The 69,424-nt window shown below is 41.6% G+C and overlaps 2 protein-coding genes across 4 annotated transcripts; both read left to right on the forward strand.

Annotated features, from left to right (window-relative positions):
- The first annotated feature begins 1,576 nt into the window (after positions 1 to 1,576).
- On the forward strand, positions 1,577 to 19,468 carry GOLGA7 (golgin A7). Of its 2 annotated transcripts, XM_059384183.1 has the most exons (6): positions 1,577 to 1,687; positions 1,919 to 2,050; positions 7,841 to 7,993; positions 14,499 to 14,600; positions 15,655 to 15,717; positions 18,055 to 19,468. In XM_059384183.1, the coding sequence occupies exons 2-5, from the start codon at positions 1,940 to 1,942 to the stop codon at positions 15,700 to 15,702; spliced, it is 414 nt and encodes a 137-aa protein (XP_059240166.1). In that variant the 5' UTR covers positions 1,577 to 1,687; positions 1,919 to 1,939; the 3' UTR covers positions 15,703 to 15,717; positions 18,055 to 19,468. The 2 variants fall into 2 exon arrangements, with proteins under 2 accessions (XP_059240166.1, XP_059240165.1); XM_059384182.1 differs by lacking the exon at positions 1,577 to 1,687 and having other exon boundaries at positions 1,699 to 2,050; positions 15,650 to 15,717.
- An 11,203-nt stretch (positions 19,469 to 30,671) lies between these two features.
- On the forward strand, positions 30,672 to 43,101 carry GINS4 (GINS complex subunit 4). 2 transcript variants are annotated; one of them, XM_059384514.1, is made up of 8 exons: positions 30,672 to 30,843; positions 31,674 to 31,787; positions 35,647 to 35,733; positions 36,526 to 36,639; positions 39,409 to 39,506; positions 39,671 to 39,759; positions 41,776 to 41,866; positions 41,956 to 43,101. In XM_059384514.1, exons 2-8 carry the CDS (start codon positions 31,692 to 31,694, stop codon positions 42,050 to 42,052), a joined length of 672 nt encoding a protein of 223 aa, XP_059240497.1. In that variant the 5' UTR covers positions 30,672 to 30,843; positions 31,674 to 31,691; the 3' UTR covers positions 42,053 to 43,101. The 2 variants fall into 2 exon arrangements, with proteins under 2 accessions (XP_059240497.1, XP_059240498.1); XM_059384515.1 differs by lacking the exon at positions 30,672 to 30,843 and adding an exon at positions 31,136 to 31,256.
- The last annotated feature ends 26,323 nt before the right edge of the window (positions 43,102 to 69,424 follow it).

Genomic DNA, 69,424 nt, shown 5'->3' on the forward strand with positions numbered 1-69,424 from the left:
TTTCCTAAAACGTTAAACACTAGATATTTACCCAAGAGAAATGAAATCATATGTCCATATAAAGACTTGTAGATGAATGTCCAATAGCAACTTATCTGTAATAGCCCCAAAGCAGAAGCAACTTAAACATCCATCAACAGATGAATGAATAAGCAAACTATAGGATACCCGTACAGTGGAATACTATCCAACAACAAAAATGAATGTATTCTTGATAACACAACAACAGATGAATCTCTGAATAACGTCTATGTGAAAGAAGTCAAACAAACTAACAACAACAAAAAAAATTCTGTGTGATTCATTTTATATAACATTCAAAAAAATGCAAACTGATAAATAGTAACAGAAAGCAGATCAGTGCTTCTGGAAAAGGAGCTGGGTAAGGTCAGGACAGAGGAATTACAAAGGAGCAAAAGGAACATTTTGAGGATGATAAATGTTCACAACCTTAAGATGATGATTTCATGGTTGTATACATACGTCAGAACTTACTACATCCTTCACTTCAAATATGTTCCGTTTATTGTATGCTATTTATACTTCCATAAAACTCTTTTTAAAATACAGTAAGAGGGGGGCACCTGGGTGGCTCAGTGGGTTAAAGCCTCTGCCTTCGGCTCAGGTCATGGTCCCAGAGTCCTGGGATCGAGCCCCACATCGGGCTCTCTGCTCCGCAGGGAGCCTGCTTCCCCCTCTCTCTGGGCCTGCTTCTCTGCCTACTTGTGATCTCGCTCTCTGTCAAATAAATAAATAAAATCTTTTTAAAAACATGAAATAAAATTAAAAATAAAATAATATACAGTAAGAGAATTAAAAATATGTGTGTGTATATATATATATATATATATATATACATATATACATATATATATATATGGCAGGATGAAACAGTGCTGCAAACAAGCTCTGTCACCCAAGCACCAGCAGACAAGGGTAACGGGGGTTTCTTTGCCTTGCAAAAGGATGCTAAGTGAGAGCGCCAGGGGCCAAGGAAAGGGGAACCGCTTGTCCTCTCAGGCCACTTGAGGGATGTAAACTGGAGCGCGGGATGACAATCTTTGGGGTAGGAGGAGCGGTTACACCTCAGAGATTTGAGGGGAGGGATCTTGATAATAAAGCCCAAGCAGGTTCTTTGTCCTCGCTTTCCCCCGCCGCCTTGCCAAAAGGGCCCCGAGAGGTCTGCTTTCCATCTCCAAATTTGTGTTTTGGAGCAGTTTGTTTTGTAGAAGGTCGGGTGGTGTCCCACGTGTAAGCTAGGACATCCAATCAAGAGTGAAAATGACGCCTTACATCGGTGATCAAAAACTACCTCAACCATTACGAGGGAAATGACACGCACGGATATGACACCACGGGGAAGTCCCGAGTCTTGGACGTCTGCAACCTTCAGGAGAGCCCAGCCTCCAGAGTTCCCAACGCCGCGCCCCTCCCGACACGGCCTTTTCCTTCCGTGTAGGCTCCTCCCGGAGGGACAGGAGGCGGAATCGGCCCGGGCCCCGCCCCCTGGGCGTGCCTCTACTCAGCACCGCGCAGCCTCACCAGAGTCGCTTTACGGCCGGGGAGAGGGTGGGCCCTGGCCTTGAGGCAGGAGGCCGAGTTGAGGGGCGGGGAAAGAGGCCTTTTGCGGCAGGCCGTAAGTGACGACGTGGGCGGTGCGAGTGCAGCTGGAGGGCAGAGGAGGCGGGTTCGTGTTTCCCGGGCCGAACCGGGCTGTGGGGGGCGCGGGGCCTGGGCCGGGGCTGTAGCTAAAGGCCTGCGGTGACAGTATGGGTGAAGGGAAGTGGGGCGGGGGAGGTCTTGGGCCGCTTTGGCCTGTGGGGACGGCTGGTGGGCTGGCGGGCTGGAGTCCTGGGTCCAGGCCGGGGATCTGACCCTGGTTGGTGTTCCACTACCCTCCCCCACCCCGAACCCGCAGCGCGCCGGTCCTGTCCTCGCCATGAGGCCGCAGCAGGCGCCGGTGTCCGGGAAGGTATTCATTCAGCGAGACTACAGCAGTGGCACACGGTGCCAGTTCCAGACCAAGTTCCCCGCGGAGCTGGAGAACCGGGTACGTAGACTGACTCCCCGCGCCAGCTCTGGGCGAGGGAGGGCTCTTCAGGGACGGGAGGGAGTATGACACCAGCCCCGCTGAGTGTCTCGCGGCTCTGGGGAGGGGCAGGCAAAGAAGGAGCCTTGGTCAGAAGGGGGTCACTAAGCAAGACATGGTGCTTGGAGGAGGACGAAAAAGCCCAAGTCCCGGGTGTGATGACCGTGTAGAACTCTGGTGCCCATGCCCGGAGTGTGTACCCAGCCCGCCGTCTTCTTCCCGGCTGTCCCCTCCCACCTCCATCCCGGGTTGTTGACAGCAGTGATGAGAAACTAATTCCTGCGGTTCCAAGCCACCTAAATCAGCACGTTGTAAGCTGCATCCTCCTACCTAGCCAGGAAGAGTCATCATTCTCGTGACTGGCGTTTGTGACTGTTGTGCTGGTCGCACTCACTGCTCGGCACAAAGGGTTTATTAAGTTACTATGCCAGGCAGTACACACAGGCCTTCTTGGAACGTGAAAAACGCAGAGCATTAGATTGGCCTGGACACGGAAAGGTCTCAGAACAAGGCCTTAGAGCAGTCATTCCCAATTGCGATCACTGGGAACCACCTGTGTTTTGTTGACTTGCATATCAAAATTGGCATGAGGATATAGGTCCCTTAGGCAACCCTGCATACAGAAATGGAAGAATGGGCTGCCTGTGTTTCCTCCTTCTTCAGACTAAAGGGGGTTTGGGGGGATATCATTGTATTGTATTTTAAAAGTGCAATGAAGTTAGCATGTATGTGTGTTTTCTTGTACCTGCATGTGTTTACCCACCCGAAGAAAGATCTTTTGGTCTTGATCCATGTTACTCTACATTCTGTTTCCTTTTTAGAGATCAGTTTCTGGTTAGATGGGAGCAGGTTTTGTGCTGTTTTCACCTTGGTGAGGAGGGTGAGGGACTAAGTTGATTAGGTGCACTGTGGGTGTGGGAGTAAGAAATACTGGTCATGGGGTAAGTGGGTGTAGATGAGTCTGTACTAGAGAAATGTATAGCAGTCGTTTAAAACCAGCTTGTAACAGGTAGGTGGTTCTACCTGATTGCCAGGTTTGGAAAATCAGTGTATATCAATTGTAGTGTCCTTCAACATTAAGTTATTACTGTGGTCAGGTTAGTGACCTAAGTATGTTTAAGTGCAAATGAAAGATCAGGTATGCTTTATAAAGATGGTTTGTAGAGTAACTTCTCCGTGAAATGCCATATAAATGGGGCTGTAGTTTATTGTCTCGATGTTGGGTTAACTCAGCTGGACACTGGGTGGCCATTTCCACTGTGGTTCGAAGAGGTAGAAATTGAGCAAGTTGCCTGTTGGCTAGAGCTACTGAATGTTATTTTTAAAATAATTTAACATCACAGTTAACATGTTTTACATGTTAGGGCTTGTGTGAAATGAAGCAAATGTTTTGGTTGTAAGCCTGTTATACTCTTAGACTATTTATGTACTTTTAAATCGGAGTGTAAACTATTTACCACACTTACTTGGATGTTATAAGACTCCTTTGTTTGGGCGCCTGGGTGGCTCAGTGGATTAAGCCGCTGCCTTCGGCTCAGGTCATGATCTCAGGGTCCTGGGATCGAGTCACGCATCGGGCTCTCTGCTCAGCAGGGGGGGCCTGCTTCCCTTCCCCTCTCTCTGCCTGCCTCTCTGCCTACTTGTGATCTCTCTCTGTCAAATAAATAAATAAAATCTTTTAAAAATTTAAAAAAAAAAAAAAGACTCCTTTGTTTAAAGGTTTTAAAGTCAAACTTCCAGTGCATAACTGAGCCAAATACATGTATGCATAATCAAACATTAGCCTTCCACTCTGTGTGTGGTAGAGCCTTTATTTTATAGTCAATACAGAAACACAATGTAGTCACAGATCCACTGACTCTTACAGGAAATTGATGTTTCTAAATTCTTTAGTCCTTTTATTTCTTTGACTTCAGATTATAGCCTAGAACTGCTTGTGACTCTGAGTACTATATGGAGTGTTATTTGGTGCTGTTCAGTTGGGTCTTTGAGGGGTTTGGGTTTTTTTTTCTTTTTCTTTTTTTAAATGTTTGGGTTAAAACACTAGTTTATACTTTAAACTGCTTAGGAGAGCTTTGATTTTTCTTTTAATGCTTGAAATCAAATTTAAATTACAGGTTTAAATTTTCTTTGCTTTGTTTGATGGAAAATTGAAAGGTTTCTGTCTTTGTTTCTACGACTTACCCTAGAATTTTACTGATTGCTCTGCCATTGGGGCTGATTTTCCTTTTGTGAGAACATCACACTTGGCAATTTAATAGAGGAAGAAACTAATATACAAATGTTTTGTATTACTTTAAAGCATTAAACACACATATATTTGTACCCTTTAATCTGGGAGTAAGGACAAGTTCTGCCTGTAACAAGTTTACTTTTTTTTTTTTTTTTAAGATTTTTTATTTATTTGACAGAGAGAGAGAGCTAGAGAGGGAACACAAGCGGGGCAGTAGGAGAGGGAGAAGCAGAAGCAGACTTCTCACCAAGCAGGGAGCCGAATGTGAGGCTTGATCCCAGCACCCTGGGATCATGACTTGAGCTAAAGGCAAAGGCCCAACAACTGAGCACCAAGTACCTCTAACAAGTTTACTTTTTCTGTTGCCTGTTAGAATGTAATGCTTGGATGCTTAAGTACTTTGTTGCCAGGACAGTTCCTGAAGAAAGCTTTATCCTCACTTTAGCCAAAATACAGACACGTTGGGCACCCTTGGTAGGACAGAAATGAGTGATCTATAATTGAAGCATTTTTTCCCTTACATACCTTTAAAAATATGCGTCTATACCTAGTTGGTGGAAATTACCTTTGACTTATGATCACTTTAAGCTTCCGCTCCATGCTTTCTACTACATAGTTCAGGAAACAAAAGTTCTTGGAAAATGAGTCTGATTCCTATTTTCTTCTGAATTTCAGTGCTTATTGTTTCAAATTTATATTTGGCTCCCACTTCACAAATCTCCCAGTTTTGACATAGCTTTGATCTCAGTCTTCAAGTGCCCAAAGGACGGCACTGACAAGTGTTCTTCATAGCGGAGTGAGAGGAAAATGCCCACATTTGTTCTGTTGAGCCCTGGTATGCCTTTACTGCTGCCTAGCATGCGTTTTACCCTCTTTTCTTTTTTAGTGACCTTTCTAAGAAATTACTGACTTTTTAAATTTTTTATTAAACTTTTTTTTTAAAAATCCTTCACCTTGGATTTTTTTTTTAATGATCTATGATTTACCTCAATCCTATAAAGCACTATAATCTTGGAATAACTTTTTTAAGAATTCATGTTTCTGGTATGACTAGTAATTCTAGTCATAAATAAAATGTCTCCTAGTTGGATCCCATGGTTTTGAATCACACTGTATCCAAAGAAATGTAAATAATTCATAGAACTTTTCTTATCAGATCATAACATTTTTGGTAGATCAAATGTGCATTTTTTTAAATTATTTAGACTTTTGTAGATTTGCCAATGTGACAAACTGAAGGTGTTAACTTGGCCATAACTAGTAAAGATAACAATTTGTTATAAATATTTGTTCATGAAGTGAACAAAGTCCATTTTCAGGGAATGAGAACTCTGACATAGATTCCTCAGATGACCATTCTTCAAGTGGTGGCTCAGTACAGGAATGCTACCCTGACTTCTAGCTCCATCTCCACCCACCCAACCCTTGTCAGAAACTCTGAATATTCTGGGAAATTAAAAGTAGCTCCTTTTGAAAAACAGGAGAGCTGCCACCACTTTAAAGTTCACATTAAAGTTTTTCATGCCTTTGGCTCTTTGAGTCCTCAATAGTATCTCCATACAAAGGAAAAACAGTAATTGCAACTGCCTCTAACTCAAAGGATTTTAACTGCTTAAAGGTGATTATCATTAATTGTTTCACTTTTTTTTTTTAAGATTTTATGTATTTATTTGGCAGAGAGAGAGATCACAAGTAGGCAGAGGGTGGGGGGGCGGGCGGGGGGGGGGGGAAGCAGGCTCCCCGCTGAGCAGAGAGAGAGCCTATGTGGAGATGTGGAGCTGTGGAGCTGGATCCCAGAACCCTGGGATCATGACCTGAGCCAAAGGCAGAGGCTAATGCTGAGCCACACAGGTGCCCCAATTGTTTTGCATTTTAAAAAATTATAGTCTTGGGTCTGTTTTGTCTCAAACTGTATATTGAAATTATTTGACTTTTTTCCCCATCTGTTTCTATAGAAAGACTTAACAAAAGTGAGGCACCTGGGTGGCTCAGTTGGTTAAGCCTCTGACTCTTGATTTTGGCTCAGGTCATGATTTCTGGGTTGCGAGATTGAGCCCCATGTCAGGCTCTACATTGAGCATGAGCCTGCTTTAAGAGTCTCTCTCAAAAAAAAAAAAAAAAAGACTTCATAAAAGATAGAATTTATATGTAAGGAGTTACTCCTTTCAGGAGCAAAGCAAATGTGTGAGAGAGGGCCTAGAGTAAGGACAGATAAATTGTCTTTTTTTGCCGAGAATGACAGTGTTACATGAAATACTCTGCTAATGGGTAAAAGTTGTAAGGTACAAGCTTTGAGGTTTGAAATCTACAAAGTTAGGAGAAAAAAAGTGAAAGCAGGAGATTAAAGTGAAGATGGATGACAATGGTAGTATTAGTGTAAATGTGAGATAGTGGTGTCACTGAATAGAAACGTAATAAGAATGACTTGGTGAGAAGACTTCTGTGATAGTTTGAGATTTTGTCTCAGTGTGAACTTTCAGTAGATTCCAGTGTTTGGGGACTCAATTTAAGATTACTTGCTCTTAAGAGCGAGAGAGGCAAACCAAGAAACAGACTCTGAACTATAGAGAACAAAACGGGTAGTTACCAGAAGGGAGGTTGGTGGGGGGATCAGTGAGATGGGTGATGGGGATTAGCAGTGCTCTTGTAATGAACATCAGGTGTTGTATGCAAGTGTTGGATTACTCTTTTGTGTACCTGAAACTAATATTACGCTAACTGGAATTTAGATAAAAACTTTTTAAAAAAATAACAAGATTACCTGCTCTTTTGAAATAAAGAGAGTATCTCCTTCCTTTTGTGTCCCCACCATATGCCTCCGCCGTAGTACTTTGTCAATCTGTTATGTTTTTATGTTTCCATACCTATTCTGCTTTCATGACTGTCAACTCTTGGAGGACTAAGACAGTGTCTTACTCATCTTTCTCTAAGCTGTCTTAACACCTGTCTGATGGTAGGTGCTCAGAAAATGTTGATGTAAGTGAATGGAAGTTGGAAGGATTATATAATTTTTTTTAAGATTGATTTATTTCAGAGAGAGCATACTCATGAGTGGGGGCCTGGGTGGGAGGGCGGTGGCAGCAGGATGGAGAGAGAGAGAGAGAGAGACTCTCCACCAAATCCCCTACTGAGCACAAGAGCCCAACATGGAGCTCGATGCCATAACCCATGAGATAATGACCTGAGCCAGAACCAAGAGTCGGACACACAGTCAGCTGAGCCACCCAGGTACCCCAGGGTTGTATCATTTTATGAAGTTACTTGATACTCAGTATAGAGAATAAAGAGATACTGTCTTGAGTCTTGAAGTTATCCAGTGTCCATAAGAGGGGATAAGATTAAACAAAGACTAAGCAATTTTGGTAACATAGGTCCCCATTTCATCGCCTAAAATGTTTGCCAACTAGTGGTTAAGAATGTTGACAAAATAGCAGAACAAATTAGTGATAGCAAGCATTAGTGAGTAGTTGATCTTTTTTTTCCCAAAACTTATTTTTAAATTCTTTTTTTCATTACAGATTGATAGACAGCAGTTTGAAGAAACAGTTCGAACTCTGAATAACCTGTATGCAGAAGCAGAGAAGCTTGGAGGCCAATCCTATCTTGAAGGCTGTTTGGCTTGTTTAACAGCATACACCATCTTCTTATGCATGGAAACTCATTATGAGAAGGTAAGGCTACCATTGTTTTCACAAAATCTCTTAAAATTGTGAAAAACGGTGAGCTGTTGACATGTTTACAAGATGACAGTTGCCATTAAACTTAAAGGAGCATGTATAGTAATAATAATTCAAATTTTGTTGTTGCTCCTATGTCTAGAGCACATAGTAAAGAATCCTGAGTCTTTCAGAAATTGGTCAAAATTGTTCAGTCAACATGAAGTTGACATACTGGTGTTCAGATTAGCTTACACTTAAGAAAACTGTGGAAAATCTATATTCTCATTCTGTATAGCTTTCTGAGAATCCTCTTGTTTTCCCCAAGTCTCTGTCTTCAGTTTTATCCTGTGACTTGAGTTCTTATCTTCTCTTTCCATCTGCCTGCTGGATCTGGTGTTGCCAGCTTCTCGGCTTCAGTGTCCAAAAGGCAAACCTCGCACCTCCACATTTTGTGTAATAGCACCCTGCCTTTTTCAGTACCATCTTAAGGTGTGGAGGATGAAGAAATTATCAGTTGTCAAAGCTGAAATATCTTCCATTTTCTCATTCACTAACTTTTCATGATTTCCTCTGCCACTGTTCTAATATGTGTCCTTATTACCTGTCTCTCAGTTATTTGAAATAGTCTCACAAGTTTCATTTCTTCCATTCTCTTATTTTTCCAAACCATCTGCTGCTGCCTTCATAAAACACTATGTAAGTGGGGTGGCTCAGTCAGTTGAGCCTCCAGCTCTTGATTTTGGCTCAGGGCATGATCTCAGGGTCCTGGGATTGAGCCCTGTGTCAGGCTCTGCACTCAGCAGACAGTCTGCTTGAGATTCTCTCTCTCTCTCTCTCTCTCTCTCTCTCTCTCTCTCTCCTGCTGTGCCCCTCTCTCAACTCGCATGCAATCAAAACAAAAACAAAAATCACTGCATTACTTCCTCTCATACTCTTCCAAAGTCAGAGGCCTTCCCTGGCTTCTCATTTACTAACAGTCAAGTCTAAGCCCTGTCTCCAAGTGACCTCCAACTTATCTTTCCAGCTTTGTCTCCCACCCCTTCTTTACTTTATCTTTCAGCCAGACTCATTCTCTTGCCAGGCAACAAGCACACCCTCTGAGGTTTTCCTCCACCTATAGTGCCATTCTTCCCCCGTTCAAATCTCCCCAGTCCATTAGATCCTCCTGTCGTCTCACTTTTCCTTATTCTTCAAATCAGAATTCTTTCTCGTGTTTGTATCCCCACAATATTTTGTTTATGTCTCTTTTCCTGGCACTTAACCTGTCTTAATTTTGGAATGTAGCAGTTTACATTCTCATTTGCCCTTCAGGGATGTATTTTTCTTGGGTCAGGGACAGTGCTTTAACCATTTTGTGTCCCTCTTCATGCCCACCACCATGCCCTGAGATGTTTTAGGCACTCACTGAATGTGTTTTGAAGGAATTTAAGTTAATCACAGTAAACCCCTAATATATTATTTAACTTTGAGCATGTTTAGCAACTAAAATGCTATAAGGATATCTGTATTACAGATTATACCCCACCTAATAGAAGTGTCCCTGTGATTGTCATGGACTCTATATAGTGGAAAGCAAATACAGTTGCATCTGAAGTATTTTTGAGAGTTACTGGCTAAAAATACTGCCATATGCTTCATTAGCATCCTGACATGAACTGTCTTAGTGTTACTAAAAGGGTATATTTAAATAACTAAATTAGTAGTTAATATATTTTTTCCATATCATACAGAGAAGCAGGTAACTTTCATTCCTGTTCAGCATTCAAAAATCAGAAGTTTTAAAGGATCAGTATCAGCTTTCAGTCTGCAGCTTCTCTTTAATAGTACATTCGCTGAGTGAAGGGACAAGGGATTCATTCATTTGGTAAATATTGAAAGCCTACAATGTGCTAAACAGTGTGCGGGGGATGTAACAGAATAGGGCAAACATGATTGCTGACTTTGTGATATTTATAATTTAGTGGTAATGATTGATGCAAAGGAAACAAAACCAACTAAATTATAAATAGTGATAAGCATCTTGAAGAAAACAAACTTTCCCGTGATAGAAAATATTAGGAGAGGCCTAATTTAGATTGTGTGGTCAGAAAGACCTCTGAAGTGGTAACCTATAAGTGGCTACATGAAGAATGCAAATCCTGGGACCATTCAGGTAGAGAGATTAGTGTTTGCAAAGGTCCAGAGAGCGTGATAGGTCCTGGGAACTGTAAGAAGGCCAGAGTGGAGAGAGGAGCCACAGGCGAATTTGGAGAGGTTAGGAGGAGCTGTAGCATGTAGGAGTGTGTAGTCCATAGAAAGATGTTCAGATTTTACTTTCAGTGCAGCGGGGAAACTACTCAGAGATTTTAAGTGGAAGAGTGATATGATCAGATACTCATTTTAAAGCAATCTCTTTAGGGGGGAAAAAAAAGTATGAAAGTGGAAGTAGGGAAACCAGGTAGGATGCTCCATGGAAATCCAGGCGAGAGATGATGGGTGCCTGGACAGGGAATGGAGCTGTAGAGATGGAAGGAGGGAACAAATTCAAGGACTGTGGTGATAGTGGAACCAAGATTTGATGAGGAACTGAATGTAGGAGGGGTCGGGCTGAATTCATATGGCTGGAAACTAGGCCATGGGGGGATGTTCATTTTAAAAAGTGTAGGACATGACCAATTTAAGGTAGAATTACAGCTTCTAGAGAATTTTGTTCATGCTTAGTGGAGTATTAGACAATTGAGTTGTCATTTCACTATAGCTTTTACATTTGTTGATAAGATTTTAATTAACTTTTATTTATCCATGTGCATTTGCTGAAATAGATAGATACCTCCTTCTATTGTCAGTTGTAAAAAGAAATTGGTAATTGGGTACTAGCCAAGTCAATTACATTAATTATGGGATCATGGACAAATTAATCTCTCTAAGCCTGAGCTCTCAACTGTAAAATGGGTGTTAGAATTAATGTATTTCCTCACATATGGTAAATGCATAATAGTATTCTCTTAAGATGAATTTAAAAATTAAGTTTGTGTATATACATATATATGTATAGACACACACTAATGTGTGTGTGTGTGTGTGTGTTTTCCAGGTATAAGTAATCTTTTTTAGGAGCTGCTAACTTATTTAGCTTATTAAAACATTTAGCAGCTTTTAATTAAAATCCCTTTAACTATGGGGGCACCTGACTGGCTCATTTGGTAGAGCATATGCAGCTTGTGATATTGGAGTTTTAAGTTCAAGCCCCACCTTGGGCATGGAGCCTACAGTCAGTCAACAAATAAATATCCCTTTGATTATTAATCTTGAAGTTCTCTGTATCAGGAATAGAGTGGAAATTGGTCCTAATACATGTTTTACCTTGAATTCATAGGCGATATAGAAGGTACTACTTTGTAAGACTAATCAAGGTTTCTTTCTTTATATGGAGTATTATAAAGCAAGTAAAGACCAAATAAAATTAGGGACGCCTGGGTGGCTCAGTTTGTTAAGCATCTGCCTTTGGTTCAGGTCATGATCTCGGGGTCCTGGGATCAAGCTCACATTGGGCTCCTTACTCAGTGGGGAACCTGCTACTCCCTTTCCTCCCCAGCCTCACCTATGTACTCCTGCTCTGCTCTCTCTCAGATAATAAATAAAGTCTTTTTTTTTTTTTTAAGGACCAAATAAAATTAGTCAAGAAACCAAAATTTAAGGTGTGGCCACATTTTTTTAAGTGGGTGATTTTATTTTAGAAACTGGGCATGAGTGACTAGATCATGCCAAATGAATAACTGGAATGATGCTAATTAAGACTTATACTTTTAAAAGAAAATATTAAATGTATATTTGTCATTTTGATGCAGTGATACTAGAACACAGCTGCCCTCCTAATCTCCAGTTTGTCCCTTAGGAATTTCTGTACTATTATTTTCCACTTTATGAAAGGACAGGATTGGGTCAGTTAGTCTGTATTGTTCTAAACACTAAAATTTTTAGTCTGCAAATAGTAAGCCAAATATAATAGTGCTTACACTTTGTCATGTGGGTTAAATTTTTTGAAATTGTAAATAAGCCTTTTAAAACTCACTAGAACAATCATGCTTTTTTTTTTCCTATAATGTGCTGTTTATTGATTTAAAATGAAGATAAAGACTTCAGTGTTATTTCTCTATCGTTGTTGCCCATTATAATTAGAGAACAAATGGGTTTGTAGAAGCTTCTCCTCTCAGTAGCTGTCTGCCTTTTTCATAACATCCCTTCTGTTTGTGTGCTATAATCTGTAAAAGGAATAAATTGGAAGCAACCTAGTTATTTCTGAAAGTACTAAGATCCTGCTGTTCTCACTTAGCTTCACTTAGGATATTTTTTCTTGAAGGTCTGTATTTTTTCTTGAGCGTCTCTCCACTTTAATATTCTCAAGGAGGATAATAGTCTTTACTGAGGTTTGATTGTGTTTAGCTTTGTAAATATTATAGAGATTGAGGTTTTATTAAGGGTTTGAGGATAACCGATAATTTTGTTGAGTATTATAGTTTGTTTTGACATTGATTTACCAAAAATAATAAACTATGGCTAAAATGTTAACATAAAGTTTCTTGGGAATAAGAACGTTACTTTGTCCTGCCTGGGATGCAGTATGAGTTTACTCATGTTAATGCTTTTTTGTTGCTAAAGAGACTAGGAGTTTAAGAGCATCTTGTTTAAGGCAGTCCTGCCTTCACCAGAGTGGTTTAAGAGGATTTGGAGCTTATGCAAAAAGAAAACATTGTTTTCTTTCTGAACTGATACCTAAGTGCACATGAATGTTATTAACGTTTAAATAAAAACCTTGCACAACAGAGTTACCCTTGAATCAAATAAAGGCATGCTGTTTCTTTGCTGGTAACCTGTACCCAAGGAGAGAGGAGGAAAAGCTGTTCTGAAGGAATCCTTTCTTTGAAACCAGTCATGCAAGCACTTTTCTGACTGTACCCCCTAGTGGAAATGAATGGGAGTAAGGGTAGACCAACTCTCCAATTTCCAGTGCTGGCAGGTGAGCCAAGGAAGAAATTGGAGAGAAGATTGAGGGTCCTGAGTTGGGCACCTTTATGGGCTACTTCCTTCTATTCGTTATTTTAGCGTAATTGACAAACTGATAGAAAGATAGTGCTTAAGATTTCTTTTTTGCCCATAAAAGATCAAACATCACACGAGTTCTTTGAGAGTTGAAAATAGGAGAATGATACTTGTATTATTACTTCAGATAATTAGATGAAAAAAAAAGATTTCTTTAGAATTGGTATTCTTAATTCACTACCTGAAGAACCCTGCAGATTGCTCTTTAATTAACATCATTCTCTTTTAGAACATGAAATTTAGTATTCTCAAAGATGCAACTTGAATAAACTTACTTAAATTTCCTTTTCCTTCAGTAAGAAGATTTGTTATGGAAACTTTGTGTTTTAAATTCTAAATCAGCTTATACTACAGCACCTAAATTGTAGCATCCTAATTTTGTTAGTTTGCCCTGGTACATTATAGACCCATACTTAATTTGTTTCTTAATCTCTAACTTTATCCTCATACCGTTCTTTTTTTCCCTTATGTCATGATCACACTTATCCAGGATTTCAGCATATGCTGATAGTATGAAAGAATCTAAGAAAATGTATAGTAATTAAAGAACTGGATCAAAGCCTTTTTGAACATTAGAGCCAAAAAAGGGTTATGATGACTTTGAATCTGAAATAAAACATGTAACTCTTTGATTTTGTATATAGCTACTAAGATTTATTTTCTTCTACCTTATCAGTCTCAGAATTGCCCTTATTAAAGCTAGAGATTTGGCAATTTCCAGAAGTTCCTTTGTATCCTATCTGGCTTTTGTCTGCATTTGCTTTGACTTTTACAACCTTAATTCTAAACTTATAAACCAAAGTTCCCATCAAGGACACAAGAGCAGACTACAGAGTAGCATTACATGCAGTGGTGGAAATGATATAAGACGCTTGTCATCAGAAACTCCAAGGCAGCTGTCACATGCTTTACAAAGGAAATAAACTTTTAAGTTTTAAACTATTTGGGCTATCTCTTGTTAATGGGCCAACTTTGTATCATTACTTAAAATTGATGAAAACATTCAAAGGAGAGAAGCAGCTGTTCTTAAGTCTTAAAGGGAATGCCCAAGAAGTACCTTGGTGTCACATTAACAACACTTGATGAGTGGGAAAGAGAAAAGTACAACCAACTTTTGTGTATATAATCACCTACTTATTTCTCTATATCCAGGATTGAGACGACAGCAGGTAAGAAGGAGGGGCTGGCACTCATGATTTTGTACGCACGGGTACTTACACCGCATTGAAGACCGTGTGCCTTGCAGAGTCCATCAGGCTGTGCCATATGTCGTACACAACCAGCATGTGCCAAATACTCACAGCTGTGTCCCTTCATGTGAATACCCATTTCTTCTTTTAAAAGCTAATTCCACTGCCTGAGTATTTTGAGATCCAGCTAATACTTAATGGGAAGTCTAATGACATTTGTTAAAAGCTATGGTATTTCCTTCCATCAGGTTCTGAAGAAAGTGTCCAAATACATTCAAGAGCAGAATGAGAAGATATATGCTCCCCAAGGCCTCCTCCTGACAGATCCCATTGAGAGAGGACTTCGAGTTGTATCTTTTTTGTCCAGATCATAAAGTCTAAATATCTATAAAAAGAAAATTTTGACAGCATTCTTTGGCATCAACTAGAGAGAATTTAGGTCCCTTTTCTTGTATTTGCCCTAGGGACCTTCTCTGAATTGTTTACCTACCTCAACCCTCCCGTCTCCAACATTTTTCTTAAAGCACGTCTCCTTCCTCTGCATCATGCAGGTCTTTGGATTGTTTAATATTCTGGTTACCTTCTTTCTTGGTGGTTCTGAGGGCATCTTGTAGTAATAATGGGGATGGCATGAGTAATGTGTTTCAGCTGCAGAAACTCTGAACCTAAAGCTTCTTTGAAATGCATAAACTCATAATGTGTGGTGAGACTTGTCATCCAAATGAATTGCAGTTCCATGGGTTCATTGGACTAGTTGAAATTAGTTACAGCTGCCAGATGTATAATTTCATTACCTTTGACATACTGTGCATATTTTTAGAGTCAGTAAGCTTTGAAACTCACTAAGTGAATTTGGTAAATAAAATTGCAAAAAAACTAATTTAGCTTGATAACTGGAATCATGAGTAAAATAAATTTTTTTAAAAACCGAGGTCAGATAATCCCAGGCCTTCCGGCTGATAATAATTTCAGCAGTTTTATTATACTCTGTGGCAGTGGTTCTTAAACTCTTAGAGGTCATGAACCCTCTCCCAAGAAAAAGTTTGCAGATAACTACAGGGCATTTTGAACCCCTGAATTCATTACCTTCCTTAGTTCTCAGCTAAGAACCCCCTAGTTCTACAATACAGCATCTTTTTCCCAAAAAATAAACAACGTTTGGGGGTGGAGGGTGGGGGTGGGGAATTACATGTAGAGTACTACAGGCAGTTAGATTTCTTAAAGTTTTTTGCAAGTTGGAGAAAGCATCACGTCTAACTTAAGTAGGAGAAATTATTAATAATTCAAAAATGAGTAAAGGAAATTGAAAGCAAAGTCTGTGCAGATCATTCACATCATCTTTCCACAGCCCCCTTTTATATGTTCCGTTCTCCAGTGTGTTTTCTTAACAGCTATGCTGTTTAGATTGAAATCACCATTTATGAAGACAGAGGCATGAGCAGTGGAAGATAAACCATAGAATTAAAGGTAAAAAATTATGTGATTTATGTGCAGTTTTTGTCATTTGTAGCATGCATGAGTTTTCTTCCCTGCATGGCAAATAAATGATTAGATAATGACATATTCTGTGTATTGGCTTGAGATTTAAAATGTATATTTAACCCAAAGTTCTATTTGGTGATCTAGAATTTAATCCTGATTTTCCCCCTCTGTATTGTTTTCAGACTGGTTTTATTATTACTTTGTTTTGCCGGGTGTTTTTTCCGGGGAGGAGGTCTTGTTTTAATATTCAAAACAATCCTAGACATTTTGCATATAAAAATCATTTTCGCTATTGCCCTGCCTGTATGATGAATGGCTTTAATAACCAAAGAAACGTTTCAGAGTGGAGGGGAGATTCTTTTATTTAGGTGGCTTCGTTGCCCTATAGAACAAAACTTACCCTGGTGGTTAAAACCATAAATTTAATTCTTTTGTTTAGAACATTTATGTTCTTCTGTATCCATATAATGACCTTGAAGAAATGAGAAACAAATCAGTTAATACTGGTAGGAGTGTAGATGCAGAATCATGTGGAAACCATAGTCCATTAGTACAGCCTTCTAAGTAACAGAAAATCATACTGCACCATTTCTGCCAGTTCCAATCATTTAGACTTTCTACAGAGAGTGAACGTTCTGCTGCTGTACTTTCCTAATTCACTGTTTGCAGGTGTTTGTCACTAACAGGGAGCACAGAAACAGATCCAGACCTCCTCCTCCTTCCAAGGGCAACAGTAATAATAACTGCCATTTCGAGGGCACCTGCTCTGTGCCAGGTGTTCTGTGAATGGTATGTCTCCTTACAAAAAGTGTGCCGAGTATTTCCTCCATTTTAGAGATGAGCAAACCAAGGTACAAATAGATGAAGTGGTGTTCTCAAAGTCATTCAGTTTAACACAGTTTGGCATATGAACCCAAATTTGGTGAACCATAAAACCCCTGTTTTCACACCATATCTCCTATAAGTTCTTGCAGCAGAAGAAACATGGGGAGAGGGAAGAGTTCATCAGATTATTCTAAGTGTTTATCCTCCCCTTTTCTTTTTCAAGACTTTCTTAAAAGATATATTTTGTCTACCCCAGTACAATTTATCAGATCCTATAAACCAATCAACATTCCAAAGCTGCCGTCTTAGCACTAGTGAAAGTGGCACCTGAATTCTTTGACTTTGAAAGCCAAAATCTAAATAATGACATTCTCTGCCATGTGTTTCCTTTCTTTAAAAAGGTCTTGTTTGGGAATACTTAGTGTTACTTGCTCATAGACTTTGTCGTGTGCAATTTCCAAATGACACTTCTCAGTGGAGCAACCAGGAACCTTAATGTGTGGTTTTTGTTATGTGCCATTGGAATAAGTTTGTTTTATCAATTGCAGCTGCCTTGACTTGGCATGACCCATTTATCATGACTCATTCTGCAGCTATTACTGCTAAATGTAATGTTTTTCTGGGGTGGTGTGGGGTTTTGAGCAATTACACACCAGAGACTAATCTATCAATAGCCAGGCAACTGTGAAATTTTGAAATGGAAAAGATTTACATTAGGAACTTCTGGATAGTTTCATGAATGGAGATATTTCTGTTCAGTTTAGAGCTGCGTGTTCCTCAGGCCCAGGACCTAGTATGGGTGGAGATCTTGGTGGAGGGGGAGATACTGTAAGAATAATTAATTCAGTTCTGTGGTTTTTCTTAAGTCTCTAAGGTTTCTGTGCAGGTTGAGGAATTACACGAGAGTTAGTGATTTAGCAAAAAAACAAACAAATCATGGAGATGGCCTTTATTAAAGATGTTTAAAATCACTCTATTAAAGACTGATAGAGTTTTCTCTTTGAATTGTCTTTATTTAAAAATTGGAACATAATCATTACTCGGTCACAATAAATGAGCACTGATAAAAGTAGCTAACTTTTGTGGGTGCTCATTCTGCACCTGCACTGTTCTCAATGCCTACAAGCTACTATAGCGGCCCTACAAGGTACGTACTATTATTCCAGTTTTCTCAGATGAGGAGAGTCAGGCACAGAGAACCCAAGTTACTGTCTAAGACCAAAGACTAGTAGGTAGCAGCCAAGGTGGCCTGGCCCCAGACTCGCTGCTTCAGCCCGTGCTGTGCTACCTGCCTCTTGTAACAGGATTGTTCAGAGACTGAAATATCCAGGGCTTGTGTTTCTAGACTGTTGAGCTATGTGGTTGCTTAGTCAATTAGTACAGATCCAAGTATTCTGTTAGAACTGAGGAGCTCCTGTGAGCTGGTGTAGGAGAGATGTTGTAGAGGTTATTTTAGCATCCCTTTCTAAAACTTCTACTTTTCGCATCTGACTGCAGATCCCACCTCCAGCTGGGACCCTCATCTATCCACTGGCCGATCGCAGAGTGTCCCCTACCTCCTCTCCAGAGCATCATTCCTTTGTATCTGCTGCCAGAGCCACGGTGCCATTTACTCCAAGGACTAACTTTCTAAGATTCCACACCTGGAGTGACCTCTAGTCGCTCAGCATCCACTTTGTGTCTCCAAATTGTGTAGGACTCTGTAATCTTTTGATTAGTTTCTGAGAAAACACAATGAAGCATTTCACTTTTTTTATTCAAAGCCATTAATAAAATAGGCCGTTGGTTAGCCCAACACAAAGTTTCTTTCTTATCTGCCACCAGTACCAGTGGTTCTCTTCATTCCTTGGGCCAGCTTCCCAGGTGGCTCTCGACTTCCAGTCACATCTCAGCCAGTGTTCAGTCTTATTTCCCTCAAATTCATAAAATGCTTTTCTCCAGGATTTTGGTGAAAGGTAGGCTGTATCTGTGGTTTTGCTAATGCATCTCCCGGATTTCGAAGAACTACCAGTTTTGCCATGACTAAAATCTTAAAGATCTGTTTCTGCTGTTCAAATTCTTAAACTGAAACTCATTGGAAAAATAATGTATGATGTTATTTGTTTTATGATAGTAATTATTCCTAATTAAAGCAGTATTTAATGCAATTTCCAGTTATTTTTCTTTGGAGAATTTTGTTATTATTGCATTACCTTGAATGTTGGGAAGATGTAGTATGTGTTGCGTGTTCCTTACAAAAATAAGTAAGCACAATAAAGTGGATGCTAAACCATCAAACATAAATGTCCCTGCTGTGTCCCTGAATGTGTAATAAGCAAGTATAATAAATATTTTAATTATAGTTTTGTTATAAATATAACTTATGAGAAAAGAAATTTGATAGGAATAATACTGTATATTGCTAATTTTTAACTGTCCCTACTGGCAAACCTTATGATTCATAGACTTTCCTCATATACAGTATTCAGTGCACAGAAATCTTATGATTGGTTCAAATACAGTAAGTTAAATGATTTCCAACTAAAACTCTCAAGTCTGAGTCAGTGTTTCAAGTTCTTTTGGCTGTATGTTCTTAGTATCGGGGTTTCTTATGCCCTTCCTTCATCTTTGGGGTTTGAGAGCACTGTTTTTGGGAGAAAGTTCAGAAATGTATTAGGAGAGAATGAAACAGTTAAAAGTTTTACTTTCAGAGATACTGTAGGTGCTAATACTGGATTTAATCTTTCAGATTTAGTTTCTTTTATGGATCTGTTAGTTATTCAGTAAATCTCATCAGTCTGTGTAATAGTTTAATTGTATAAAATTCCTTTGTTACTTTAGAGCCTGTAATAGTGTGTCTGTCTGCCTTTTAAACCTGTTGCAATAACTTTGCTGAAATAAGAACACATTAGTAAAACTTTTCTTAAACAAATTGTCTCTGTGTCATATCTGGTGTGGTTTGGTAAAGTGACACGGCATTAAATTTCACAGATAAACAATACTACTAGAATCGGTGCAGCTTAATGTTTTCCAGCAAACATCTTACACTCATCACACTTTTCCACTTTTTACATGCTTTATCTCCTAAGAGACAGATATGTTCGCTAAATAGATAAAAACAAAGAAATCATCCCTGAGAGTCAAAAATGTATTCAATTAAAGAAAAATATGTTTCATTAAGAATAAACTATCAGTAATTGTTATATCCTGGATCATCTGATGACTTTTTTAAGATGAAATGCATTAGTAGAGAATAACCACTTACATAATACAGTCCATATTCTGACTTTCGTAAGATTATTTTTCTTTATAAAAGTCAACTTCTTTTTCCTACCCTATTACACTAACAGGAAATGGTACTCAAAGAAGGCCATAAGCCCCTGCCTGGCTCCTACCATAAAGTAATAGTTTTGCAAGAGTAACATGCTTTATTTTTCACTTTGTTGTTTAAGTCCATATAAGGGAGGTCAGAGTATTAGTGCTATGTTTGATTTATATACAATGGTCTCCTCTTCCCCTTGCCATATGTCTCCTTCCCCACCCTAATCCTTCTAATTCCATGAGGGCAGAGGTTGTTTCTAGTTAACCTTGCATCTGTCCCTAACTCGCAAGCATCATCATGCAGGGGGATACACCTACTCAACACGCATATTTGCTAAGTGAATAAGATACAGGCTGACGGGTGATTAGCCCAGTTACTTCACTACATCTTGAGGTGTTTGACTTGTATACCCCCTCTTATAAAGTTACAAGATTGGAAAGAGATCTGTGGCTTAAACTCTTAGAATAGACTTTTTTGCACAGAGATAACTACTCTCGGTAGGAGAAAGTGAACTTTCTCCTGTAGTCAGGAATTCCCAGGGAAAGGAAAAGAATTACATTCAAAACATTTTGAAGTACAGAGATCTGTAAATACTGCGTAACCCTCCAACTCGTCCTTTGTCCTTTTTTTTTATTCTGTAGATCCCTGACATTGCCCGTAAGTGATCTCCATCCTCATCAGTGCTTGCTTGGAAGATAAACCAATAAATACAAGCATTACACAGTGACCCACCTTAATCTGCAAATGTGTAATTGTGAAGGATTTTATTCTTCCTCCCACCAAAGCTGTAGTGAGTGGTTTTATAGTAGTACACCACAGTACTCAAAACTTGGAAATGTGTACAAGATAGCAAATATGTCCAGTGAATTGTGAATGTCAAAATGTAGGTTCCATACCACCTAAGTTCTTGGATCAAGTTTGCTTCAAAATGAGTAAACACAGAATTACATGTTTGTATATCTCAAATGGTGCAGAGCTTCATGTCAGTCCATTTGTGAAATTCTGCCTCCAAGCCCAGTAAGAATTGAATGCCTACTTTAAAAAAAAAAAAAAAATTAAACCTCCACTTCACAAAAAGAAATAATTTTATAACTCAGGCACAACCAAAGATTTTGGTTAAGGGTCATTGTCAAAACGAATTTATGCCAACAGAATTTGCTGATTTTTTAAAAAAGAGCATATGAGCTATGTGTCTATTGACCTTATAAGAACTTACTTAACTTTGTGCTGTCACTTTTTTTATGTGAAATCTTTAACCTCTAGAATCATAAATCACCTTGCCTTTGAAGAATTTATTTATTTGGTTGTGTCGGCTACAAAGATTTAAAAGAAGAAGAAGTGGTAAGGCGCCTGGGTGGCACAGTCCATTAAGTGTCTGACTCTTGGTTTTGGCTCAGGGTGTGATCTCAGGGTCATAGATCGAGCTTCATGTCAGGCTTTGCAATGGGGGGAGTCTGCTTGAGACTCTACTTCCTCTGCCCCTCCCACTCATGCTCCCACTCATGCTCACTCTCTCTAAAATAAATTAAATCTTTTTAAAAAGCGGGGTGCTTAAAATCAGCCCATCAACTGCCAAATCTGTTGCTCTTGATCTTAATGTTTCTCTTCTTGTATATTTTCTTACCTCATATTTTCACAGACCAATTTATTGCCAGGAAATGAACATAATAATTTGTATTCAAAATGTTTTGGCAATTAGTCTTCTGGGAGCAACCAAATGCCAAACAACATTAACTGTAGCACTTTAGATTCTGTGATACACAAAGGACTCAGAAACGGATGTAATGTGACCTTTTCTTCCCAATTAAAGGATTGGTGGACATATTTGCATATCTTTGTATCCCATACAATGCACAAATGTTTTGTTTAGTCCAATTCCTAATTTCTTAGATGTCTGAAGGATTATGTGCTTGAAAAAGCAACATTATTATAGATGTGACTGTCTACTTTTAAAATGAGTGATGCTTCAGTTAAACAATTAGGAAAGGAAAGGCCTAACAGCATGCTGTGGGCATTTTTAATACTGCAAAAAAAGATCTTCACTTAATGTCTAATTATATGGAGGGACTACATCAGGATGGGAAAAATCACCTTTTCAAGTAACCAGAATGCCCAACAGAAACCATATTGACAGAAACTTTGCCAATCCCTGCCGGCAAGAGCTATATATTAAAAATAATCAGATCCTTGATGGAGATTCTGTGAGAACTCTGAGGGGGGAAAAATGGTTGCTTGTGTACATTGATTTCTATTCCCAAGTACTATGTAGGTTTTGCAGTGACCACAATTTTTCTATTTGTCGAGGTAATGTGCAGCGTCAGGATAATACTGCAGCTGCATATTAACTATATGTAACAGTTAAAGGCAGAAAGTAAAAATGCCTCTGGGACAGGAGAAAGCATTTAGGGTCAAATTTAGTCTACTCAATTCATTCTACAGACAGGCTTATTAAGAACTTAGAAAATTATTTGCCTAACAAAGTCCTTATAAGGTTTTTTATGGAACTTGACATGCTGATTCTAGAAAAAGTGAAGAGACCTGTCCTACAACTAGCAAGATGTATTAAATTGTAGTGCTTAACATGGGGCATTGGTACAAGGACAAGCTCACCGAATAATGGAACAGAATAGAGACCTAGATGCACACACAAGTTTGTCTGGTGGGCTGGATAGTCTCCTTTGGCCCCTCCAGATCCTTTCTCCTCCATGTGCTCCCTTAGGTTCTAGAAAACTGATGCCTGCAGACAGTATCAACCAGGTACCCTTGGCCTGTGGCTTCCAGTAGGGTTCAGCCAGTGGGAAAGATCAGTCTAAGCAAGGCACACTGATTCATGGGAGTGGCTGGCTGGCTAGCTGCTTAGGGACCAGGGAGGACAATAGAAGAAGAGTAGAGGAATGCTCTGTGGAAGAATCTCTAGGAACTGTCTCAGAGTGTGAAGAAATGTACATGCCGTGTAAATGCCCACCCACTGCAGAGAGGGTCTCACTGTGGTTGTGGAAAGTGCTCTGATGTCATTCAGACTCTTCCCAGCCCCCCTGGTGCTTGCTCATTGGGACCATGTAAAATGGTCATGGCAGCAAGAATGGAGGCCACACGTGACTCAACAGCATTGACTTCCGCTCATTATGACTGATTCGGTTACTGCCACTGTCCAGGGCACAAATGGCCAACCAATGCTAAGCCCCCAAGCTGGCAATATACTCCAGAGGGGGTTTTGATTAGATCACACTGGACATTTTAATTACTGGGCACTATGTTTTGTGACGTAGAAAGATCACAGGACTTACTTTTTTCAGTAGAAGAGTGTCAAGAGTAATCATGGACCGTCCCTAGTTTTCCTCCAGGATAGGGGAAGAGCTATACCCACCCAACAAATCAATGTAAAGGGACAAAAGTACTATTGGAAACAAAAAGAAAATTGCCTCATTATTATAGTCCAGGAGTTATCCTAATTGATAAGCATATACATAATTTGTATATTATTACCACATTACTTTTGGATATATACAGCTGTGGTAAAATATGTCCCTCTGCCTAGAAACCATGAACACTAAGGTGACTGAAGCTGGTGGTTACCTGTAGAGAGGGAGGAGAGAGAATGGGGTCGGAAAGAAGAGCACAGGGCTTAGGTTGAATTTGTAATATTAAATGCCTTCTTATTTTCTATACATTTTCAAATTTAACAAATTTTATTACAACAGCATGTTGTAATTAAACAGCATGTTTAATGGACTTTGCTAGTTTGGACACAATACTCACACCCCTGGGATTTCAGGTCTCTATTTCCAATTTCCTCTAAGCATTCAGGCCTGTTTGTCTCATTGGTCTCATTGTCAAAAAGCACTAGAGTCTTGAGTTCTGCTACTTCTAAATATACCAAAAAAGTGAAAAATACTGACAAGGGGCTTTTTCCTGCTTACAGATATGAGAGTAGCCTTTCAAAATAAACAAATTGGGGGGGGGGGGAGCCTGTGTGGCTCAGTGGGTTAAGCCTCTGCCTTCAGCTCAGGTCATGATCTCAGAGTCCTGGGATGGAGCCTTGCATCGGGCTCTCTGCTTGACGGGAAGCCTGCTTCTCTCTCTCTCTCTGCCTGCCTCTCTGCCTACTTCTGATCTCTCTCTGTCAAATAAATTAAAAATTTTTTTAATTAAAAAAAAAAACAAGAATAAATGAATTAGAGGCACCTGGGTGGCTCAGTAGGTTAAAGCCTCTGCCTCCGGCTCAGGTCATGATCTCAGAGTCCTGGGATGGAGCCTCGCATCGGGCTCTCTGCTCAGCAGGGAGCCTGCTTCTCTCTCTCTCTCTCTCTCTGCCTGCCTCTCTGCCTACTTGTGATCTCTGTCTGTCAAATAAATAAATAAAATCTTTAAAAAAATAAAAATAAAATAAATGAATTAAACTTACAGCCCAGAAGTAGCATATAGCCGAGGAGTAAAGTTCAGGGTCAAGCAGAATTTCTCATGTAAACATGTCGAAGATGAAAGAAAGAAGCTGACTAGGAAACTTACACTCTCACTTCCCCATAAACAGAGACAAGTCGAAAGTCACTTCAGCCTTCCCCAGAGCTCCATGGGTCACATCCAAAGCTTACTGACCCTAACAAGCTGGCAAAGGTGTGCAATGACAACGCTCATGGCAAAATCTGCTACAACAGACCAAGTAGCCCAAAGCTTCCAGTTCTTGTCTCCAAACATATCAACAGTTAACACAATTTCTTGACCAGATTTCAGTATTTCCAGCTGAAAACATTTTCATAACTAAACTGGACATAACAGAAACTGACAGTTTCGTGGGTTTTATCACTGTGGGATACTCTAAAGGTGGAATTATTACATTATCTGCTCTAGCTAATTTAGTAGTAAAATACCCAGATAATGTTCTGGGACATGGAGCCCAGTTAAAAATTATCTACTCTCCAGCCTTCTGATAGAGGATGAATACTGAACTGAATTAAAGTGTTTAGCTCACCAACGAGACACCTGTTAGAAGTGTTTAAATGAAAAAAAAACTAGATATAATGCAATATATAGATATAATGTAGATATAATGACAGTATAATTCCATCTCTGTAACTTGAACTAGAAAGTTTGGAACTTAAAAAAGTTTTAAAATAAATCTTCATGCACCTTCATGCTCAGGGAAACTGAAGCCCAGATACAGAGGAGTATCACTTGTATTCTAAGAGTTGTCCCTACACAGAAAAATTATTTCAACAAACTTTACGCTGAAGTGGAGTGACCCATTTCGTTAGTTATAAGAAGTTCTCAACATGGTGCCATGTCTATGATCCCTTAACACCAAAAAAGGTAAGGCACTAAAATGAAAACCAATGAATGGAATTTTGACACAAGGTAGATTCAAGCAAGGCTACCCTCCAAGCCTCTTCCTGTGACCATTATCAAACCTTTACCTGTGGCTACATGCTTTAAAAAAAAAAAAAAAGAAGAAGAAGAAGAGCATTGTCCTAACCTTTAAGTATTTAGAAATGCTGAGTTTGGCCTGGTTTTCATTTAGACCTAAAGACAATTCCCTAAATTACATAGACCTTAATAAACATAAAGACTGCCAGCACTTAGACACTCCTGACATAAAATCACAGGAATTTTCTGATGGAAAAACCACATTTCTCTTTGCTGACTCATCCAGAAAATCATTAAGAAAATAGTCTTCTGTAACTTGCTAAATGGCCATAGTTTTTCAGAAGATAAGTTGCATTTTGTTTTGTTTTGTTTTGTTTTAAAGGAAAAGGCTGGGCACCTGAGTGGCTCAGTGGGTTAAAGCCTCTACCTTTGGCTCAGGTCATGATCTCAGGGTCCTGGGATGGAGCCCCGCATCGGGCTCTCTGCTTAGCAGGGAGCCTGTTTCTTCCTCTCTCTCTCTCTCTCTCTCTCTCTCTCTCTCTCCCTGCCTGCCTTTCTGCCTACTTGTGATCTCTGTCTGTTAAATAAATCAATAAAATCTTAAAAAAAAAAAAAAAAAGGAAAGGCATAGTCCTTGTACATTCTGCAATGACAATACAGTTTCTGTTTCTCTTCGCAGTGTTTCCCACTCCTCTCCTGGGATTCAGTCATGCTTCCTGCAAACTATGTCGTGTGTCCACTCCTCAGGGAAGCTGCTGTAGGCTGAATGACTGGTCCCCTCCAAATTCATGTGTTAAAATCCTAACCCCCAAGCCCGTAATTCAGAGCCCTCATGAATGAGATCAGTGCTCTTATAAGAGCAGCCCACAAAGCTCCTTTGCCCCTTCCACCCTGTGACCTTACAATGAAAAGACAGCCTTCTAGGAAATCGGCGCTCACCAGACACTGACTCTTTCGGAACCACGATCTGGGACATCCCAGCCTCCATAACTGAAATATAAGTTTTTGCTGTTTAGAAGCCACATAATCTGTGGTATTTTATTATAGCAGCCCAAATGGACTGAGACAGATGCTGACTGAAACCTTCCAAAACGCCCCTATCTGCAACATTCTATTATCCAGCTTTATTTTGTACAACCTGACAAATATTTATTGTCTATCTCCCTTCACGGAGTCTGAGTTTTCTAGTCCCTGCTTTTTCTTTAGCCCTTACACAGAGCCTGGCAGTAGACACTCCAACAAATATCACTGGATGCTCAAGAAATATTTGTTGAACAAAGAAATTAATGCATGCATAAATGATGGGCGCTGCGCTGGATTTGAGGGCTACCTGCTAAAGAACTCTCGAAACCTTAATCTCAAAACTTAGAAAAGAAGGACACAAAAGAGATTTGAAAAGCATATATCTTTGTTGGAGACATTTCTGGGTTAATTTAATGTGCTTGAAATCAAGATGGGTAAGGGATGAGGAAAGAAATCTGAGGGGGGAAAAGGAATTCAGATGACTCTGAATTGCCCAGATCTTCCACTTGTCAGTGAGATCCAAAACAGACCCTGGCCTCCGGAGCTTTCCAGTATCTGTCTGTACAAGCACGTATGGGGTTTTACCATTAGCCAGAAAAACATCTGCACGTTCACCTGTCAATAGCTTTCCTTGAGCAGCCAAGGAAACATCCTAAGAGCACTTCTCTGTACTCTTCCTTAATAATGCAGGTTGCCTAAAAATGCTCACTTTCCTATCCTTAGTCCAAATTGTCCTTCATTCAGAACAACTGGGAGTTCAACTTAGCTTCATACATTGCCCAAAATGTAAGGCTTTGCTTCTCAGGGCAATGAGACCAAGAATGCGATGGAATTTAGAGGAAGGAAACAGTGAGGAACAGCTGTTGACCAAATCAGCAAGGGCAGGGATGATATGAGAACAATAATGGTCATATTACCTTGTATTTCAAAAGCACCTTCCTGCAAAAAGCTCGCAGTCCTGTATCAACTATGCAGGTTTTGTCTCTTACCCTGGTGATTGAAATAAAATAGATTCATTCTTATTAACGTGTATTTCCATAGCTAACCACAAATATTTTGGCTGTTTCTATGTGCTGTGTCTATAAGTGCAATCAATTTCTTCATTGAGCAGGATCGGGAAATCGCATTAACTCAGCTTCTTCAGTTGCATAGGGTGATGTCTTCTGAAACATTGGGCAGTAGCTTTTCCTTTCTTTTGCCATCTTTGTGGCTTCACCTTGTTCTTGTCTGAGTCCAGATTACCCTGTTTGTCTTGCCCTTTCTATCATCAGAACTTGCCTACAAACTCTGCCCCAGGGTTCCATTCACTACCATCAAACTGCACCCTCCTGCTATCATAATCTCTGTAATTATCTTTTATGTGTCTGTTTTAATGAGTGACATTCCATTCACACAGCTGTGTAGTCATTTTTTTTTAATTTCCTGACAGTAGGGACGTGTCCACCTGATTTTTCTCTTCATCCTCCATAATGTAACTTAAGACGCGACTTTTCTCCCACCTTCCTGAACTTGACAGTGCCACGTGACCAACAGCTTCATCACAGGTTTCTCCCCACGTAGTTCTATATATTCTTTCTGGACATCTCCTTAAATCCTCCCTTTTTTACATAGCAGAAATCTTTCTCTAAAAATTCACTTTACTCTAATGTGGTTTTGTTGGATGCATATTAGTTGGGATCAAAGATTTAGAAATGAAAGAGGGGCTCTCCATATTTTTTATCTATCCCTCTGCCTTTAGGAAGATACAAACCGCTCTCACAAACAGGGGGCACCACCGAAGGCCAGAGAAGGGACTTGTTTAGGGCCACACCTCTATTAAGGAAGCAGAAGCTGGATCCCGCTCCCCAGATGAGGAACAGTGGGAGACTGGAAAAAGCAGTTGGCCCTGGAGAAGGGAAGTCTCTGAGTCAGTAATCAATTGGTACTTGGATGGAGAAGTTAGCCATGCTTGGACTCAAATCTGTAACACTTAAGGAATATTAATAACAACGGCCGAAAAGCTATATAGGAATGAAAATTACGGAAGAATGGGATTGTGCTCAACAACTAATGTTCTAATCATCTAACGTTCCAATCATCTATGCTACGCAACAAAGCACCCCAAAACTTAAGTTTAAAACAGTATTTTGCTCACAAATCTGCAATCCAGGGAGGGCTCTGCAGGGTCAGCTCATCTCCACTCCCACCATGTTAGCTGGTACTGCTCACAGTCCGAGAGTTAGAATAATCTGAAGGCTCACTCAACTCAGACAGCGGGAGGCCCGAACATGGGGCTGCTGAGACTCCATCCAGAGACATCTCTCTCTCTACCTCCATGTGATTTCCCCATATGGACCTTTCAGCATGGCCACGGCAGGACAACCGAACTTCTCACATATCAGCTCATTTGCTCCCAAGGGGCACAGCTCAAGAAAGAGAGTCACACAGAAGTTGCACCACCTTTTATGAAGTCAGACCATCACTTCGGCAACATTCTCCCAGGCAAGGCGATTACAAAGTGCTCTTTTGAAAACCGACCTCTGTACTCTAGAGCCAAAGTATGTAACAGGAAGACAGAGTTTACACATAAAAAAGGAAGATAGTTTATCACTTTGCCAAGCCAAGGAGACTTCAACAGGCTAATGTCTCCAGGACTGCAGACCAACCCACAGTAAAAAAAACTGAGGGGTTTTATAGGAAAATACAGAATCTGGGGTGCCTGGGTGGATCAGATGGTTGCGTCTGCCTTCAGCTCAGGTCATGATCCTGGGCCTGGGATCAAGTCCCACATTGGGCTCCTTACTCATTGGGGAGCCTGCTTCTCCCTCTGCCTCTCTTTCTCTCTCTGTCTCTCATGAATAAATAAGATCTTTAAAGAAAAAGAAAATACAGGATCTGGGTGGTTTCAATAGGAAGCTAGTACTTGCCAAGAGCATTCCTTAGTCTTTAAGCTGGTCTCATGACTAGGGCTGGCTGGCCATCCCCATCTTGTTACTAACTATACATGGAGATCAGCCAGATGTCAATATTGACACAAGCTCAGGAGTTCATGAACAGAGGATTCTACAGAAAAACAAGTGAAAGGGAAGAGGAGGCTTCAAGAATTAGGAAAAATCTATTTTGTTTGATATCAAGCCTTGGTGAAGCATTAGTGAGTCCATCTTGATTTCCAGCCATCTTTACAGTTCTATAACGGTTTCAGAAGGTCTTCTCAGAGGCAAGGATATAGACACAGCCTCCCTCGATCATCATCCCTCCCAACATCATATTGCAAGAAGAGTACATGGGACGAGATCTGCATGAGAGCAGCTGTCTTTGGAAAACACAGTCTGCCACAACGGAAAAACCACAGGATTACCAAACCACTGAAACACAGAGTTGAAACGGCCCTGGAAAAGGCCATCCATTTGTCCCTAACAAAAGTCATTCTGTGAGACGAGCTCAAACGGATTTGTCCCATCCTTTTGGAATCCCTCTTCAATGTCCCCCCAGCTTCCATAGCCCTTTGTAAATATGCCCACTCTGCCACTCAGGATGTTCTATTTTCAAAACATGATTGTAATCAGGCAGGTACTATCAACCTGTCAATGAGCCAACCTTCTTTTTCAAATCAATCAGTGTAGCACAGGAAACATCACGAGGAAGAATCTTCGGACTGAGGCGGAGCCACAGGTGGTACTCGGCAGAGAAAACATGATCAATTCTGAGAAAAACGGACATCACAAAAAAGAAAATATATATAGATCTAAGTATATATGTCTGTTTCTGTCCTCCGTTAAAGGTAGCTAAGGTGCAGTAAATGTCAAAATAATAGTGGAGCAGCTGGGATGGAAGCAGAGCCCAATGCGACAGTGTTCTCCAGCCTCAGCTGCATCAGAACCCCCGGGAGAGCCTGTCGAAACACCCCAGAGCTTCCGACTCCGCAGAGCCGGGTCGGGCCTGGGAATCTGCATTTCTCACGAGTTCCGGGGCGGCGCTGTTGCTTGTGGCCTGGCCCCATGCTTTAAGAACCACTAGCCTAAAGGTTTTCAGACCTGGTAGTGGCCACACTGCAGCCCCGGCAAGGACGAAGGGACCAAAAGAGCCACAAGAGCGGTGGGGGGCGAAGAGGACCCCCGACAAGGAAGTGGCCTGATTTTACCGGAGCCCATTTCTCCCGTAGGACTCCTGCCGGCCCGGGCACTCTCCGGCAACTGCACCCGGGCCGGTCCCCACCCTCCACCCCAAAACTGACTCCGCCCGGCCGCGGCAGCCGCGGTGGCGATGCGCCCCCTCCCGATCGTCCAGGGTAGTGCCACCCGAGAACTCACACTCGGGCGGCGGGCCCAAGTGGGCGGGGCTAAGCTCCCTCCGTGAGGCTGTTGCGTGAACAGGCCGCAGAGCTCCGAGTCCCCGCCCCCGAGCCATGATTGGCCAACGCCGCCCGAGCGTGGTGACGTAAGTCCGGGGCGGAAAATTTGTGAGCGGAGCGCGGGAGTCCGGCGTCGGCTCGGTCGGGGAAAGGCCTTGAGAAGGTTGTGCGCTTCCAGGTGCTCCTTGGGAAGCCAAGGCTGCTTCCTCACGACTTTCCGGTCCTAGCCGCCTGTTACCTCGGAGCGCCTCTCTGCCTCCCTGGTGCCCAGGTGAGCGTCCGAGTGGGATCTGTGGGAGTGTGTGTGTGTCGGGGGGGGATTGCTGTGCTGGTGGCCCCCAGACCGGAGAGGAGCGGCCGGAGTGTGCTCAGCGTCCCCGACACTCCGAGGACATCCTCATCCCCACCACCCACCTCATTAGCATTTGGGGTCGCTGGTCTGATGGCGCTGGGCCTTGTGGCTCCAGTTGGTTAGGGTTTTTTGTTTTTTGTTTTCTTTTTTTCTTTCTTAATTTGACAGAAGGAGACAGCGAGAGACGGAACACAAGCAGGAGTGGGAGAGGGGGACAGGCTTCCCACTGAGCAGGGAGCCCGATGTGGGACTTGATCCCATGACCCTGAGACCATGACCTAAGCCAAAGGCAGACCCTTGACGACTGAGCCACCCAGGCGCCCCTCTGGCTGGTTAGTTCTTGCGACAAGTTTGAGTGCCAGCTGGGAGTTAGACACAGGTAGTTACGTCCCAGTGGGTACGCGGGCCCGGAACACAGCAGATGCGTGATTCCTGTTTGAACCCACCTGAACACGGCCCCTAAGAAGAGGACTCTACCAGGAAGGCAAACAGTTGTTACGTGGCGTGACAGATGCTCACTCCGAGGTGTATGGGAAACAGTTTTAAGGGGTGGCCCCTTTGAGAAACTGATACCTGACCTAAGGTTCGAAGGAAGAGGCAAAGAATTGAAAAGAATCAAAGCCTGTCACTTGCCTGGCGACTGGCCATCTGGTGAGCCTCTACAACACCAGGGGTAGATAAGCAGTTGCCTATTCTTGCAAATAAATGGAAACCACGCTGCAAGGTATTGATTCTTTTCTTTTCCTTAGATACCTGTTTCGGAGAAGATGACGGAGGAACTGGACCTCACAGGACAGGACTCTGATGCAGGTAGTGAAGAGGTGGTCCTGACCCCTGCAGAGCTCATTGAAAGGCTGGAGCAGGTAAGCATGAGTAATAGTGGTTATTTCCCAGAGTTATTGTGAGGATTAAAGGAAATAATATGCAAAGAATGCTTAACATACTGTTTGACCCATGATAAGCACTCCGTGTTAGCTGTGAGTAGTAATAATCTTTAAGTATTACTGCCCAAAATGAACCAAGTCTCTTTGACTCCAATATCTGCTCTTAATGGACTACACCTGCTGCCTTACTCTTGCATTCTCTCTTGAACAGCCCCTTTCTGGAACGCTCTCGTGTTTGTTATTCTAGCATTCTTCACTCTGTCCTACCAAGCAGGTCATCATGAGTGACAAAAGAAAGATGACTTCAAAATTATATATTATGTAATAATTCTTACTGTATGAGTAATTCTTCCTTTGTTTTTGTATCACAGACCTTTTTGAAAATCTGGTGCAAACTGGCCCTTTCTCCCAAAATAATATATGTATACACACACATCCAGGAATTTTGCATATAATTTCAAGAGATTCAGACACCCTAAAAATTGCCCATCTAGTTTAAGAGCCCCTGCTTTATTAGGAAAGGATTCATGAAACAAAAATCCAAAAGTGCAAAGCATAAAGAAAAAAATGGATACATTCAACTACATCAAAATTGAGAACTTATGTTTTTACAGCTTGATGCCAGTAAAAATGCATGCTACAAAACTGGGAGAAAATATTTGCAATATTAGTCCACACTATAAACACTTAACAAACTACCCGGTAGAAAAAAATGAAATCTTAGCAGGCATTTCCCAGAAATGGAAACCAGGATGGCCAGTAATCGCATGGACAAGATGCTCAATCTTTTTTGTAATCAGGAACATAAAAATTTAAACCCCAAGGAGTTACCACTTCATTGAATTGAATTGGCAGAAATGAAGAAGATGAGAGATATAAGGCAACATATTAATAAAGCAATATACAGGATTGTAGAGCCATTTACACACTTTTTTACAGTGGTGAATTGGTGCACTTTGCCAAGTAACTTGTCAAGTTGAAGACACGTATCTTGTGTCTCAATCTTCCTACTCCCAGGTACATGTCCTAGAGGAAACTTGCAGGAGACATGCGCAAAACATTCCTAGTATTGCTTGCAGTGGTTAAAAAATGAAAGTAACCCAAATATCCATCAACAATAAAATGAATAAAAAGTACAATCTATATACACAATGGGGGGGGAGCAGCAATAAAATGAGTGAGCGAGAGCTCATGCAACATGGATGACTCTCAAAAGCGTTATATAGAACATTAAAAAATAAGTTTTTGAAGAAACCATTTATGCTAAGCTCAAACACTGGCAAAACCATTGTTCAAGGCAGAGCTCGTGGCACACGCTGATACGCTGCATTGCGTCACAATGTTGACCATTTGCCCCCTGGGACAGGCAGCTCCCCCAGGCTGGTTGCCTCCTGTGGCTGTGAGGAGCTCCTTGGAAGGCAGCATGGGCTCAGCTTGGCAGCAGGTGAGCAGGAGTTCTATCTCGGGCCTGCAGCTCTGTTGCAATGCCCTGAGTGCTGCAAAGGAGTTGGTCCACCACCCAGATGGCTGCTGGGGCTGGACACACTTGTAGGCCGCAGACCATGGCCTAAGGAGCCACTTGACAGGGCCACTAATAAACACAGCTCCAGGAGCAGATAGAGGATTTAATGCCTGTTAAATGATTTAAGGGGCACCTTGGTGGCTCAGTCATTAAACATCTGACTTCAGCACAGGTCATGATCCCAGAGTCCTGGGATCGAGCCCCACGTCAGGCTCCCTGCTCCATGGGAAGTCTGCTTCTCCCTCTCCCACTTTCCCTGCTTGTGTTCCTCTTTCTCTCTCTCTCTCTCTCTCTCTGTCAAATAATTAAATAAAATCTTTTTTAAAAATTATTTTAAAGTTATTACCTATAGTGCAAAGTTTCTCACTTTAATGATTATGCTCATTTGCCAAGTCTATATAACAAAGCATCACAGACTGGGTAGATTAAACAACAGACATGTATTTTCTCAACCCTGGAGGCTGGAAGCCTGAAATCAAGGTGCTGGCACCATAGGTTTCTTCTGAGGCTTCTCTCCTGGGATTGTAGGTGGCCATTTTCACCTGGTCTTCCGTGTGCGTCTGTATTCAAATTTCTTCCTCTTAGAAGAAAACCGATCATTGAATTAGAGCCCACCTAATGACCTCATTTTAATTTAAGTACCTCTTTAAAGACCCTGTTTCCAAATGCAGGCACATGCCGAGGTGCTAGAAATTAGGACTTCAACATACAAATTGGGAGTGGAGAGGAACAGAGTTTAACCCATAACAATGAACAGACTGTCATTAAAAATTTTGATCAGGAATCAGACGTAGCTATTTCAAAATAGAACCTGATTATTTTTAAAAAGACCATGGATTCAAATGCAAGTTTCTCACTAAATATTTTGGAAACATTTTGTTTGAAAGTTTTATACTAGTACAAAGTTTTCCCAATGTTTTAAATATTTTTACCAAAATAATCTCATAATGTCAATAAGAAATCCCCCTCAAATCTACCCCATTTTGCCCCAGTGTATCCAACGAGTGCTGTCATTTTCTTTGAAATCACTGAGAATCATTATGTGGAGATACAAACAAATGTAGTAAGACTATAGAAAATTAAATACTAAGGTCAAGCTAATGATTACCTTTGAAAAGGGAGGAAGACACCAGGACTTTTAAAATAATGATAAAGTTATGTGTACACTAGATGTTTATATCTCTATTCGTGTTATATGTAATAAACATTTCTGAACCTATTCAGTATTTAATAAAATCAGTTAAAAAGAAAAACTCTGCTTTCTAAGTCCTCGCTGACAGTTTGGTCTTTTCTCATTCGTAATTCTTGAAAATACAGACTTGCTTTCTAGTTAACTTTTACAGCACAATTACAGGAGCTTGAACCTATGGGGAAAAATTTATGATAGTAGCAGTACCTGCTATTTAATAATATGTCTTCGTGGTGATAATCGGAGACTCAGAGACTCAAGGACATTGAGAGGAATAAAGTGAGCCCAATTGGCATGTAATTCTGAGCTTTGCTTAAAACTAACTTTCCTGTAATTGAAAGACAAAATTGTTTTCCTCAGTCACCTGTGGATATTTCAGTTCCCCAAGCCTTGGTAATCTCTGAAATGTAGCAAATATCTGGGCCTGAGTCATAAATTAAGGATTGTGGTTCCAAAATTATTTAATAGTTGATCCTCTTATATTGTGATCCTTTATACACAATGCTTTTATCTGAGGCAGTTAGTAAATAATCTGGGTTTTCTCATTAGTACGATAAGGATAACTGTATCCATTCATCTCAGGTTATTATAATAATGAATGAAAAAGTCTTTGTAAAGTGCTCTAAGCTTCCCAAATGGGATGTGTAGACTGAGGGCACTTCATCTCCCAAATAGAAGAGTGCTTGCGCCCCCTGGTGGGAGACAGCAGCGGGTGAAGTCGCAGGAACGTGCGGATGCTATTTGGTGAAAGGTACTGTTTGAACACCAGGTGGTGTTGCTCTCCCTAGTAGGCATCATACTGACATTTTTTTTTTTCTTTAAATAAATGGTATTGGGGAACTGCAGAGGCAAACCGACAACATTTTTTACATGAACAGTGATTTTTTTACAATTTTGGTTAAATATAAGATTGTAAGCACAGCCTCCCCACTCAAAGAAATAGAGAAGCCATCATAAACATAGCTTGTTTTCAACGCATTTCCAGTATTTCCAACTCATAGGCAAATAGTTTTCTTTGCCGAAAATAGCTATGATTTTCACGGGATATGTACGGACTCATAGGGTTATTTGCTCTATTGTGACTGATACTCATAGCTACATATTTGGTTGGGGGCATTGTTTTTTAGGCCTGGATGAATGAAAAGTTTGCCCCTGAGCTGCTGGAAAGCAAGTCTGAGATTGTAGAGTGTGTCATGGAGCAGCTAGATCACATGGTAAGAGTTGCTTATCTCGGGATTACAAAGGAAGAGAACTTTAACAGTGTTTTGTCAGCATAGTGAGAGATTGAAGTCTGATACCAAATCTGTTTTGTTTGGCCCAGCCTAGTGAGTTTTTTTTAATATTGAATTCGTTACCTACCAGCATTTATAAACCATGAGCATTCCTATGAATATCTGCATGTCAGCTTCCCCTGAAAAATCTAAAACCCTATCAATACTGGGTCTATGTTTCTATATGAGAACAGCTGACCAGAGTGGAGTAAGGACCACTCTGTTCCCCACAGTCCTTACCTACCTACCTTTCTTAGATAGCTTGCCTGCCTGGTGCCCATAGACACTTGAGTTTGTGGCCCTTGGCTTAGATGGGCTGAGCCTAAGTCATTATTAGCCTTAGAGTAGCTTTACGACATTGGTATTTTGCAGTTTCTCAACTGGTGATTTAATACTCCCCTTAGACATGTCTTCTGTCTGCTGTATTATCTCCATTACAGTTGGGCCCTTCCCACTGACCATATTCGGATTCTATTCAGATCAACCATCTAAAAGTTTTCTAAAAGTAAATGAGTATTGTTTGAACTTTCTACAATGAGGCTGTAGTCATACATAATTTGTGTAAGAAAATGAGAACTCTTAGGAATTTTTTGGTTCTCCATTGACCTCAATGTAGGCTTTGAGTCCTCAGCATTGCCAGTGATGATAGTCCCTGTGGAATCGTACAGACTGAATGAAAAGGTCTTTCATCTGAATATCATGGTTTTTTATAGACTTCATTTTCTCTTTTAATAGGAAGAAAATCTCAGGAGAGCCAAGAAGGGGGATCTGAAGGTCAGCATTCATCGGATGGAGATGGAGAGGATCCGCTATGTCCTCAGCAGCTACTTGCGGTGCCGGCTTATGAAGGTTTGATGTGGAGATACATGTAGTTAAATTTAGACAATGCAGTTTGTAATTATAGACTGAGCATCTTGGGGAGATGTTGGGCTGGGGCCTGGGAAAATCCAGGGCCTGAAGATGCCACGAAGCCCCAATATTAAGGTAGCTAAAGAATAAGGAGGGCAAGAGATTATTCTGAAGAAGCCTAGATAGGACATTTGTTGTACATCTCCAGGGACACATTTGTAGTCTGTCTGCTGAGTGAAAGGAGTCCCCTGGAATTACGGCACAGCGGTGCCGAAGAGTCATTTGCCTTGGTTGACTAGGGAATACTAACCAGAGGAAAATAGTTTCAGAAATTATTTTGCAGCCATCATATAGACAATGTCGAACTGACCATGATAACTTGACATTCAGCCATAATTCTGAGGCCATCTAACTTATGAAAATGAAATTGCAAAACATTCTTATTTTATATGATGTCTATTTTAAATGAGTATCTTCTCATTTGGTTCCACTTATTCCCTTAGTTATTACAAAATGAATGCATCCTCTCCTCGTGAAAGTGCTCTCAGCTAAACCATCTCCAACCATTTATTTCCATTTGCTGTCCTGGTTCGGACAGAGGTTCTAGTTTGTTGGTGTCCTTAAATCATACCACTTGCAACAGAGCACAATATTCCAGTTGTAGTTGGGCCTCTTTTGGGAAGAACAGGACAAGCACTTCCCTTATTCTAGATATTTAACTGGTAATAATGCCACCTAGCATCACATTAGCATATTACACAGACACGTCCCACTGTTCTTTCTGCACTTGCCATGAGCTCTAACGTCTTTGAAGTTTCTCAGTTACCACTTTCCCAGCTTGTCACTATCCTGTAATTGAAAGGTTTGATTTTTCAACCCTGAAGTGTGAGGCTTGATACTTACCCCTCTTAGGCTTCACCTTATTACATTGGGCCACTTCCCTGTTCTCTGGACCTGATCTGGTCACTTAATATATTAGCTATCTCATAACATTTTTTATCTTCACTTTATGTCGAGTCTGATAAGTATGTCATCAAAGGCTGTATCTGATTCGTTAGTAGGACTGGGCCAACAACAGAATATTCCACCAGAGACTTCCCTGCAAGTCAACATCTGTCTGTTAAACTGCTTCTGAGTCTGTACTGATCTATACTGTCACAGCCCTGGCTTTCCACTTTGCCGCCAAGGATGTCCTAACAGTGGTGTCTTATGTTTTGACAAAATGGAGATTTTTTAAAAATATGTCTCTCCAATGCAACATGGGGAGTTAAGGGGGTAGGAGAAGAATAAATGAAACAAGATGGGATTGGGAGGGAGACAAACCATAAGTGACTCTTAATTTCACAAAACAAACTGAGGGTTGCTGGGGGGAGGGGGGTTGGGAGAAGGGGTTGGCATTAGGGACATTGGGGAGGGTATGTGCTATGGTGAGTGCTGTGAAGTGTGTAAACCCAGAGAGTCACAGACCTGTACCCCTGGGGAAAAAATATATGTTTATAAAAAATAAAAAATTTTAAAAAAATATATGTCTCTCCACTCCACCCTCAACTACCAGAAAACTCTTTTTTTCTCTTTTTCTCCTTAAGTTGGAAAAATCCTTTGTATTAACCACTTTCTTTTCTTTGCAAACCATCTCTTAAATTATCTGTTCTCATATAATGCCACATACCATGGGGAAGGGCATTAACCTATATCTGAAGGTCCCCGCACCATCTTTGTATTTTTGAAAATTGGGACATTGGCCTGTCTCCAGCACTGCTCCACTCTTCTGAGCTCATTGATTCTGAGCTCGCAACACTGCCTGTGGGTAGCATGCTCAGTGATGGAGGGAAGGCAGCTTACACTGATCTAGCATGGGCCACCTTGTGCACCAGAACTCCGTACCAGTGTGCACTTGTCCTGGAATTGTAACTGAGCCAAGCCCAAAGACAGAAACTCCTTTAAGCAGAGAAGTGCTCCTTTGTCTTGGTGGGTCCTCCTTCCCTTTGTCATTTCCCTACTTGCATTTCTTTCTGCAGAGAACCCACAGCACTCACTGAGCAGAGGAGTAATCCCTATGCAGTTCCTGACCACTTATCTTTATATAGCTTTTAGCTTTTTTTTTTTTTTCCCTGTTTTGTTTGTGTTTTTTCCTGGTAGTTCTTACCATTTTGTCCTAGCCTTCCCTTGCTGTGGACTTCATCATTGCCGGTTATATTCTTATAATTAAGAGTCACTGTTCTCAGGCACCTGGATGGCTCAGGCAGTTAAGTGTCTGCCTTCAACTCAGGTCATGATCCCAGGGTCCTGGGATTGAGCCCTACATCGGGCTCCCTGCTGTGCTGGGAGGAAGAGCTCTCTTTCTCTTTCAAATAAATAAATAAATAAATTTTTTTAAAAAGTCCTCTTTGTCTCTGCTTGTATGTTCTATATGTGTCTTCCCAGCTTTTGTACACGCTTCATCTCCTAGAACAACTTGTGCAGCTGCCTAGAAATGTCCAACGATATCCCCTTCTCTCCCTCATTAATATCATTTACTGTTGTACTTTCCTATTTTCTTTTATAAAAGCCTCTCATCCTTTTTAAGTGGTTTTCCTTTTTACAGGCCTCACCTTTGCTCTGAATTCTTTGAAACCTGCCTTGAAATCTTGGAAGTTGAGAAATGTCTTGACTGTGAGAACTTGCCATTTTAAAGTCAATTCTAGTTTAACCTCATCCTATTTCAGAACATGAGTATATTTGACTCTGGAATCTGGACACATTTACATAGTGCTTTTTGTTTATCCTCAGATAGAGAAGTTTTTCCCTCATATCCTTGAAAAGGAGAAAACATCCCGCGAGGGGGAGCTGTCTAGCCTTTCTCCAGAGGAGCTGGTCTTTGCCAAACAGTGAGTAAGCAGGATGCATGGGGACTTTCTTTCTGTGGCTCATGAGCATGAGTTTTGACGGTTGTCCCCTGTGACGCTGATGGCTGGGCCACTGTTGTGTGTCTGACAGCCTGGAGGCTCCTGGCAGGTGGGTGGTCACAGCGGTTTGAATTCCCCTTTTTCAGGTACATGGCTAACACAGAGACCTACCTTAAGAATGTTGCCTTAAAGCATATGCCTCCTAACTTACAGACGGTGGACCTCCTGAGGTCAGGTGAGCAGAACACTCTCTTTTCAGGCACTTTCGAATAAGATCTTCATCTTTACTCTCAAGCCTGGAAAAATAAATACTTAGATAAGCAGAAAAGAGAAGAGAGGATGTCATCTGGTTAAAAAATATATTAAAAAATATCTGGTTAAAAAAAAATCATCAGGGTGCCTTGGTGGCTCAGTCATCAGGGTGTCTGGCTTCAGCTCAGGTCATGATCTCAGGGTCCTGGGATCAAGCCCCAAGTCCGGCTCCGCGCTCAATGGGGAGTCTGCTTGTCCCTCTTCAGCCCCCACTGCCCACACTCGTGCACACTCTTTCTCTCTCCAATAAGTAAAATCTTTTTTTAAAAAAATCATTAAAAGCAGGTGTAAGAATAGCCTTTCAGCATTACTTCCGTGGTCTTTAGCTTACATCGAAATTGTTATGACTGCCATTAAAAATGCAGACTCATTCACATGTGCAGCCCTTCATTATTTCAGCTGGGTATCTACTGGGCATCCACACTGGGCTAGGCCTTGAGCACTAAGGAGGCAAAAGTCTTTGTTCTCGAGGGGCTAGCACACTTTTCTTCACAGGTTCCTGCCCATGCTTGGTCAGATGCTGCCTTGATTCAAGGAATCCAAATCCAGTTCAAGGAAATGTCTCCAAATACATTTCCATCCTGAAGTACTGGGGTCAAGGCATCAACATAAGCATTTGTGGGCAAGGGGGACAAGTGCAGCCTACAGCACTGGGAGCAAACCCATCGCAGATCTGTGGAGCTCGGAACTGGTCATTGTGGTGAACCTGCCTGAGGGAAACAAAAGGGCCAGTCCATGACCAGTTCCACCACTTTTTGTCTGCCTCTTGGAAGAAGAGGAAGGAAGCAGGACCACATCCCTAAGCATTGCCCAGTGCTGTCATACCTGCTTGACTAAAGCAGCCACGAGCGTGCATCTGAATTCCTGAAACTGAGTCTAACTGAATTCTACCTGATGCTGGCCGACATCTCCTAAAAAACATGTCACTTGTCCCAGATCCTCTCCAAGGACTAGAGCCAGGCCCCTGGAATTGGAAGCTTGTGGAAGGGATCATCCTGTCCCAGTGAAATCAGCCTTGCTTAGTTAACCCAGGTGCCCTGAGTCCCCGTCAGGCCTCTGGAGCATCGTAGGTCCCTGCGGGCAGAGTGGGGAAAGGCATGTTGAAATCTAAGCTGGGTTTCCTGGAATCAGTAGCTGCCCAGCCAGGTCAACTAGGTGCTCTATGGCAGGCCCCAAACCCTGAAGCAGCCCAAGGGACCCCCTTAGACCTTTGGAGCCAGTTATGTGGAACCCCCACCTGTGGATGAGGAAATCCAACGCGAATTTTTGTGCTGAGCTAGGATCTTAGAACAGAGTTTTCCAGTAAATTCTCAGAACCTGCAGTTGATGGGAGTCCTCTGGGTACGCAGGGAGCTCTAAGAAATGAAGAACTCTCGAGCAGCCCGGCCAAGGGCCCCTTCTTCCACGCAATGTTGGCTGGTGGTAGAAGAGGCAGCAGCCTCTCACCCTGAAGTCAACAAGTGAAGGACGGCTCATGGTGGAAACCTGTGTTCTGTCATCTGACACTCAGGACTATCCCCATGTGACCCTATCTTTCTAATGCTCTCCTACTGCTGCTATATATGAAAGCTATTTCCTGACTAGATTTGTACACCTTTGTCCTCCCAACACGTGTGCATATCTCTGCCTTGGCCCTTGCCGTTAGTGCCCAGGTTCACTCTCCCTCACTGAGTGACCACATGTCACGCCTGCTTGTATCTTCCGCAATGTGCACATTTCACATACTCGGCATCTGTTGAATGAGTCATTGCTATGCAAGACCCTGGATGGGAAGTGTACTGTTTCTGTAAGGAACCAGTGCTGTCCTCAAGCCACCTTCCCCCCAAAATGCTATCACATCAGGGGTCCCTTAGGGCTTGGTACAGTGAATCCTAGCCACTTTCCCAGATTGGTCTTGCTGGCAGAGTATTTTCTGACTGCACTCTCATTTCTCTGACAGTTCCCAAACCAGATCTAGATTCATACGTGTTTCTGAGAGTGAAAGAACGGCAGGAAAACATCCTGGTAGAACCAGAAACCGATGAGCAAAGGTGAGCAGCATGTGACCTTGAAGGTAGGAAATCTGCCTCCCCTGGGCGCACCAGCTCCGCTCTGCATGCGTTGTTTCCTCCTTTTTCAGGGACTACGTGATTGACTTGGAGGAAGGCTCCCAGCACTTGATCCGCTATAAAACCATTGCGCCCCTGGTTGCTTCTGGAGCAGTTCAGCTGATATAAAATCGAAAGCAAACACAGAATAATGACAGCATGGAACCCTAAAGGAAATGTGTAAGATCTCTTCACTGCTTTGTGCCTAAGGACCGCAGACTTTCCTGACAGTACTGCAGGTCTTTGGGCACTGAGAAGGCTCTCAGGCAGGATTCCTAACTTGCCACACGTCCTCACTGCCTGCCATCCCAGCCACAGTCAGCAGATGGAGCCACCGCTCTGTTGGTTCTGCGTGCTGGCCGAGTCCTCCCAGATGCTCACTTTGTGGGCCTTTTTCCTTTGTGGTATTTCTTGAGCTAAAGAAAGTGAGACAACCGCAGTTCATAAAACATCGCTGCCTATGATTAGGAGACAGTAGTTAGCCCTGATCTGAGAGAGACCGGATAGTTCTTTCACATCCCCGATAAGAAGAAGATAAATGCCACAGAAAAACCGAAGATGAAGTATCTTCTGGATTATCTCACTGGATTGTGTGAACTAACCTTCTGGAATCTCTAATATCAGACTTAAGACCGATGTCTGCCCTGGAGAATCATAACTAAACCAAGAAACCATTTCTGAGTTTCAGTTTTGTGCCAGAAGGACCCTCTGGCCAGTTCTCGGTTGGTAGCCTAATGAAGTATGTGCTCCCTACTGCTAACCTGCAGCCTTCCTGAATCTCGGGCAGCTTTGCCAAGCCAACCTCCAGGCCATCTGGCCACTCTTGGCCGGGGATCTGCTAACAGCAACATTAACTGTCCTATCTTGTGACCTCAGTAACAGCGTTTCTGTTTTTAGCTCTACTTTCTGAAGGGAAGTGGATGAAATTAACATGAGCAGAGAGCATCATGGTGATATCTGAAGGAAGGATGTAGAGACCGTGAATGAATCATCTTTCCCTGAAACATGATAAAAAGGAACCTGCATTCCAGTCTTTTGCTGATGAGAAGGCAGCAGATTTTCATTTATATAATATTGGCTGTTAGAGAAATCAATGTAATATGGCTATCATTTCCAAGAAAAATCACTAAGAAAAAGCAAGGAGGGTTTATTTGTTAATAAAAGCATTTTATATTTCAGGCAGTGCTTTATCTTTTCCATGGTGTTTTTACCTTCTTCAGCTTTTTATAAAACAAATGAGCATGTAGGGTGTCAGGCACAGTTCAAGGCACTGAAGCTCCAACCCAGAATAAGACAGAGAATTGAAACAGGACAACTCACTACAGAGTAGAGTCAGGGGGTTGACAGGTTCTTACCTAAGAGTGAATCTTACTAAATTGTGCCAAGATCTGAATACCAGGGAGCCAGACACACAGATCAAAAGGAAGATCATTCCAGACAGAGAAGATGGCTTATACAAAGTCCCTGAAGCAGAAACGAGCTCTGTCTGCAAGTCATTAAACACAGTGGGCGAAATGGAAAGTGGTGCCCAGTAAGGCCTGAGAGGCAGTCTGGACCCAGATCACATAGGTCTTTCTTAGCAAGGATCCCATTTGGTCCTCACAACAGTCCTGAGAAGTAGACAGGGCTGGTAGCAATAGGTGGGAAATGATGTTAAAGTGGATGTTTAGTGGTAGGTCTGAGCCTAGAACCCGCGGCTCCCTCCTCATCGCGTGTATACGAGGTCCTTTCCCATCGCATGTATACGAGGTCCCTCCCCAATGCCTCCCTTATGCTGAGCAGCCTGGGGAGGGATGTGGGCTCTTACACTGTTCTCTAGAACATGCCTCCAGAACCTTGACAAGAGCACCAATTGCCCAGAGGTCTTGCTAAGATGCCGGTTCTGGTTCAGGAAGACTGGGATGGGGCCAAGGATTCTGCATTTCTGAGGAGCTCCCAGGCTGCACCATTCCTACTGACCCAAGAAGCACACTTTGAGTGGAAGAGCTCTATGCCGTCACTGGCATGCCGCAGACATGCCAGGTTGCATGGAAGATTTAAAGGTCTCAGCAAAACCACAGAACACGTTCTTCCGTTTCCTAGGCCACCTCTTTAAAGGAAGACTAGTTTAAATCAGTCGTTTTAAGATAAAGTGGAAGTCCAATTTCAAAACCAAGTAGGAAAGGAAGTGGCTTAGTGTAACACTGACTTCAGCTTTTCCAGCTTTGGTATTTTGCTCTACAGATAAGAGCTCATCATGGAATCATGACAGATGGTTTTTCAAATAATTGCGTCATACTTCATCATAAGCTTGCTGACAGCAAGATGGCTATTCCTGAGAAGTGCTGGCAGGTCCGTATCTGGGTTTTTCCAGCCACAGCAATCACAATTCAGCGGTGACCTTACAACAAGGTCAGCTGTATTTACTCTGGGCTCCGGCTCCGGCTCCGGCAGGCAACGTGACTTTGTTGCCATCCTCAAATGCATCAAACTTCCTTCTGTGATGTACACAAGTTACCCATAGGGCTTTCAGAGTAAACTGTTAAGCAAGCACATTTTTTATCATTTATTAATATAATTTCTTTAATTTCTCATGGGAAGCTAAAATTCCAAATATTTGGAACATCAAGAATTGGGTTATTTTATACATTTTATATATTGTGGTAAAGTACACATGAAATTTACCATCTTGACCATTTCTAAGTGTACCATTCAGTGTATTAAAGACATTCATGTTGTGCATCCATCTCCATAACTTTTGATCTTATAAAACTGGAACTCTGTACCTCTTTCACAGTAGTTCCCCTGTACCTCACTTAAGTGGAATCTTACAGTATTTCTCTTTTCATGACCAGCTGGTCTTTTTTTCATTTTATTTTATTTCTTTTCAGTGTTCCAGAATACATTGTTCATGCACCACACCCAGTGCTCCAGCAGTATGTGCCCTCCATTATACCCACCACCAGGCTCACCCAACTTCTCCCCTCCCCTCTAAAACCCTCAGTTTGTTTCTCAGAGCCACAGTCGCAGTGACCAGCTGCCATCACCTAGCATAGTACCCCCTAGGTTCTTCCATGTTGTAACATGTCAGAATTTTTCTTTTTTAAGGCAAATAATATCCCATTGTATATGTATAGATCCCATTTGCTTATTCATTCATCTGTCATTGAACACTGAGTTGCCTCCACATTTCAGCATTAAGAATACTATCAACTTGGATATACAAATATCTCTTTGAGACCCTGCTTTTCAATTCTGTAAACCCAGAAGGGGAATTGCTGGGTCACCTGGTAATTCTGCTTAACATTTTGGAACTGATCAACTGTTTTCCATAGCTGCTATACCATTTTACATTCCTACCAACAGTGCAGAAGAGTTCCAGTCTCCAGTTTCTCTACATCCTCACACTGTTTTCTTTTTTTTTTTTTTAATTTTTTATTTCTTTTCAGCGTAACAGTTATCCATTGTTTTTGCACCACACCCAGTGCTCCATGCAATCCGTGCCCTCTCTAATATCCACCACACTGTTTTCTATTTTTGTTTTATTATAACCATTCAAAAGTGTGTGAGGAAGTATCTCATAGTTTTGATTTGCATTTGCCTAATTATTGGTGATATTGAGCATCTTTCCATGTGTTGATTGGCCATTCCCCTATCTTCTTTGGAGAAATGGCTATTCAGGTTCTTTACCTTTTTTTTTAATTGGGTTGTTGGTTTTTTGTTTGTTGAGTTGCCAGAGTTCTCTATATATTCTGGTTATTAACCCTTAATCAGATGTATGATTTGCAAACATTTTCTCCCGTTCTGTGGGTTCCCTTTTTACTCTGTGATGAGTGTCATTCGATGCACACAGCTTTTAAATTTTCATGAAGTCCAATTTGTCAATTTTTTCTTTTGTAACCTGTGCATTTGGTGTCATGGCCAACAAATCATCATGAAATCCAATGTCATGAAGTTTTGTTGATTGTTTTCTTCTCAGAGTTTTATTGTTTTAGGTCTTACATTCAGGTCCTCGATTTATTGAGTTAAATTTTATATATGGTGTTAGGTAAGGGTTTAACTTCATTTTTTAAAAGATTTTATTTGTTTATTTGACAGACAGATCACAAGTAGGCAGAGAGAGAGGGGGAAGCAGGCTCCCTGCTGAGCAGAGAGCCCGATGTGGGACTCTATCCCAGGACCCTGGGATCAAGACCTGAGCCGAAGGCTTTAACCCACTGAGCCACCCAAGCACCCTAACTTCATTTTTTTTTTTTTCATGCGGATATCCAGTTTTCCACCAGCCCCTCCTCACACACACACGTGATTTGTTGAGAAGACTGTCCTTTTCCCATTAAATGGTGTTGGTACCCTTTTCAAAAATCATTTGACCATTTATGTGAGGACTTATTTCTGGGTTCTGTACTTTGTTTCATTGGTCTATATGGCTTTATGCCAATACCACACACCATTTTGATTACTGTAACTTCATAGTAAGTTTATCATTAAGAATGTGTGAATCCTTCAGTTTTTTTTTTTTTTTTCAAGACTATTTTTGGTTATTTGGGTTTTCTTGAGATTACATATAGGTTTTAGATATATTTTTTTCTATTTTTGCAAAAAATGTCATTGGGACTTTGATAGAGATTGCACTGAATCTGTAGATCACGTTAGGTAGTATTGACGTTTTAACAATATTAAGTCTTCTATTCCAAGAACATGGAGTATGTTTTCATTTACCTATGTCTTTAATTTCTTACAGCAACACTGTGTAGTTTTCCTTGTATAAAGCTTTCACCTCCTTGGTTAATTCCCAAGTATTTTATTCTTTCTAATGCTATTGTAAATGGAAATATCTTTATAACTTTTCATTGTTTGTGTATAAAAATGTAACTGATTTTTGTGTGTTTGACTTCATATCCTGCTACTTTGCTGAATTTATGTATTCTAACAACTTTCTTGTGAAGTCTAAGGTTTTCTACTTTTAAGATCATATCTGCAAGCAGAGACAATTTGACTTCTTCTTTTTCAAGTTGGCTACCTTTTATTTCTCTTTCTTGCCTAATTGCTCTAACAAGGACTTCCAGTACTGTGTTAAATACAAGTGGTAGAAGTGGACGTCTTTGTCTAGTTCCTGATCTTAGAGGAGAAGCTCTCACCCTTTCACCGCTGAGTGTGGTGTTTGCTGTGGCTTTTATTATGCGGAGGTAGTTTACTCCTCTTCCTATTTTGTTGAGTATTTTTATGGTGAAAGGGTGTTGAATTTTGTCAAGTTCTTTTTCTGCATCAACTGAGATGACCTTGTGGGTTTTTTCCTTCACTTTGTTGATGTGGCCTATTACATTGACCAGGTTTCATATATTGACCCATTGTTGCATCCCAGGAATAAATACCACTTGATCATTGTATATAATCCTTTTTGCATCAGGACTCATAAATGATACTGATCTATACCTTTCTTATAGTGTTTTTGTCTGGATCTGGGTTATACTGGCATTGAATGAGTGAGGAAGTGTTTTTTCCTCTTCCATATTTTGGAAAAATTTGAGAAGGATTGAGATCACTTCTTTAATTGTTTGGTAAGATTCACCAGTAAAGCCATCAAGTTCAGGGCTTTTTTTGGGTGGAATATTTTTTATTACCTATTTGGTTACCTTACTAGTTATACAAGTCTGTTAATTCATAGCAGTTTAACTTCAACAACAAAAACTTTGTTTATTTGCAGCCCTGTCCCACCCTTTCAGTTGTTGCTGTCACAGAGTTACATCTGTATTCATCTAAATTCATTAGTCTCCTAAATTATGTAGAAAGCAAAATTTGTAGTTACAAATTAAAGTAATACTAGTTTGATACTATAAAATTGGGCATTTTTTTCTTAAAATACATGTCTCTAAATCATGTAGAAAACAAAAGGTACAGTTGCAATAATACTAGCTTTTATAATTGCCCATGCATTTACCATTATTAGATTTTTATCTCTCCATATGGTTTTGATTTACTGACTAGTGTCATTTCATTTCACCTTGCCAGTCTCCCTTGAGCATTTCTTGTAGAGCAGGTCTAGTGGGTCATGGACTCCCTTCGCTTTTATTTATCTGGAAGTGTTGTAATTTCTTCCTCACCTTTGAGGAACAGTTTTGTTGCATACTTTCTTTTATTGACAGTTTTTTTCTTTTAGTACTTTGAATGTATTGATCCACTGTCTTCTGGCCCCAAAGTTTCTGATGAGAAATCTACTCATAATCTTATTGAAGATCCCTTGTTATGTGATGATTTGCTTCTCTCTTGCAGCTCTCAAAAGTCTCTCTCTTTGGCTTTTGAAAGTTTGATTATAACGAGTCTTAATGCGGGTCTCTTTGAATTCATCTTGTTTGACGTTTTTGACCTTGGATATTTATATTCATATCTTTCATCAAATTTGGGATATTTTCAGCCATCATTTCTTCAATTAATCTCTATCCCTTTCTGTCTCTCATTTCTTTCTGGGACTCCCATGATGCATATGTTGGTCTCCTCAACAGGGTTTTGTCCCACAAGTCCCTTAAGTGTTGTTTGCTTTTCTTTCTTCTTTTTTTTTTTTTTTCTGTTCTTTGGCCTCAATAATTTCCATTGGCCTGTCTTCAATTCACTGAATCTTTCTTCTGCTGTTCAAATCTGCTTTTAAATCTACCAGTGAATTTTTAATTTCAGTTACTAAATTTTTCAGCTCCAAAGTTTCCTTTTTGGATTCTTTTAAAGTTTTCTGTATCTTCGATATTTCCATTCTGTTCACACATCATTTTCTTGACTTTCTACAGATCTTTTAGTTCTTCGAGCACCTTTAAGACAGTTTTTTAAAGTCTTTGTCTAGATTACTAGGTATTTTTCAGGGATGGTTTCTATTGTTTTTTCCTTCGAATAGGTCATAATTTCCTGGAGGGGTTTTGTATACCTTGTGATTTTTGCATTGAACACTGGACTTTTGAAACTAATAATGCAGTAACTGTGTAAATCAGACACCCCTTTTCCCCAGAGTTTGCTGTTTTTTCTTGTTGTTAGTGTTTATCAGTTTTGGTTTTTTGTTTGTTGTAGGCTGTCTCAGTGCCAAGGAGTGACCTGAGGTATAAACCTAATGTCTTCTCAGGTCTTTTCTGAGCCTTTCTCTGGGCATGCACAGTCACTTTCTAGTATTCCCAGCATATGAGATTGTTTTTGAATGTCCTAGTTTTTAAGTCTGGCTCCCAAGTAGGGAAAAAATGAAAAATAAATGGGGAAAGAAAAGGTACCAGCCCTTTAAGTTCCTTGGAAGTCACCTCAAACAGAGGGAAAGGGGCTTGCAACAATGAGGGGAGGTTCAATAATGGCTGCCTGCCCCTTTGCACCTCTGGGATCAGGAGAGTCAATCAGCAGTCAGAGCACAGAACCCCCTGTATTTAGAGAATTGGGTCTTTTTTACCCACATGTGGAGTGCAAGCTGCTCCGGGAACACTTGTACAACTACCTACCACATGGCTAGGAGTGAAGGATGGATAACTGCTAAGAGCTGAAATTGACCAAAATTAACTGTGATTTACCATGCAAGGGTTCCCTAGAAGTTGTAAGCCTTCAACAGACTCCAGGGTTCCAAAATAGTTACAAAAGACAGATTCTGCCAGTGTAATTACTATCTAGGCAGAGAGACAGATTCCTGATGCGGCCCACTCTACCGACTTCCCAGAATCCTCTGAGAACTGATTTTTTTTAATCTATCTAATAAACCAGCTCTGAAAATACTCTCACTTGTCAAAACAACTTCTTTTTTTAAAAAGCAAAATCTGTATCCTTTATTTACAACTTGGCTTCAAATAACATAGTTGTTTCTATGTCAGAACAGCCCTTCCATGACTGAAAAACAATTACTGAGTGCTGTGAAAATTAATAAAGGAAAACCTCAGTGAAGTGGAGTTGGGAAGCCAGGAGAGAGCAGCACCATGCAACATCAATTATCAACACCAATAGAAGAGTTCCTAATAGGAAAGAATCCATTCCAAGTCCCAATAGGAAAAGATGTACATTGCATCTCCTACAAGACCTTTCTTACCCCTGCAGCTCACCCAGTGGGAAACTCATCACCTTGGACTCTTACTTTTCTCCAATAGACTTTTGTTCAAACAACCCCTCCCAGCTTTCTCCTCCATAATAGAACATTCCTCTCCTGCTTTGGTGGACATGGTTATGGTTTCACCCTAGCTTGGCATGTTCCTAAATTGCAGTTTTCTGTTATTCCTAAGTAAGCCTAAGTAAGCCCATTTTTGCTGGTAAAATAACTGTGTTAGGTTTTTTAGGATTAATAGGGTATTCAAAGGACTGTACTACAGATTCTGAAGGCAATAATATTGGTCAAGTATTTACTGTGAGTCATACTATTCTATGCCTTCAGTAGGATAGACTTGTAAATCTTCACAGCAACTTTATTTTTTTCTCAGCAACTTTATTTGCTTACAAATTCTTCTAGCTTGTTAAGGAAAACTATTCAAAATAAATTCACACAGTTATCTAAGCCTTGTTTTTTGTCCCAGTTCTATTGGGTTCTATGAGAATAAAAGTAAATGACTATTTCTGCCCCCAAGGAATTTACAGTGAATCCTGAGAGAACCCCCCAAGTGTAAATCTGAAAATATGTGATTGCTTGACTCAGGAAAAAGATTGTCTCAAGAGCCAGGACTATGACGTTTGAAAGGAAATGATTTGCTTGGGTTCAAAGCTTTGTCTATGAGAGGATTTTTAAGCCTCATAAGTGGGGTATTCCTTGGGACCCAAAGTTGTTCCCAGCTCCAATATAAATTTTTTTAAACTTCAAGTTCCTGCTTCTGCTATCTCTGACGCTGCAATGTTCCTCACATATAATCCTGGCCATTTCATTGCCTCTCTTAAAAAGCTTTAGTGGCTACACACTGCCTACAGAAAAGGAAGGGAGCCAAGGAGGTCAATACTTCTTGTGCACCTGTGTCCAGGACAATGCATGAACTGCCCTCCACAAACTACCTCGCTTACTCTTCTTACTCACATTGTCTCCCAGCTGAATCACCCTTTCTGGCCGAATCACCCTTTCTCTTTCCCTAAATGGTTTCTAATCTTTTTATACTCACAGTTTTACTATTTTCTGTTCATTAAGATCCCACCAAAATTCTTTGGAGAATTAAGTAAGGTATAAATAATTTTATATTAGGAACACGGGAAAAAACAAGATGATTTAAGCATGACTGCAATCTCAACTCCTGAACAGATCATGAAAACATGATGAGAAACGGCATATGGCTCATCTAATTTCATTTGTTAGCAAACGCGGCGTGTGTGCACCCACTTGGCTGTGTTTGCAGGCGTGGCTGCCCTCAACCTCCAGACAAGGCAGTTGGCCTTCAGTCTCGGTGAGGCTGCAGTCCACCTCCGTCATTTTTATAATAGATCACCAACTTTGCCATCTCCTGGTATCTAAAGCTTTCTGATCTGCAGTCAACACTATCACATGTGTACACTTGCATGAACTCCGTGATGAGTAACAGGCTGCCAGCCCTGGGGTGTCAACAGTTTAGTAAACAAAACAAGAGAGATACCGAGGGCCATATCAACAGTCTCTTTCTCTTGGTTCTGCAACTTTTATTGCTGTATTGAACTCCGTCCAGAAAGCAGTTGCCCTGGGCTAATGGGAATGTATTAGTTCCTTGATTTTAGCAGAGAAATAGCTGTGTGAATAACATCTCCATGTCTTCCAAAATTTAGAGTCAAAGACATTCTCAATTATGTCAACTTTTGTCATATTTATAAGAGGTTTTATAAGAAAAATAAGAAATTTTTCTCTCAAAATATAGTACAAGTAAAAATTTGTCTCTTCAGCCTTCTGTGATTCATTATATCAGACAGAGGAGTCCTACTGGTTCCCATTTTTAGCCTTCCTACCAGGGATCTCAGAGCTAATGACTGTGTCCAATGCCTCCCCATGGCTTTCCATCACATTGTCCTGGGTCTTTCCTTAAATAGTTTCTGATCTTTTTATACCTACAATTTTACTATTTTGTCTTAATTTAAAAAGCTATGCCAAATCTTGAGGAGAATTAAGAATAAATAAGTACATCGTAGTAATTTGGACATGTATTAGTAAACTGGTGTTCCCAGTTTTTAAAACATGTGGAATAATGAGCCATTTCACGGAATAAAAATTCCTGGGTGAGGAACATAAACAAAAGTGGTACTGAAGACGAGACATAGTGTCCTATTACTCTAGAATTTTACAAAAAGTGACTACATCATAAAAATAATAGTATGCCGTATGCTTCATCTAAAATTCAATAGTAGGGACACCTGGGTGGCTCAGTGGGTTAAACCTCTGCCTTGGGTTCAAGTCATAATGTCAGGGTCCTAGGATCAAGTCCCACATTGGGCTCTCTGCTCAGCAGGGAGCCTACTTCCCTTCCCCGTCCCCCCCCCAACTACTTGTGATCTCTCTCTGCCAAATAAATAAATAAAAACTCTTAAAAAAATAAAATTCAATAGTTAAAAAAAAGAAGGCGTGAAGTTCAAAAGTTAATATTAAAAGAAAAGTAGCATGCCAAGTGCAACTCCTCTCAATTTCGTGAACAAACATAAGTTCAGACACTGTAGTGTGCAACCTGTATGGAACCTGTGCCTCAGAGGAAGAAAGGGTATCACCCAGTGGGACAAATCAACAAGAACACAATCACAGAATAATATGCTTTTGAAAAAGTAGGAAAGGGCAGGAAGTGGTGCAAAAGAACACAGGAAGGACTCCAAGGACAAGAAATCACAAAAGCTTCCTGGAAAGGGTAGCTTAAGCCAAGACCTGAAACACGAGAGCAGTTAGGCCACAGAGAGAAGAGGAGATGACTATTTGGGGTAGAAATACCAAGAGCAAGGCACAGAGCCATATGGCACATACAGCACAGCACGGAAGGTGCTCCAAGAAGCTGGGCATGGTAATACATTAGGATAAGAGTGGGTCGTGGGAGGAGGGCAACTTCCCATCGTACATGGTCCCATAGGAGACACATGGGAGTCTCTGAAGGACTTGAAGCTAAGATCCGAAAGGGTTAGAATTATATTTTAAAATCTGATTTGCATTTAGAAAAATGCTTCCGGTGACTATGGAGAATGGAGGCCACACTACAGGTAGAAATCAGTGGCCGTGCTGGCTGTCCAAGGGAGAAGAAATAAGGACCCTGTAGCACATGAAGATGGGGATGGCAAGACAATGGGACAGGCAGCTCTGCTTCCTATAGTGGCAGACTAGGTCATTTGGGTCAATTCACACTGAAGACAATTTAAAAACTGGTTAAAATATAGAAACATTTTTCTGAAGACATCAAATTGCTAACAAGCCAGTGAGAACCAGTTGCACCAAGATCTAGGAGAAAAGAGAAGCCCAGAGAAGTGAGTTTGGCATTTGCCCAGGCCAGGTGTTAACCGAGAGACTGAATAGCACTGCCAACAGCCAAATGCAGTGATCCTATATCTGAGGTTCACAGACCCTTCAATTCATGGGGTCTATGACCTTGGTTAAGAAAAAAAAATTACATCTTTCTTTTCCTTACCCACTAAATGAAACTTAGACATTTCTTCTATTATTAATCTAGGTCACAAGCCGTAGTAATAGCCACAGTATTTGAGACATTTGTCATCAATGGAAATCAGATATTTTCATGCCACATTCACAGTTGCTGCAGATCCCTCCAAATGTCATTTACGTTCATCACAATTCTAAATTACAGTTGGTATTCAACCTGCTGCTAGCACTTGCCATTTAAAACATTAGCAGAGAAGCAGATTATTACCGTATCACAAATTTTAAATCAGTGTTTTTATAACTTTATTTCAATATAATGGGTTTCCTTTGTAATCCTATTTAATGATTTTAGGGGCACCTGGGGGACTCGGTTGGTTAGGTGTCTGACTCTTAATCTCAGCTCAGGTCTTGATCTCAGGGTGATGAGCTCAGGTCCTGTGTCGGGCTCCACACCTACTTAAAAAGCTTAAAACAAAACATTGTTCCAAGGAGTCCATAGCTCCTTGGATTGTCAGATTGTCAAAGGGCAAAAAATGTTAAGTACCTCTTGCCTGGTGGGAGTAGTGGCACAAAAATTAGAGTTCTGTGCCTGTGAAGGTTGAGACTTCTGGTAAACCAACCTCTTTTGGGATCAGAACTCAGGGAGCAAAAGAAAATCAGAAGCAAACTAAGCCCTCATACACAGATTTTAGATCAGCTTTAAATCATGTGGATGGTCCTGCAATTTTTAACCTCGTAAATTTGATTAAAGGAATCCAGACTGCTGGTGAACAGAACTAAAGTCATCTCTGAGGAAAGAGAACATTCTAGGCCTCAAATGATTTCTATAAATAATTTTTCAAATGTAACGTCCGGCATAAAGTTAATGAGGCACATAACGAGAAAAGATAATATGTGTGAGAACCAATAGAAGCAACAGATAACAGAAAGTCAGGTATTCCAAACGGTGGAATTAATTGGCACAGACTATAAAAGAAAAATCCTCTATATTCATGGGGAAAAAAGATGACCTCAAAAATTTCATTGAGGAACTAGAAGCAATAAAAAACATTGCAGTTTGGGGTGAAAAAAGGGGAGCAGGTTTAGCAATGATTAAGTCTAAAGAAGTAGATGACCTTTTAGGTTGGAGGTACATGGAAATTACAGTAGAGGAAAGAGAAGTCTAGAATGACATCCAATCTGGGAAACTGTGAAAATAAAGACTGCATTAATTGGTATAGGAAAATATAGAAAAATTTTGTTAGTTGGAGGTAGAGTGAAGGAAATGATGATGTCATGCACATATGGACCTTAATGTATTCGTGGGACATTAAAGTGGAAATTCCTGCAGAAATATGACTGGCTGGAGCTCAGAAAGGAAGTGTGGCATGGAATATAACATGGAAGTCATCAGTATTCAGGTGAAGTTGAAGTCCTACGAGCAGATGAGATAACCAAAGGACAAGTGTAGACTCGAGGGTATGGAGAGAGTCCCAAAGATCAAGGATTCTGGGTACAAGTGATGAAATTCAACCTGAGTTAACTTCAGGAAAAGGAATTTACCAGCTCTTGTAACCAAAAATGGCAGCTGGCCTCCAATGACCAACTAGGTCCACAAATCCCAGCACTACTTTGAGAGGGATATGTGTGCACACGTGCACGCGTGTATGTGTGTGTACAGTTTCTATCTTTTCTCCTGCATCTCCATGTCTTTGACCTTATTCTCTCCTGCAGATGGGGTTTCTCTTGAACAGGAAATAGAGCTGCAAGCAGCTTCATGGTTACTCCACTCCAGTTTAGCAAATTCACGTGTTAAAGTCCCACCCCTCTAAGGTGATGCTATTTGGAGGTGGGCTCTTTGAGAGGTAAGGTTAGAGGAGGTCATGAGGGCGAAGCTTCAATGATGGGATTAGTGCCTTTATAAGAAGAGAGGGAGATCAGAGATACCTCCCTTTCCACCATGGGAAGACACAGCAAGAAGGCAAGGAGGTAACGAACTACAAACCAGGAAGTGGGCTTTCACTAGAATCCATCTAATGCTGGCATCTTGATCTCAGACTTCCAGCCTCCACACCTATGAGAAATAGCTGTCTATTTTTTAAGCCACCCAGATTATGGTACTTGCTTTGGCAGCCTGAACTGCCAAAGACAGCATGCACAAGTTCCATGGAATTTCCATCCTGGGAGTCTCTGGGAAAGATGTAGATGTGCCTTCCGTCATTGGGAAATTGGCAATTCCTTGCTTCTTGTGATTCACAGCCAACCAAGATGCTTTAGACTCCAGTGACATTTAAAATGAAACTGCTTAAAAATAAACTATCGGGACTACATCAAAATAACAAATTTCTGCAGAGTAAAGGAAACAATCAAAACCAAAAGACAACCCACTGAATGGGAGAAGATAGTTGCAAGTGCTATCTCCAGTAAGGGGTTAGTATCCAAAATGTATAAAGAACTTGTACAACTCAACACCAAAAAACACCCAAATAATCCAAAAAATCCACCCAATTCAGATCCAATAATCTGAACATTCTAATAATGTTCAGAAGACCTGAACAGATATTTTTCTAACAAAGACATAAAGATGGGCCAAGGGTATATGAACAGATGATCCACATCACTCATCTTCAGGGAAATGCAAATCAAAAACACGAGATAGGACCTCACACCTGTTAGAATAGCTAAAATCAAAACCACAAAAAACAACAATTGTTGGCAAGGATGTGGAGAAAAAAAGGAACCCTCATGCACTGTTAGTGGGAATGCAAACTGCTGTAACCACTGTGGGAAACAGTGGGGAGGCTGAACTACCATATGAGCCAATAATTCCACTACTGAGTATTTTCCCAAAGAATACCCAAATGCTAATTTGAAAAAAATATATACACCTTTAATTGCTGCATTATTTACAACAGCCAAGTTATGGAAGCAACCCAATCATCCACCTATAGAGGAATAGATCAAGAAGATGTGGTATAGGGGCCCCTGGGTGGCTCAGTTGGTTAAGCATCTGCTTTTGGCTCAGGTCATGATCCAGGGTCCTGGGATAGAGCCCGCCATTGGACTCCTTGCTCTGTGAGGAGCCTGCTTCTCCCTTTCGCTTTGCCCACCACTCCCCCTACTTGTTTTCACTCTCTCCCTTTCTGTCAAATAAAGAAGAAGGAGGAGGAGGAGGAGAAGTTGTATGTACACAACAGAATATGACTCAACCATAAAAAAGAATGAAATTTTGCCATTTGCGATAAAATGGATAGATCTACAGAGTATAATGCTAAGTGAAATGCCTGAGTCAGAGAAAAACAAATACCATATGCTTTCACTCATATGTGGAATTTCACTCAAACAAAGGAAAAGAAATGTAAGCTCATAAAAATCAAACTGTTTTCCTAAAGTATAAGTCAGCACAGTCAGGAATATATAAAGAACAAAAGAATCAGAAAAGTGACAAGTGAAAAAGAAAGCCAAACCCAGAACTTTTTACAAAGAGGAAAGAAACCTATATGGTACATGAAGAAAAGGCTTTTTGTCACAATACTGGGTCAGTCTACCAAAGAAGGTTGTAGAAGCTAAGATCTTGGAGATGCAAAAAAAAAAAGAAGAAGTCACAGCTACTTTTCTGTTCCTGAAAGCTTTCAACACTTGCTTGCCTCATGCTTGCAAAGGCTTGGACCAAAATCTCCCAAATTCCCTTATAGTTTTCAACCTGTCTGCAGCCCAGCAATCTTCTGCAATTTTATGCCCAGACCCACACGCGCCTCTTACAGAAAATTAACACAAAATCCTTATATCTGCAAGGTGCTTTTTGTTTATCAAGATGTTTTCACAAGGAACAGGTTACCATGAAATAATGCTGGGATTTGGAGTCAAACTTAGGCTCAAGTCCTGAATCTGCATTTTTTAAAAGATTTTATTTATTTTTGGACAGGGAGAATGAGAGAGCACAAGCAGGGGGAGGGGCAGAAGGAGAGGGTGAGGGAGAACCAGGCTCCTCCGATGCAAGGCTCAATCCCAGGACCCTAGGATCATGACCTGAGCTGAAGGCAGACGCTTAACTGACTGAGCCACCCAGGCTTTGCATTTTTGTCAACTCAGGAACCATGGAGAAATCACTTCCTCATATGTGAAAGAGGAAGAATAGTAACACCAATGTAACGGGGTTGTCATAAGGAAAAATTAGGATGAGGTGTGAAAAGGTTTCTGAAAATTCTAAAATATTAATGCATATGTAAATTGTTCCATTATTGCTGTCTTCTTCTACAATGTATTGATGTAGACAGAGGACCCTTTCCCATTTGTAGACTATCATGTATGTTTGTAATTACCCGTAAGTGGTTTGACCAAGACTGGAACCTAGCACCTTTGACGCAGAAAATCAGTTATCTTTCCTGAGCCATGTCACTTGTCCAGCAGAAATCGGTTTTAGCCTTCTGCTCTTCAGACGGCAGTCACACAGACAACGCCTACCCAGCCCCCCAGTCTCTGTGTTCTGTGTAATAAGTAGTAAGGTTGTTTATCCTGTGGTAGATCTTTTCCGCTTCTAACTTTGGTTCAATATGTTCTTCCAACTCAACGTCTGTTTGTGGGTGAAAGGTATTTTAAAATCTTTGAGACTTTTGCATGCCTGTATGCACAGTGTATTTCTGTGTTTACCTGATAAGGGAAATTTAGGCGTATGGGATAAATGCACGTAATCCTGACAGAAGGAGTTCTGGTTGATAGCCAGAAACTCCCCTTTCGGTCCACATTAGCTTTGATACCAGTGCTAGGATCTCGTTGATCTAGATGCTTGGCATTAGGCAATGAGGATGGAGATAAACCAACTCCTAGGTAATGTAGGTCAGTTGAAAACCCACAGCTCATTGAAAGGACCAAAAACAAGAGGAAAAGAAGAGAAATCTAGAAAAACACAGCCCAGATATTTATGTTCCTTCCAGATAACCTCACACTTAAAATAATAGAAAAATAATAGAAACGTAGATAGTAAGTACTAGATGCAGCTATAACAGACTGATATTAATGAAGCAAAATAGGGGTACTGTTAGAATTATCAATGTAGACTGCAAGGAAGAAAGATTAAATAGGACAAAAAGGGATGGGTGCCTCCGTGGCTCAGTGGGTTAATCCTCTGCCTTTCACTAAGGTCATGATCTCAGGGTCCTGGGGTCGAGACCTGTTTCGGGCTCTCTGCTCAGTGGGGAGCCTGCTTCCTCCACCCCCATGCCTGCCTCTCTGCCTACTTGTGATTTTTCTCTCTGTCAAATAAATACATAAAATCGTATCACTCTATATAAGATAGACTCACCAAGAAGGTATAATAGCATTGAGCTTCCATGCACCAAACAAGGCAGTATTGCAGTGATATAAAGTTTAGTTATCAGAGAGTATATGAATTTGATAAAAACACTGTCGTCATAGAAGATTTGAACACTCATTCCTCAGAATTTGCATTCAAGTGAGGGAATTTTATTTTAACAAAAGAAGAAAACACTTTTTTTTCCAGAAAATTTGTTCACATTTTGGCCAACAAAGAAAATCTCAATAAATTCCCCAAGATAAAGGTAATAAAGACCACATTTTCTGAATGCTAGAAATTAAACCCTGTGTGGTCAGCAACCTTGCCAGTTCTGTTCACTGTTCACCTGTGCACCTCAGCACGTAACACACTCTTTACCTACAACATGGTAATCCAGAGTATTGGTGCATAAGAAAGAAAGGAAAGGTGACCCACAATAGAACTTAAAATCAAGAAGAAAAATATCCTCCCCAAGGATCATCCCTTAGAAATTTCAACATGTTTAAGAATAATTCTCATGGGGGCACCTGAGTGGCTTAGTCCATTAAGTACCTGCCTTCTGTTCAGGTCATGATCCCAGGATGCTGGGATCCAGCCCCACTTTGGCGGGCTCTCTGCTCAGTGAAGAGCCTGCTTCTCCCACTCCACACCCCCCGCCACGCTCTCTCTCACTATCTCTGTCTCTCTCAAATAAATAAATAAAATCTTTAAAAAAAAAAAAAAAAAGACAACCCACTGTGCCAACGTTATTTATTAACCCAAGAACTACTACTTTGTTTAAGAAATCTACAAATGTCTTACTGTAAACTTGGCAGATTTGACTAAGTGTTTCACTGAGAAGGAAATGAAAACGGCAGGAAATATATGAGAAAAGTGCTACATGCCACTTTCATTTAAAAATATAATCATGGGGCGCCTGGGTGGCTCAGTCGTTAAATATCTGGCCTTCAGCTCAGGTCATGATCCCACGGTCCTGGGATTGAGTCCCACATCGGGCTCCTTGCTTGGCAGGGAAGCCAGCTTCTCTCTCTCCCACTCCCCCTGCTTGTGTTCCCTCTCTCGCTGTGTCTCTCTCTGGCAAATAAATAAATAAAATCTTTAAAAGTAAATAAATAAATAAAAATGTGATCAGGGCACCTGGGTGGCTCAATAAGTTGAGTGTCTGACTTTTGATTATGGCTCAGGTCATGATCTCTGGGTCACGAGACTGAGCCCCACATGGGGCTCTGCTCTGGATGAGGAACTTGCTTAAGATTTTCTCTCTCCCCCTGCTGCTCTCTCTCTCTCTCTCTAAAATAAATAAATAAATATTTAAGAAAAAAATCACGAGATACCATTTTTCACCTTTCATATTGCAAAACATTTTGAAGTGCAATCACTGTAGTGATGGAGAAGCTATAGAAAGAGGGCAGCTCTTGAAGGTTATTGGTGAAACTGTAAACTGACACAGTCTTTCTGGAGGCAATATGGCGTGCCCTTTGAACTAACAAGTCCTCATTCTCAATATCTGTCATGTAGAAATTCTCACACAAGTACACAAGTGTATATATGCAAGAGTTTTTATGGGGGCATGTTTTTTTTTTTAAGATTTTATTCATTTATTTGACAGAGAAAGAGAGAGCACAAGCAGGGAGAACTGCAGAGGGAGAAGAAGCAGGCTCCCCACTGAGCAGGGACTCCAAAGTAGGTCTCAATCTCAGAACCCTGGGATCATGACCCCAGCTGAAGGCAGACGCTTAACTGACTGAGCCACTCAGGAGCCCCAGTATGTATGTGCCCCAGTGTGCAAGTTTTAGTTGCACTACTTTACTGGCAAAAAAAAAAAAAAAATTGAGAATCACTTACGGGGCACCTGGACAGCTCAGTTGGTTAAGCATCCAACTCTTGGTTCCAGCTCAGGTTATGATCTCCGGGCTGTGGGATTGAACCCCACCTCAGGCTCTGTGCTCAGTAGGCAGTCCGCTTCTTCCCTCTCCCTCTGCCCCTTCCCCTGATCCTACTTGTGTTCTCTCTAAATTAAACAAATTAATCTTTTAAAAATATTTAGAATCACCGAACTGTGTGTGATAGAGTATGGTGGACCTAATGCTAGAATACCATGCCCCATGGGTGAAAAATGAACCATGTTTATAATACAAAATGATGTTCACTACTGTATGTATTAAATGTAAAATACATATTGACTTTATACATATTCATTCTGAGGCCATTTTTGTAAGAATAAAATCTCCAAACCCCAATATAATTAACAATTTTACCTCCTTGCTGGTTTGTTTTATTTTTAAAAGATTTTATTTATTTATTTATTTATTTGACAGAGAGAGAGAGAGATCACAACTAGGCAGAGAGGCAGGTAGGAGCTCAATCCCAGGACCCTGAGACCATGACCTGAGCCCAAGGCAGAGACTTAACCCTCTGAGCCACACCGGCGCCCCTTCTTTGTTTTTTAAAAAATTTTATTTATTTGAGAGAGAGAAAAAGAGAGTGAGAGGGGAAGGGAGAAGCAGGTTCCCCACTGAGCTGGAGCTCCAACCAAGACCCTAGGATCACAACCTGAGCCAAAGGCAGATGCTTAACGGACTGAACCACCCAGGCGCCCAGGTTTTTTTTCCTCGAAATAAACCTTTGATTGATTGAAGACAAAATTACAAAGTGAACTCACCTGTGGTACCACCCCCCAGATCAAGAAGTAGAACCATTATCTAGGAGTCTGGAGTGCAATGAGAGAAAGTTCTAATCTAAACCCAGATGTGCAAGTCTGCATATGAAAGTAATTGAATAATTGTCAAAATTGGATCAGGATCTCCAAGGAAAAGGTCTAAAGTGAAAAAGGCAGAGTGCTGAGGACTTGAGGTGCATTAAGATTGAAGGGATTGCAAGGCGCCTGGGTGGTTCAGTGGGTTAAAGTCTCTGCCTTCAGCTCAGGTCAGGTCATGATCCTGGGTTCCTGAGATCTATCTCTCTGCTCAGCAGAGAGCCTGCCCCCCCCCCCCCCCGCCCCACCTCTGACTGCCTCTCTGCCTACTTGTGATCTCTGTCAAGTAAATAAATAAAATCTTTGAGAAGGAAAAAAAAAAAAAAAAGATTGAAGGGATGGAGAGTACAGCAGTCTGCGGAGCAGGCTGGAGAAGGATGCCAGAGGTGAGAACACAGGGGAAGTTGTCCAGCCCCTGAGGCAATCTGATCTGATCATGTCTGGCACAGATGTGCCGTGCCTGCCTGCCCGGTGGGATTCCTTATAGAGAGACTTTGTAGCCTATGACCCTGTCACTCGGGCCACAACTGACTGAACCAGATATCCAAGCCCCAGGCCCTATATGAGTGATAACTGGTCAATGAGTGCCTCACCCAGTGACCTTCCTCTCTTCTTTGGATCACACCCAGGGGTCACATACACACCAAGGGGTACAGAGTAATAAATCGTTGCAGAAACAGAAACACAGAAAGAAGGCAGTGGCAAGCGTGATTAGGAAGAATCCCTGAGGTGGAGAGAAGGGCAGCCAAAAAGTGGGCAACAGGTCACTGCACAGGGAAGCGCCGCAAAGCAGACTCTGTCAAGGGAAGAGGCAGAGAAAAGTCTGTCTCCCTGGGGGGGGAACCAGCCGCAGTGCAGTGCGCTGGAAACCCTCTCTTCCCTGGAAGCCTGGGCCCGTGTCATCGCCCTGCCTCTCCTCGCCCTCGACCACAACCACGGATAACCCCAGAGTGACCCCTCGGGCTGTCTGGTCAGGGGTGGAGTTCTGGCGGCCCCCGGCAAAGTGTCTGAGTCACACTCTCTCGTCACATCCTTTCGCTTCCCCAAGCGGTTCGGACGCGAAAGGCCTTTCTGATTGGCCGCCTCCAGGGGCCAGTGTCCCGAAGCGGCTGGCCGGCTGGGGGTCCGGAGCGCATAAGTACGTCCCCCTGGGGAGGGCGGTCCCAGACGTCGGGAGCTGCGGCTGCCGGGAGCCGCGAGGGGTAAGTGCTCCAGCCTTCGGGAACCGACGGGCTCCCCAGTGGCGCCCGACCTACAGCCCCCACCTGCCTGTGCTTCCTTTTACCCAGTTTCATCAGATATTTGCGGGCAGGGGACCCCAGGGGAGGAGAATTGCAGCGATGGGGCAGGGAGGAAGGGCAGGCTGGGCTCCCGTGGGGAATGCCAGGTCCTTCTGCCCCGTCCTCAGAATGTCCCTGCCCTCTTGTCGAAGGTCCCAGTGCTGCCGGCCTGTCCCCTGTGCCTCGCCCCATGCACCTCTGCCTCGGCCACAGCAGGTTGCCGCAGCAGCTCCCGCGATCCGGCCAAGCCCAGCTGCGGCCCCTGCGGCCCTTGCGCTCCTGCCTGGCACGACCTCCTAACCCCCAGGGCCCCAAGAAGCAGGTGGTGTTTGCAGACACCAAGGGGCTCTCGCTGACATCCGTGCACAAGTTTGAGGACGCTGTGGGCGGAGACTCCGAGGAGGGCTCGTGTCACCCGTCCAACTTGCCGCGCCTCGCACCACCGCCATCCCCCTGCGTCTCTGGCCTCCCCGCACCTGGGCGGGACTCGCGGTTTCCGGGGACGCCGGCAGATCCGGAGAGGGTGCCCGGAGCTGAGCGCGCGGCAAGAGGGCTCCCTGCGAGGCACCCTGCGGGCGCGCGCTCTGGCTTTCCAGAAGGCCCTGCAGGTGCGCACCGCCTTTGATGCCCGCGCCTCGTTCCAAGAAGCGCAGCGTTCACACCACGCGTCCTTGCAGAGACGAGACTGAGAGCTTCGGCTTACAGGTGGCAAGGCCACCTAGAGTCCCGCGCCCTGGGGACGCCATCCGGCTCTGCTCCTCTTTAGGGTGTGCTCAGCAGCTTTGCGTGGTGCGCAGCTCACAGTCCCGCTCGTCAGACTGAAACTGAACTCTCTTGAGGGCCCACCCGCTGCGCCTGGGCAATGACTTTTTCTGCCCAGGCAGAGCTTGATTTTCTTGCCCAGGTGGTGCGTGTTTCCTCTCTCTCCAGGAGCCTCACCCAGACGGTTACTACCCGCCAATTCACACGGTGGCGGGGGGGGGGGGGGGGGGGGGGGGTCGGCATGGAGGCAACTGCAGCCGCGCCCCTCTTCTCGGGACCCTACCCTTGAATGCCTCTCGTTCTTCTTTCTAGGGGGACAGGCTCACTTCCTGAGCGAATGAATGAGATTTCCTTCCGGAAGATGCTCGGAAGGGCACCCTTTACCCTTCGCAGGGAAGGAAGCCTTGGGAATGTGGAACAGAAGGACCGTAAATAAAGTTTCTACATGTAATTCTGTAAAAGGCCTGGCAGAGAGGGTCAGGAGGAGTTCCTTAGGTCGAAGATAAAGATGCAGCACAGATATGTGCTCTTTTACCTTCCTCCCTATCCTGAAAGGGCTAATTTTCTGGTAACTCAAAATCGTCTTGCCTCTTCAATGTGTGCCAATAAATAAATCACAAATAAATGAATTTGTTAAAACATCTTCAGGAGTTCATCTTGTATCGTCTGCCAACACCAGACCCTTTCCCCCTCTTCCAGCCAGTAAGAGTCTGGGGAAACTCTACCTTAAAATAAATGTACTTTAAAAGCAAACATTTTTAACCTCTTAGAACATTCTTTGAAGTGTAATTTACCTAGACCCAGAAGCCAGACCTTGGTTCCTAGCTCCCTGTCCCTCCCCCACACACTTTCCCTCTTGTATTTATCCTCCCATAAATACAATTATCTTGTGTTAAACTGACTGAAACTGCTTATTGAACTGTTTGCTCCCCTCAGGCCCTTGGAAGCCTGGGACAGTCGCAACCATATACATTGCTGGCCCACAGGCTGGCCACACCTGGGACACGTAAGACATTTGGGTTCAAATCATGTAGGAGTATTCAATTTATAATATTCTGAGATCCTTGGTCTTTGAAAGAGTTTAACCTCTGTTCAGAGGTTGTTCATTCTCTCAGATTATCGTTCATTAGATGACAAATTTTCAACATAAGGGTTTTGTTTTCTTTTTTGAAATCTTCATCTCCTCTGATCCTTGACTCCTTGGGCTACATTTATTGAGCAAGCAACATTTGCTTTATTTATTTATTTATTTATTTGTCCCTTAGAGGGCTTGCCCTTGGGTCACTTGCTCTGTGGTAAGACACCCAGGTGGTTAACAGGGTAAAGATAGGGGTCCACCTGGCAAGTTTCCAGCTGCAGCTTCCTCATCTGATAAGGGATCCTACAGCACCTCCACTGTTTCCTCCCCATCCCCCACCTGGAGCTTCTAGTCTTGACTCCTTTTTTCTTTTCTTTTTTTTTTTTTTTAAAGATTTTATTTATTTATTTGACAGCGAGAGAGAGATCACAAGTAGGCAGAGGCAGGCAGAGAGAGAAAGAGGGATGCAGGCTCCCCGCTGAGCAGAAAGTCCCACGTGGGGCTCTATCCCAGGATCCTGAGATCCGGACCTGAGCAGAAGGCAGAGGCTTAACCCACTGAGCCATGCAGGTGCCCCTCTAGTCTTGACTTCTTAAGAGATGATGGCGAATAGGGTGGGCAGTCCCCACAGGGTATGCTGTTAGGATTGTGAGTCAGCGTCCAAAATTAAAGCTTGTAAGAATCAACAGAAAAAATGAGCAGTCAGCTGTAAAGTGACTTACCCCTAGAATGCGTTGTGATACCATTCTCATGAGACTAGGGTCTTCTGCAATCTCCCTGATGAGCTTTTCAGAAAATAAAGTTGGGGTCAGGGCCCACCACTGGAGATGGGAAGTCTTGGAAGACCATGTAGGTCAGGTCTCACAGTTTAAGGGGGTGCTGAGGAATCTAGACTTAAAAGATATTATCTCCAGTGACATGCTCCTGCAACCACAGGGAGAGCTAACCGGATTGAAAAGAGATGCTGCTCCTTAGTCAGCCTTGAATTCCACATGTTTTAATGCCAGATCACAAAGTATATCATTGAATTAATATTTGATATTTTTATAAAGACTTAGTTTATAAATAGCATAACAGTGTTTGTAAATTTTGGAAAGACACACATGAATTGTATGCCGCAGTTGTAATCCTCTAATTCTTTTTTCTCTTTTATAGTGATAATCTCAGAAAAACAAAAGTGGCCGAGGACTCTTGACCTCTCAAAAGTCAGACTAAGACAAGCTGGCTTAATTTATGACGACCTTTCCTATGAAAGTAATTTTTCCATTCAGTGACCCCTTTGACTGTCTTTCCCCCACACACCCTGTATTGTCTACCAAATCTCATGCATTAGGTACTAGTTCATTCATGACTTTATTAAATACATGCATACTTTGTCAAGTTTCTGGTAGTCATCATGTAGTTTTAAGTCATTCAACAAATATTTTCTGAGCAACCACAATGTGCCAGACATCATGTTAACTATTGGGGCTAGAAAGATGGATAAAACAAAATTCACAGTCTGGTGAAAGGAGCCATACATATAGAGGATTGATAAAAATAATGCGAGAGGCATTAGGCAGTGTTAGACACACATGGAGAGGAGAAAAAAACGGGGGGAGGGGAACCACACAGAATGAATGAGCACTTAAGAAGAAATCAGAGAAAATGTCTTATTGGAGTTGACCCCCAAAGTGAGTGCCTAAAAGATGAGTAGGTGTTTGCCAAAATTACATTTCAATTAGCTTAAGTAGCCTTACTTATATATGTGATTTCCACAAGACTTGAATTGTTGTTACACTAATTGGAAACTTCCCTTTTCTCCCCACCCCCCAGGATCCCAGAAAGGCAGGGGGTGATAATGGCAGGCAGGAATGAATTTTGGAAAATAGAGAGCTGGGCAAAGAGGAGGGGATGGCTGTATTCATCCAAGAGGACATTCTGCTCAGCCAAGTGTTTTTGGTTGTTTGGCAGGTAGAACCCCACACAAGCACAACTCCTGGGGTATATCAAATTGCCAGATTCTTTAGAGTTAAATATCCCTTTCCTTTCCTCTTTCTTTCTTTCTTTCTTTTTTTCTAACTTTATCATCAACGTATTGATGTTGATTTGGCTTCCCAAGGAGACATTGCCATAAGGGTATGAACTAACGGATTCTAGTATTCCAGTTAATTTTGCATTTTCAATTATCCACCTAATTTAATTTTTCAAAAGCCCCCTTTATCAGTGTCTCCTGCAGATTTGATTACTACAAATCAGTCCCCAGAAACAGAGAATCATCTTGCTGTGAATTGACAAATTTGGGTCTGTGAATTTTCAAGTTGAGAACCACAGTGTGGATGCAGTCAGAAAACCTGTCTTCTTCAGTTTGCTCTTAACCACAACGTCTCTGCTTCTTAAGTCAGAGTGTGCTTGTATTGATCTGATCCAACACGTGTATCGGCCATATTCTGATGACTCTCAGATTTAAATCACTGGAGCTCTCCTCCCAACTTCAGACTCCTACATCAAAGAGCATCACAAATGGTGGTTCCCCCAATATTAAATACAGAATTACAACATGATCTGGCAATCCCACTTTGGGGACTAGATCCAAAAGAATTGAAGGCAGCATCTCAGATATTTGCATATTCATGTTTGCAGCAGCATTATTCATAACAACCGACAGGTGGAAACAACTCCGATGCACATCAGGGGATGAGTGGTAAAGTAAACGTGGCGTACACTTATAGCACAGCATTATTCAGCCTTCAGGAAGAAGGAAATGCTAACGCCTTACAACATGGATGAACCTGGAAGGCATTAGACTAAGTGAAATATACCAGCCCTGAAAAGACAAATATTCTATGATTTCACTAGATGAAAGAGGTATGAGTAATTAAACTCCAAAACAGAAGTAGAATGGTGGTTGCCTAAGGCTAGGGGAGAGGGAATGGGTAGTTTTTGTTTAATGGGTACAATTTTTTGTTTTTCAAGATGAAAACTTGTAAAGATTGATCACATAATAATGTGAATATACTTAACACTACTGAATGGTACACTTAGAAATGGTTAAGATGGTAAATTTTATGTATATTTTACCACAATTTAAAAAAAATTTTTTTTAATAAAGAACATGGCTTGGGATGCCTGGGTGGCTGTCAGTTAAGTATCTGTCTTCAGCTTGGGTCATGATCCCAGGGTCCTGGTATAGAGCCCCATCTAGAGCTCCCTGTTCAGTACGGGTGTCTGCTTCTTCCTCTCCCTCTGTCCCTACCCCTGCTTGTACTCTCTGCCAAATAAATAAATAAAATCCTTAAAAAATAAAAATAAGATTAAAAGAATACACCTTTGCTTAATTTGTCTTTTTCTCTTGGTACTTAGAAATGAACATTGGTCTTGATAGTTGTTCAATAAATAGTTGTGTTTCACCTCTTAATGTCAAAGACTTTACACATGAAGAGATATCTGTGGAAGACAGGGAAGTTATGCAGCACACTTATGGGATCATTCTACTGGGGGAAGGAGTATCTTTTAAAAGGAGGATCTTCCCAGGTTCATAGCACCATTTGCCATACATGCAGCAAAAACAATGATTACAGAGGCACATTTTGGGAAATTAGCTCAAAGTGGGGGGTTGTCAACACTGTGATCCCCTTTTTACATTTATTTATTTATTTTAAAAGATTTATTTATTTATTTGAGAGAGAGTGTGTGCATGCACAGGGTTTGGTGGGGGAGTGGCAGAGGCAGAGAGAATCTCAAGCAGACTCCTGCTGATTGCAGTGCGGGGGGGGGGGGGGGGCTCTATCTCAAGACCCTGAGATTGTAACCTGAGCTCAGATCAAGAGCCAGACACTTGACTGAATAAGCCATCCAGGTGCCCCAAGATCCCCCTTTCTTAATGGACTATCCTTCATCAGGTTTTTAAGATTACTCCCACAGTTTTTGTATTAAAAGAGCATTTTCATTCTAGAATGTGGCGAAACCTCAACAGCAACCTAAAGACAGTCCAAATTCAGAGTGAGAAGGAATTTCACATCAAAGGTAAGCCTAGTTGTGCTATGTATAGGCAGTGGGCTATATAAACGTACTGTGTGTCTAACTTTTCAAGCATTACTTACTCATCTTATCTCTCCTGTTTGTATTTCTCTGCCTAGAAGTGGATATGACAACGATCTGCCCAGATCATTGACCTTTGCAAACAAAATTCTGGAGCCAGAGGGAACCATTCTGGCTCCCTCTTCAAAAGGAAGTTCGATTGCCTTCCTGCACTAAAGCAGTTTAGAGGATGCATCAAGGAGTGTGTGTGTGTGTGTGTGTGTGTGTGTGTTTATACCCAACAACTGAGTCTACTATTTGGCTGGGCAAAGAATCAATCAGTGTCATTTGTGTTGAGTCTCTAAAATGTGAAACATTTTTTAATTTCAAAATTATCGTCCAGAAAGAATGGTAATATATTGTGAGAATGGTAAGAAAATGTAAACACGGGGCGCCTGGGTGGCTCAGGGGGTTAAGTCTCTGCTTCAGCTCAGGTCATGATCTCTGGGTCCTGGAATCATGCCCCACATCCAGCTCTCTGCTCAGTGGGAAGCCTGCCTCCTGCCCCCTCTCTGCCAACCTGAGATCTCTGTATGTCAAACAAACAAATAAATATTTAAAAAAAAAGAAAATGTAAACACGAATACACAAAAGTAGAGCACAAACTATTTCTAGCAGCAGGAAAGAAGACCAGATATCCAAATCCAAAAAGCATTTAAGGTGGTGGTGACCACTTCAAAACTCTAGCCCATGTCCACTTTCCTTTATGGAATTTAATCTAGTTGAAGATTTCCCATGACCATGCATCATTCAATTTTGTATTGTCATTGGAACAATGGGAAAAACTGGCCACATGGGAAG

The sequence above is a fragment of the Mustela nigripes genome, chromosome 18, assembly GCF_022355385.1.
Source record: "Mustela nigripes isolate SB6536 chromosome 18, MUSNIG.SB6536, whole genome shotgun sequence".
Taxonomy (NCBI): Eukaryota; Metazoa; Chordata; class Mammalia; order Carnivora; family Mustelidae; genus Mustela; species Mustela nigripes.

Coding starts and splice junctions, on each gene's coding strand:
- GOLGA7 (XM_059384183.1), top strand. CDS start 1,940: ATGAGGCCGCAGCAGGCGCCGGTGTCCGGGAAGGTATTCATTCAGCGA. Junction 2,051..7,840: donor CCGCGGAGCTGGAGAACCGG/GTACGTAGACTG, acceptor TTTTCATTACAG/ATTGATAGACAGCAGTTTGA. Junction 14,601..15,654: donor TTGAGAGAGGACTTCGAGTT/GTATCTTTTTTG, acceptor TATGCTGTTTAG/ATTGAAATCACCATTTATGA.
- GINS4 (XM_059384514.1), top strand. CDS start 31,692: ATGACGGAGGAACTGGACCTCACAGGACAGGACTCTGATGCAGGTAGT. Junction 35,734..36,525: donor TGGAGCAGCTAGATCACATG/GTAAGAGTTGCT, acceptor CTCTTTTAATAG/GAAGAAAATCTCAGGAGAGC. Junction 39,507..39,670: donor GAGCTGGTCTTTGCCAAACA/GTGAGTAAGCAG, acceptor CCCCTTTTTCAG/GTACATGGCTAACACAGAGA.